At 38.8% G+C, this 67,404-nt stretch overlaps 9 protein-coding genes and 1 long non-coding RNA gene across 22 annotated transcripts; 8 read left to right on the top strand and 2 right to left on the bottom strand.

Annotated features, from left to right (window-relative positions):
- Positions 1 to 2,405: 2,405 nt before the first annotated feature.
- LOC124293339 lies at positions 2,406 to 3,992 on the top strand. The gene is made up of 6 exons (XM_046733864.1): positions 2,406 to 2,504; positions 2,616 to 2,782; positions 2,850 to 3,036; positions 3,211 to 3,390; positions 3,498 to 3,670; positions 3,753 to 3,992. The coding sequence occupies exons 1-6, from the start codon at positions 2,443 to 2,445 to the stop codon at positions 3,986 to 3,988; spliced, it is 1,005 nt and encodes a 334-aa protein (XP_046589820.1). The 5' UTR covers positions 2,406 to 2,442; the 3' UTR covers positions 3,989 to 3,992.
- A 362-nt stretch (positions 3,993 to 4,354) lies between these two features.
- Positions 4,355 to 12,230, top strand: LOC107227258 (ADP-ribosylation factor-like protein 3). 3 transcript variants are annotated; one of them, XM_046735660.1, is made up of 6 exons: positions 4,355 to 4,669; positions 8,013 to 8,317; positions 10,581 to 10,724; positions 10,904 to 11,035; positions 11,233 to 11,469; positions 11,572 to 12,230. In XM_046735660.1, exons 2-6 carry the CDS (start codon positions 8,315 to 8,317, stop codon positions 11,611 to 11,613), a joined length of 558 nt encoding a protein of 185 aa, XP_046591616.1. In that variant the 5' UTR covers positions 4,355 to 4,669; positions 8,013 to 8,314; the 3' UTR covers positions 11,614 to 12,230. The 3 variants fall into 3 exon arrangements, with proteins under 3 accessions (XP_046591616.1, XP_015523844.2, XP_046591617.1); XM_015668358.2 differs by having other exon boundaries at positions 10,596 to 10,724; XM_046735661.1 differs by having other exon boundaries at positions 8,062 to 8,317.
- LOC107227257 (RCC1 domain-containing protein 1) lies at positions 4,746 to 8,660 on the bottom strand. Of its 4 annotated transcripts, XM_046735657.1 has the most exons (8): positions 8,346 to 8,660; positions 7,474 to 7,548; positions 6,740 to 6,994; positions 6,355 to 6,548; positions 5,881 to 6,010; positions 5,655 to 5,781; positions 5,230 to 5,404; positions 4,747 to 5,113 (listed from the first exon to the last, which is right to left on the bottom strand). In XM_046735657.1, the coding sequence occupies exons 3-8, from the start codon at positions 6,988 to 6,990 to the stop codon at positions 4,944 to 4,946; spliced, it is 1,047 nt and encodes a 348-aa protein (XP_046591613.1). In that variant the 5' UTR covers positions 6,991 to 6,994; positions 7,474 to 7,548; positions 8,346 to 8,660; the 3' UTR covers positions 4,747 to 4,943. The 4 variants fall into 4 exon arrangements, with proteins under 4 accessions (XP_046591614.1, XP_046591615.1, XP_046591613.1 ...); XM_046735658.1 differs by lacking the exon at positions 7,474 to 7,548 and having other exon boundaries at positions 4,746 to 5,113; positions 8,505 to 8,654; XM_046735659.1 differs by lacking the exon at positions 8,346 to 8,660 and having other exon boundaries at positions 4,746 to 5,113; positions 7,474 to 7,526.
- A 610-nt stretch (positions 12,231 to 12,840) lies between the features above and the next one.
- LOC107227253 lies at positions 12,841 to 30,804 on the bottom strand. 5 transcript variants are annotated; one of them, XM_046735652.1, is made up of 8 exons: positions 30,631 to 30,804; positions 30,464 to 30,560; positions 15,949 to 16,143; positions 14,629 to 15,047; positions 14,003 to 14,314; positions 13,729 to 13,930; positions 13,394 to 13,606; positions 12,841 to 13,299 (listed from the first exon to the last, which is right to left on the bottom strand). In XM_046735652.1, exons 1-8 carry the CDS (start codon positions 30,645 to 30,647, stop codon positions 13,219 to 13,221), a joined length of 1,536 nt encoding a protein of 511 aa, XP_046591608.1. In that variant the 5' UTR covers positions 30,648 to 30,804; the 3' UTR covers positions 12,841 to 13,218. The 5 variants fall into 5 exon arrangements, with proteins under 5 accessions (XP_046591608.1, XP_046591609.1, XP_015523834.2 ...); XM_046735653.1 differs by lacking the exons at positions 30,464 to 30,560; positions 30,631 to 30,804 and adding an exon at positions 21,247 to 21,373; XM_015668348.2 differs by lacking the exons at positions 30,464 to 30,560; positions 30,631 to 30,804 and adding an exon at positions 21,027 to 21,223.
- On the top strand, positions 23,944 to 27,004 carry LOC124293690. Its single transcript, XR_006903566.1, has 3 exons — positions 23,944 to 24,365; positions 24,476 to 24,530; positions 25,757 to 27,004. It is a non-coding gene; the product is annotated as an uncharacterized LOC124293690 (long non-coding RNA).
- Positions 30,805 to 31,358: 554 nt separating the features above from the next.
- LOC107227242 (odorant receptor 13a-like) lies at positions 31,359 to 35,197 on the top strand. Its single transcript, XM_015668335.2, has 6 exons — positions 31,359 to 31,427; positions 32,336 to 32,941; positions 33,067 to 33,140; positions 33,209 to 33,393; positions 33,452 to 34,178; positions 34,539 to 35,197. The coding sequence occupies exons 4-6, from the start codon at positions 33,253 to 33,255 to the stop codon at positions 34,901 to 34,903; spliced, it is 1,233 nt and encodes a 410-aa protein (XP_015523821.2). The 5' UTR covers positions 31,359 to 31,427; positions 32,336 to 32,941; positions 33,067 to 33,140; positions 33,209 to 33,252; the 3' UTR covers positions 34,904 to 35,197.
- A 3,117-nt stretch (positions 35,198 to 38,314) lies between these two features.
- Positions 38,315 to 41,577, top strand: LOC107227246 (luciferin sulfotransferase). Its single transcript, XM_015668338.2, has 5 exons — positions 38,315 to 38,786; positions 39,011 to 39,107; positions 39,177 to 39,478; positions 40,448 to 40,542; positions 40,781 to 41,577. The coding sequence occupies exons 1-5, from the start codon at positions 38,591 to 38,593 to the stop codon at positions 41,072 to 41,074; spliced, it is 984 nt and encodes a 327-aa protein (XP_015523824.1). The 5' UTR covers positions 38,315 to 38,590; the 3' UTR covers positions 41,075 to 41,577.
- Positions 41,578 to 43,522: 1,945 nt separating this feature from the next.
- Positions 43,523 to 46,385, top strand: LOC107227256 (luciferin sulfotransferase). Its single transcript, XM_015668356.2, has 6 exons — positions 43,523 to 43,863; positions 44,001 to 44,208; positions 44,678 to 44,774; positions 44,942 to 45,243; positions 45,467 to 45,561; positions 45,630 to 46,385. Exons 2-6 carry the CDS (start codon positions 44,013 to 44,015, stop codon positions 45,921 to 45,923), a joined length of 984 nt encoding a protein of 327 aa, XP_015523842.1. The 5' UTR covers positions 43,523 to 43,863; positions 44,001 to 44,012; the 3' UTR covers positions 45,924 to 46,385.
- Positions 46,386 to 46,515: 130 nt separating this feature from the next.
- LOC107227259 (lysosomal acid glucosylceramidase) lies at positions 46,516 to 51,885 on the top strand. The gene is made up of 8 exons (XM_015668359.2): positions 46,516 to 47,428; positions 47,768 to 47,847; positions 47,941 to 48,259; positions 48,513 to 48,775; positions 48,975 to 49,406; positions 50,111 to 50,187; positions 50,384 to 50,670; positions 50,764 to 51,885. The coding sequence occupies exons 2-8, from the start codon at positions 47,787 to 47,789 to the stop codon at positions 50,861 to 50,863; spliced, it is 1,539 nt and encodes a 512-aa protein (XP_015523845.1). The 5' UTR covers positions 46,516 to 47,428; positions 47,768 to 47,786; the 3' UTR covers positions 50,864 to 51,885.
- Positions 51,886 to 54,136: 2,251 nt separating this feature from the next.
- On the top strand, positions 54,137 to 59,639 carry LOC107227247 (lysosomal acid glucosylceramidase-like). 4 transcript variants are annotated; one of them, XM_015668339.2, is made up of 8 exons: positions 54,137 to 54,232; positions 56,526 to 56,605; positions 56,709 to 57,027; positions 57,274 to 57,533; positions 57,634 to 58,065; positions 58,173 to 58,249; positions 58,444 to 58,724; positions 59,208 to 59,639. In XM_015668339.2, exons 2-8 carry the CDS (start codon positions 56,563 to 56,565, stop codon positions 59,305 to 59,307), a joined length of 1,512 nt encoding a protein of 503 aa, XP_015523825.2. In that variant the 5' UTR covers positions 54,137 to 54,232; positions 56,526 to 56,562; the 3' UTR covers positions 59,308 to 59,639. The 4 variants fall into 4 exon arrangements, with proteins under 4 accessions (XP_015523825.2, XP_046591612.1, XP_046591610.1 ...); XM_046735656.1 differs by lacking the exon at positions 54,137 to 54,232 and adding an exon at positions 54,783 to 54,852; XM_046735654.1 differs by lacking the exon at positions 54,137 to 54,232 and adding an exon at positions 54,985 to 55,268.
- Positions 59,640 to 67,404: the final 7,765 nt, after the last annotated feature.

Below are 67,404 nucleotides of genomic sequence, written 5' to 3' on the forward strand. Positions count from 1 at the left end.
AATGAATAGAATAGAATAAAACAATTTATATCTTGTATTTAAACGAACAAAATTTTATCTTGTACTATTTTCAAGTCTGAATAAACGGTGTGAAAATTATATGTATATATGATATATACATGTAAACATTATATCTATATGTATGTATACACGTTAGGGTGGTTCTTGTTTAAAGTGTTTTCGAAATTCCGTGGGGATATGGCGGAGATAGTTTGCAAAAACATTAAAAGAAAAAAAAAAATTTACGAGCAATCAGGAGGTTGTAGGTCAATTCAAGGTACTTAACTGCTTTTTAAGGCAGTGAATTTTTGTAATTTTATTTGAACGGGAACTCGGGCTCGACTGAATTATCATTTTTTTCCCCACCTTAACAATGCGTCGAAAAATCTGAAATTTGGTATGAGAATTCCCAATGATCACAAGTATTAGAAAAAGAGAAAAAAAAATGGGCAATTTCCAGCGATAAAAGTATCGAAATCGCAGAACGACAAAGTTGTGTTTCAAAATCGAGAATCATAATATCACCAGGGAAATTCTTCATCGAACTCACGGTTTTATTTTTTTTTAAATATTGGCCTTAATCGCATAACAATGGTACGATATTGTAATGTCCATATTTCTATAAATCCTTTAGCACGGTATTTGCGCGTAGTTTTTTTTTTTTTTTCAATTGTTTTGCAAACTTTTTCCGCCTTGTCCGCACGAAATTTCGAAAACACTCTAAATAAGGACCGCCCTGATATACATATTTGATGATACGAATAATGTGAATTTTTGGTTTCGGTGTCAGAAACGCCCCCTCCCCCCCCACCTCCCGCGACCACGGAGACTCTGTCTGTTTCATGTTTCTCAATATATTTGTATAACTGGTCGATTTAACAAGAGAGAGAAAAAAAACCAAATGAAAGAACAAAAAAAAATAAATAAGTAAATGAAAATCACGGAAAATAAGATGCAATTAAAATAAGGGAAAAAAAATACCACATTACAGTCTAACGTGTGCGCTATAATTATCTATACATATACATTATATAACTGTAAGATCGATGACTAATATTATTATAATAAAATTACTATAAATATATATATACATATGTGTGTGTGTGTGTAATATATACACAAAAAATAAGATGAAAAATAAACACGCATTACTTTATATAATATACATATGTATATCTATATATTGTACGTCGATGATGAATATATATATACATATTGTGTACACACAATAGGATTGGTGAGAATATACGGTTTTTCGCTTTGGAGTGTTATTTTCTGAAAATATTGAACTAAATGTGCAAAACGAAGAAGAAAAAAAGAAACGGAAAAAAAAAAAATGATATGAAAAAAATCTAAAAAAATATCAATAAAACCGATGAATAAAAAAAATTGAAATATTCAACCATGTATGTATATTTATTCTATTTGCCAATTGCCTGTTGCAAGGATTTATAATAATTATAAATTTGTAGTGTATTAATTTTGCGGAAGAAGAAATTTTGATGCCTGAAAAAAGAAGTGGAATTTTTGTTTTCCTTGCAAGCATATATATATGTATATGCATTTACAATGTACAGTGAAGTGCGTATGAAAATTTTGGCCATCTCGATTTCTTTTGTCTCTTTTTTCTCATCACTATTTTTATTCAAGTTAAATTTAGCTACACGAGGCGTTCAACAGGAAGAGAATTTGGCCCGCAACAAGTGCATCCTTAAGTGGCTCAAACTCCATGATCACGGTGTCGGTTTTAATTAATTTATGGAGTGCTGTAATTTCACGGGTTAAATATAATAAGACACTAATGAGCTGAATTCAACGTGAAAATTGCTGCGATTCATATCCCGTAAAAAAAAAAAGCCAGTAAATAATTCAGGGAACAATTCGAATTATCCGAAAATTGATTATTGAATCAGAATCGAGTTGTCGTTTATTTTTCGTTAATTATTTTGTTTTACTTTTGCCGTGTGAAGAATGCTGCTAATCGATCACGCATAAAGTGTAATATATAAACATAGTATAATCATGACTGTATCGCGGGCTCAAAGGCTCATTTTCAACCGAATTAGTTTAGCCTTCCCTCAAGCTACAATTTCAATCTAATCCCGCAACCCAGTCATGGCCAAAGCTAAAAATACCGGTTTGGAACGGAGAACAGAGGCTACGAACAGAATTTCGACATCTGATGAAAATCCTAAGGCTGTAAGACCTTTTAACCTTGAACAGTTACGGTCGATCTCTCATTACAGTTAATCATTCATTTTTCCAAAAATCGTCAAGCTACATAGTCTGATTTTTATATTATTCTGAAGCACTTTTGCAACTCATTGTCAGATACTAGCCGAAAGTTACGAGGGAAATGTCGACCCTTCCTCACAGCCCGTACCATTGATGAGAACTCCTGTACTCGAGGTCATTCGAACTCTACCTGAATGCTTCAACAGCATGATTAACGAATCGATTGAGTTCGAGATTGATCGTGAACTGAATGCTCGGGATTTAATCGGGTAAGTATAATTATTTACTCAAATTTGCAGTCCGAACTGAAAACAAGAATAAAAAGTAGCTTAGATTACTTTTTTGTACAACGTGGAAGTGACGTTCGTATTTCCAATTAGAACCCTCGGAAGAAAGCTCGGAATCTATGACTATCAGACTAACATGGCGACCTTTTGGCTCCTCGACGCAATTGCTCTCGAAGTAGTTCGGTGGAGCTCAGAACTCAATTCCTCAGAACTGGGTATATTAGTCAGCTGGATTGCGGGGGAGGCAAAACTCATTCAAGGTGGCTGAAGACAGCATTCGGAAAAATTCAGGGAAATTAAAATCCTGACTATTCATCGAATTTATAGACAAGCAGCTCAGTCGGACGGAATTCTTCCAGGAAATGGCTGGGTTATTTGCACTAGCATCAGACCAGATAATCGAAGGTCACTCAATGATTTACTGGGAAGAACTAACCGCCGTGGAATCGTCAAGACGAAGTGAACAGGAATCAATGAACAATGAACCGAGTTCTGTATTTCAAACGTCAAACAGGTAACCTGCATATTTGTCAGTAAAATTTAAGACAAGTGATTTGTTCGAAACCAATCAGTTCAATCTTCATTTAAAATCCCTTAGACTTTATTTTCGCTGACTGGTTTTCATTTACTGGGATGTGAAGTAACAATGCCAAGTGTTTTCATCGTATTTTATCATGAAATGTTGCAGTTCTGTTGTCCTGAACAATTCAGCAAACCACAAAAACGGGGAAATAGCAATGGTGCAGGCATCAGCCGATGGTGACATTTCGAGGGGTCGAAGAAGCCTGAATTCAAGCCAAACAGCTCGTTTGACGGTTGAAGGCTCGTTGAAAGTTCACGAAGCAATAATAGAGTCAACTTACGCAATGTTAGATCCAAAATATATATACCTCAGCTCGTAATGACCTGCAACTAAATTGTTGATCCAAAGGTTGTACCCACAGTCAAGACGTCAATGGTAATCATGAATTGCAGGTATGCCAATGCGTTTCACTACGCTACGGTGAGTGCAGCTTTTGCGAAGCCAGTGGAACTCCACACATACAAATTCCCATACACTCTACGTTTTCCGAGGCCATTGGAGCCACCGATTCCACCTCCAGTAATTAAGGAAACATCGAAGAAAAACAAGTCCGGGAAAAGTAAAGGTACGATACACGAGCTTGATCATCGGTGATAAAAAAATTGGAATCCTTTCTCGTAAATGAAGATATATTTTTCGTTTTTCAGAGAAAAAGAAACGCAGGTCTGAAACACCCGACGATATTCCACCGCCCCCAGCCCCATCAATGACAGACGAGGAAATAATCGCTGAGAAGAGAAAGTTCATCCTGCCACTCAAGGACTCCATCGAGGCGCCTCGCCTTCTTGAACGGTATGCAGAACGGCCGCCAAGCGATAATGGAAACACCAATATTGGCTCTGGTAAAAAGGGGGTTAAGGGTACAAAGGGAAAGCGTAAATGAAACTACGCGAATGTGAGAATAATGTTTGTCGTACTCGTTGCAGAGTAAATTATAAAAATAAAATATTTAACATCCACGGGGCTGATGGTAAATTTAATTGTTATCATGGTATTCATCAGTGATAAAGACCGAAAACTTCCAAAAACGTGATTCAAATGCGTTCGTTATCGCAGCCAATCGATTTCAACATCATTTTACGAATTTTAATTCTACGCCTGACGCAGCGAGCGCCTGCAACCCGCAATAACCGGTCCCGCAGCACGCTGAATTTCGCGCATGCGTCGTTACGCGTCGTTTTACACCGTGTCGGCTTGAGCGCAGCGCCTCGCGCGTCAGTTCACGGATGGCGATCGTGCGTGTCGGTGCGCGGTCGAGCGCTGTGCAATTTTAATCTTGCTTGAGCTGCACGTGTCAGTGAATTTCTGTGTACATTTCTACCGAAGTTAGATTCGTAGTTTTTCATACGAGGCCAAGATGTTGAATGCAGAAAAGTGCGTCGAACACTGTGTTTCGTTTATTTTTGCCAGTGAAATGACAAAGTTTTATTTAGCTCAGTGGAAAACTCGTGTGCAATCTTTTGAAGTGAATGTCGGAAGAACATTCAATAGAATGCAATAAGTGAAATGGTGAATTGAAACTGTGTTGAATGCAGTATAATGATGCAACGAAGCTTACGAGAAGGTAAGAAAATATCTTATTGTCAAATTTTTATTCAATAATCACGATGCAATATGACTGGATTGCACATTTCAAGCGGTATATTTGACTCTGCACATTTTTCATTCTCGTGAAGCTTGCAATGATAAAGTAGTCTAATGAATTGGTTAAAGCATATTATGGTGGGTTATGCTTACAGTAATTGAATCGTGGATTTTTTTTACAAACTTTTTTCATTTTGTAACCGATAAATGTAAGCTACATTTACAAACATGTTTTAAACTGAATCCTCGGTCTATTAATCTGTGATGATGATGGCACCCCACTCCCGACATTTGAAATTCTTGATCTCCTTCTCATCAATTGCAGTATTTAGTTTCAAAAATGTCCTCGAATTCGTCAACGCGTCTCTGGACATACCCAGCTGCCCATATTTATTCGATCCACATCCCCACATCGAGTTGTCATCTAAATAATTCATTATTTTTATACACGGAAGCGTTAAAGTTCTCATCTCTTTTAATTTCTGCAAATGGTATTAGGTATAGTAACGTCAATTTTTGCTGATAAAATGATTTTCTCACCCATCATGCAAATGGTGAACGCATTGCCGCATTGTGCCTTTTTTACCGACGCGTCAAAAGCGCGGCCATCGGTATCCATAAAATCAACCGGTTTTGGGGTTGCATAAACCTTCGTGCCTTCATCTGGAATTCCCATTTGACCCTCTGTGTTCCAACCCCACGTGTATAAATCACCCTGTGTAAAATAATCGTAGTAAATAAAAAAAGTACTGAATTTTGACGAAAAATCATTAAAAAAAAAAAAACGCTGTTCCGTCCAAAAATATTCTTCCAAACAATCATATGACGCAATCATTACATTCGTGTGGCTCATTTCACCAAATTTATTCGTGTCGAAAACATTTTTCTCATCTTTCAAATTTCACACCGCAATTGTTGTTTTATGAAATTTCGTTCGGCTTGTAAAATGACTTTTGAATAAATACCTGATCTGTGACCACTGCGCTATGCCAACCCGCAGCGGAGATCTGAACCACCTTCAGACCAGCCAGTGCCTCTATTATCGTTGGATTATCACAGTCTTCAAGGTCACCGTGCCCCAATTGACCACGGCTAAAATATAGAAATTCAACGTTTGGTCGGATAAATTTAATTTTTTCAGAAGTATAATTTTACACGATAAATGGTTTAATAGTCATTTCATGTACTAACCTTCCCATTCCCATTGAATAAACCTCTCCGTTCTCAGCCAATATAATCGTGTGATCGAAGCCGCAAGCAACGTCTGTGAATTTCACCCGCTTTGGCATGTCTACCAATATTGGAATATTGTATACTCTACCTGAAAAATGTATACAATTATCGAATGGGAGATCATTTATAGAAGTTTTTGGGAATTTTGTGTTTCCGAGGGGGATGATTGTTATATTAGGAAAAGGTTTTCAATACATTTTGAATTCTCCTATTAGGTTTGAAAAAACAACATAAACACAACAAAAAAATGTTAATACCGATTTTGAATGATAATGACAGTATTAATAACAATAGTGACAACAAGTATACAGTCATTGGCGTATTTCTAAGCATAAATGAAAAATGAGAAGTATTTGTCTAGAACGGTGAATGTAGTCCTCATAATATGCAAACATAAAAAATTAGTAAGTAAATATTTCTCATTTGAATTACCGAAATTTGTCAAGGCTACGGTGCAGCCGCCTTGAAAGATTTTCACCGTATATTCTTGATCCGAATTATCGTCAGCCGCTTGAATGAAATTTGAAACCTGTTTCCACATTTTGTCGAATACTTTGTACTGCCAAATTTCGTGCTTCACGGATAAAATTGTAATCGTTTCCTTGCCAGGAATTGCTTGTACGCATCTGCAATATGAAACTTTTCTCAGTTGAATTGCCAGAAATGAACAAATTCGGTAAAGCAGCTGAATTTTTCGCTTCGCTTTACGTTTGAAAAATTTATAATCTGCAATATTTTTCTTTCCAAACTCGTGCGAGTCGTTATTCTCATTGATCAATAAGTTTTTTTTTTATGCCTTTTATTCTACATTACTGACCCTTCCATTTCTTCCGGTAGTTTGAGTAAGACCGGAATCTTGTCAGTGACTTCAGTCGACTCATTGAGATTTATTTTACCAGAAATGAAAAGTTCCTTATCCCGCCATAAAAGAATGTAATTCCATCCTATTTCCAAATCGTCGATTCCCGTAAAGGGTACGATTGTAAATTTATCAATAACTTGTTTCACGCTCCCCTCTTCGTCGCAAAATAATTCGCTGTTGTTTAAACCAGTGTAATATATCTTCATTGTGCTGAAAAAACAAGAATTAGGCGTATAATGTTTATTATCTTGCTATTCAATTCTCAGATTCCACGGAAAAGGTTAATTAAATTAAACTCTGCATGAACCAAATTTTTATTAACATATAAATTTATGAAAGATTTAGTGGGTTTTAAATATTTAAACCCTAAAAATTCCTCATGGTAACATAATTTTGACTGTCAAAATTTAATATTCCCAATACGGCGGAAAAACAAAAGCAACAAGGTGAGAAATTTTATTTTGGCACGAGTTAAATTTGAATCTAAATTGGCATTCGAATTTTCATGATAGATTAGCAAAAAATGCTATTTTTTTTTTCACGTAAGAATACAAATTTCGACTGTTTACATGTGCTGTATATCTGAAGAATTTATCAATTATTTTAAAATTTCAAGGGTATATTTATACATATTTTAAGAATACACAGTAAGATTTTTGAAGAAAAAAATTAAATATTTTTCGAGTTACACGCGATCTCCGACGGCGCTGAAAAAAAAGGTCCTCCACTGCTGCAGTGATTCCGGCCTTCTCCGTGGATGAAACCTAAAAAAAAAAAAAAAATTCTTGTTAAACTAGAAGATATTGTCCGTACAATGACCTACCAGTTTTTTGATCTGATCAAAAATCGAATCTTGGCAGGCCAAAAACGACCAAAATTTTGGGTAAAATTCAACATTTTTTTCAAAAACGCCGCCATCTTGTCAATTTATGATTTTTTTTTTCGACCGTAGGTCATTGTACGGACAATATCTTCTGGTTCAACAAGAGTATTTTTTTTTTTAGGTTTCATCCACGGAGCAGGCCGGAATCACTGCAGCAGTGGAGGACCTTTTTTTTTTAGCGCCGTCGGAGATGGCGTGTAACTCGAAAAATATTTAATTTTTTTCTTAAAAAATTTTACTGCGTATTCTTAATATATGTATAAACATGCCCTTAAAATTTTTAAATAATTGATACAGTAGTTTTCTGTTTTTTTCTTAATTCCCAAAAATCGCCTTCTTTTTTAGGCTGTCACACTAGTCGTGTCCCTTATATGTTCGATTGGATTAAGTCTAGACGGAATTCGTGTAATCGATGGGAACGCGTGGCCTCAGAAATGAGGGTCAGCTAGTTCGTGCCAATACCGACAGATGGCGCGGCGTGTCCTGGTTACCAATGATACGGGTCAAAAACAACAGAAGGTTCACTCGGCGTCTACGCAGCGCGTGTAAGAAGCACACGAGCGTAAAAAGTAGCCACGTTCGGAGCACATATCGCAGATTTTTTTTATTACGAGTATTGACTTAACTGAGAGCGAAACTGCGGAGAAATGGTAACGTCGAATCTGAAGCCGTACTCACCACGCACACGTATTTAGTAGAGAGAATAAAACACGCAACGACTCTCAGCTTTTTGTGGTTATGATTTTTAATTTTTTTATTTATTTCTTGTTTTTTTTTCTTGTATCACTCCGTGACTATTCTATCGTTTGACATAACCTGTCGTCTTCCTTCACCCACCTCTCCGATCTCTTCTCTCACGTTATTTTAATATCTCACTTCACCGCGATAGGCGCATTTTATGCTTGTGTTTACAAATGGCGGCTTGATGCACAGTTACTCAAGTTTCAACTGCTAACCGACAGCTGCTAATCGTATATACCCTGTGTCAAAAAACACTTCTACTCTTATCGATTCCTGCACACGTGTTCTAAATACTTTGTACTTATATATGTCCATAAGTGGTTCTCATGTTATGTTTAATAAATGCAATTCTATATAATTTTTTTTTTTTTATCATCTCTTATTTATTCCTTTTTACCTTTCCCTCCGCATATATTTGAACGTTATATTTTAGACGCGATTTTAAAAATATATACTATATACATTTTTACAATTTATTATTAATTTGTACTCTGCACAAGAAACAACGAAATATTTTATTCGTAGTTAAATTTAAAAAAAAATTTTTTGACATATTTCATTGAATTTATAACATACATAATGAATTTTTTATTCGTACGTTTCGTTTGATATTGGAAAAAAAACAGAAAAAAATTTTTAAAATTGCAAGAAATAGTTTTCGACACTTGTTGATTAGAGCGAAGAAACTTTTTTTCCTAAAAAATTATCAAACCTTTTTTTATCGCTGCGATTATCATTGTTGTTATATAATTATATAATCTGCGTCGTAGAACATGAAAAAAAAAATGTTCCCCCTTACTTTCGTTAATTATTCATTATTTTTTTCGTCCAACCTTTCGATACAGCGTATTTTCCTAATCAAACAAATTATCTCCTTCGGTAAATTTTTGGCATGTTTTTATACCTCACCGACTGTCTTCTGTAACGATTTACCGAGACCTCTGTTATGACTTTATTAGAAATTTTTTTCTTGGGAAAATAGTAATTCAATATTTAGAAAATATGTTTAAAAATGAGAGATCTACAGTATAGTGATTAATAATAAAATGTGACGAATTATTTTTAGTTCAACCTTAAAATTGTGTCGAAAATTTAAAGGATTATTCGAAATTTGTATAATGTCATTAAATCCGTATCTCAGTTGAATCAGAATAATTCAAACCTCGCTATTTTCAAACTTGACGAAGATGAGGAATAACGATGTCAAGTAACTGTCGTAAAATTGGGTGCAAAAAATACAGCACTTGATTTTCTTCTTACAAATCTTTTCAATAATAGTGATACTTGAGAGAAAGGCAGGACACGCGTATTCAATTAAGCTAATACCTTAGTTCTGTTTTAAGCTAATCAAATCGACGTTAACTTACCGAGATAGCTCGGAAATAAATCTCAAACTCCAAATCAAACAGTTCCATTTGTTTGATTACGTAGAACACTTTTGCCAATTACCTGGTACATATTTTAAAATCAGCCAAGTCTTGTGATTCTGATAAAAGATGAAGAAAATTATACGTATTTGTACGATAAGTAAAAACGGTCCCGATTGTGGAAACGGGGTAGAAAGTAACGTTTGTAAAATGTTTTACAACATCTCGAAAATTGATTTCTTTCACTGCGTCGGATATTTTCTTGATGAGGTGTATATTTTTAAAAATAAAACTATATGAGAAGTGATGATGTTAGAGCGCACAATAAATGCGTGCACACGACTCGGTTGGAATTAATCACGAAAGAATTAATGAGATTTTATTGATCTTTTGTCAGCAACGTCTTATTCACAATTCAACTACGACCGGGGATTCAATTAATTCTCTTCACTGCATATTTCATGATTTGGGTTCGCTCGTTTCGATTCTCCTCTTTCTTATCGGCCCTTATCAATCATACATATTATGCATGAAAATTATAAAGTAAAATCGGTCGTAATTCGTCTCTACATTTTTTTTTTTTTCCCCAACTTTGACCAAGCCATGATAAATCGTCAATAATCGGTGTTAAACCGTCAGTCCGTCATCCGAGCGATAAGTGAGGCTGTTGATTTTTCTTGAAAAAAAAAAATAAAAACAAAAAAAGAAATGAATAAAAAATACGAAGCAGAAATTCGCGATTTCCTTTCAAATCTTATACACTCACCGTAATTTTCTCTCAAAGTTAACTCTATTCTTTGCTTAGTTGACCACATTTCAGGGGCTGCTGTCCATCCTGCGTAAGCTGCGATCGAATCCGGACAGAGAGTTGAGGCTACTTTTACTGGGTCTTGACAACGCGGGGAAAACAACGCTCCTGAAATCGTTGGCCAGTGAAGATATCACGCAGGTAAACGTCACTTTGATCCCCAAAGCCATCCGAATCCACAGCGAGACGAAAATGTCTCAGTCGGTTGCTGTGCTTCGATTTTTAAACGTTCCCATCCGCCGCACAAGCTTGAACAAAAAGTTCGGAAAGCTTATCCGTCTCGGAAATTTTAGTCCGTCACTGCTTTTACTGATCCTAAGGTAACGCCAACCCAAGGCTTCAACATAAAAAGCGTACAGAGCGAAGGGTTCAAGCTAAACGTCTGGGACATCGGCGGTGCAAAGAAGATAAGGCCGTACTGGAGAAACTACTTCGAGAACACGGACGTGCTGGTCAGTGTTTTTTCAACTGATGGAAGTCGCGTTTTTTGATAGACTATAGATTTATTTCTTCGATCATATCGTGGGTCCGGGTCGTTCTTACGATAACCAAAACCGTAACTAGTGGATCCAACTTGTTAGTTGACCCCTAAGGATGACTATCTCAGTTGTATTGTCCAACTCGTTGAACCAACTTCTTGACACCGCAGATTTACGTCGTGGACAGCGCAGATATTAAGCGACTGGACGAGACGGGGAGGGAATTGGCCGAGCTTCTGATGGAGGACAAGCTTCGCAACGTTCCTCTTCTCGTCTATGCCAACAAACAAGACCTTGCCCAGGCCGTAACTGCAGCTGAGATCGCCGAAGGACTTGGACTCCACAACATCAAGGATCGTGACTGGCAGATACAATCTTGCATCGCGACGGAAGGAAAGGGGGTCAAGGTGAGCCACAACTCCAATATTGGCCCGAAATTTGTTAGGATGCTTCGTTTGAAATTTTTCCAATCGCAACAAACGGATGGGACGACGGTTTTCTTATTGCAGGATGGTTTGGAATGGGCCTGTAAAAGCATCAAGAAAAAATAGTTACCGTTGGGTTAGAAGCTTGGAAGACACCGTTGAAGTATGCGATGCGAATTAGGACCAGGAAAAAAGGAAGCATAGAAAATCAAAAAGGAAACTTACATATCGAGAGCAACTTTTTGTTTTTCTTATTGAACAAGATTTATGGTTTTTTTTTTTTTTTTTTTTTTGCGTTACATTTATGTCGGGACTTTGTTTAATATATTTACACGTACGTGGTTACACTTAAATCCGAAAGATCGAGATTGAAAAAGAGACAAAGTCAAAAGTGAATTAGAGTAAGGGTTATCTAAACACTGAATCCAACCATCAACTTACCAAAGAAAAAAAAACGATTCTAGTCATTTGATTTACTTACAATATTTTTAAAAAAATGCAACCGGTTTCGCTGTAATTTGTATTTTGAAAAATCGTCCATTCAATATATTAGACTGATATGTGAACAATATTAAAAATATGTTTTGCTGAGACTGGTTCACGGATTTTCTATCGATATATATTGAAAATTATTTGTAACATCGTGCCTCGTGAAATGTGCCTTTTTGAACGAAGCCGTTTCTTTTCTTTTTTTTTTAATAAGGCGAATAGTGAAGTATGCATGTAGAATGATCTACATAAAATTTTGAAAAAATGGAAAGGTGAAAAGTTTTTATACGTGAAAAAAGCAACAATAACTATGAATTATCTATCTATACATTTATATATATATATATATATATATTACTAGGGTGTTTCAAAATAAAAAAAATTTCGATTTTCCAACAGGCCACACCTGAAATAGTTAAATTAAAATATTAAATATCAACTAAAGAGTTGCAGAAGCATCTTACTTAAGACACAAACTGATCCGCTGACAGCTGTAAACACGAAAAAAATGTTTACCAACAATTAACCATCATAAATTCGATAAAAAGGAAAAAAAGATTAAAAATCAAATGTGCCCGATCTTCCACTCAACCGACTATGCTCACCTTTCGTCAGAATTTTTGTTTCTACCTAAACTAACTATTTCAGGTGTGGCCCGTTGGAAAAACGAAATTTTTTTTTATTTTGAACCACCCTAATATATTATATATAATAACGATTTTTAACGACAAAAATGATTGGCGAAATCGCGCCGATCCGATAAAGAAAATGCTATATAGAGCACCTATTGATCATTATATTGCACAACTTAAATAGTTAAATATACAATACAAGATGGTAGAGATTGATATAAACTATATCAAATTAGTGATAATAATACGCTATATGTAGAGAAAACATACGTACATATATAATAATAATGATAACGATAGAATTAAAAATTCTTAAAAGTATACATAAAAACAAAAGAAACAGAAAAAAATGCCTCTGATCGTTAATTTATCAACATAATACTACAACATTGTATACGCGACATTTTTCATATCGCGGATTTCATTCATGCTGTTCAATCCGCAGCTTAAGTACGGCCGAGCATTAAAATTCCCGATACGAAGATGATAAGTTAATAGGCGAACGAACAAACGGATGTACGTCTTATATGAATCATCGATAATGACACTGTCAAAGTCTTTTATCACCAGAAAACTCGTGATTCGTAAAAACATACAAGCTCGTGCTTAATTAAAGTTCACTGTGTATCGCCTCGGTTGTCACCCTGACTTCTTCTTCGTGAAAATCGCTGCAGTCGACCGGGTGCTTGGCCTGAAAATGAACAAAGAATCCCGGAATCAACTCACACCGTCAATTCGAAATTAATGTGGATAACCATTGGAACCAATCAGTTTCCCCAACTTACAAAGCAACGTTCGCTTTCGCTGACCGCCGCGTAAAGAGTCCAGAAATTTTGGCCTATTCTGTTGCTGAGGAACCAAGCGGCCGGGTAACTCGCGAACCTTGTTAGTCCTTGACGAAGCGTCGGTGACGGTTCCTTGTCCTTTTCGTTGATGACGCAGAGAATGTGGGCTGCACACTCTGGCCTTTTCGTGCCCCACTTGTAGGCTCGGTATACCTGAGGAAGTAAAATTTTGCTAACTAGTATCTCGACCAAGTGGCGGGTATGTGGAGGCAGTGATTACAGTAGCAAGAAAATCGAGCTTGTCGTTCTTAATGAGAGATCGTAAACAAGCTCACCTTTAGCAAGGGCTCGATGAAATCGTTGTTCATGGTGTTACTGAGCTTGTTGCTGAGCTCGTTGGCGTTTATGTGAGAGACGATGAATCCCTTCTGCGAAGCCAGACTGGTCAGTTCCTGAAAGTAGGCCAAAGCCGGCCTGACGTACTTTTGACTGTCTATCTTCATGTTGAGGAACCGTTTGGCCGTTGCGTCGGTAAGCCTGAAAGGAAGCATCGAATTTTAGAGAACGTAATAAGCTTGTGCCAAGTCAAATTCTGTTTGCAATACCAACCTGGACAGACTCTCCGCTGGCTTGGCAGGATCGAACATAGCGGACTTTGGGTATCCTTGGGACTTTAGGAACCCGTTTCCAACGTACTGAACGGTCGTGAGATACCGCTGTCGCGTGGCGGGGTCTGAAACGTGGGAAATCCAATCAGCAACGTAGTTCGTCAAGCTCCTGACCCACCGACGTCGAAAACTTGGATTCTCGAAGCTCTGGAATATCTTCTCGTACTGCAGACTACCGTCCTGGTTGGTCATTGTACCAACGATATTAGCCAGCCCGCTGTTTTTCCACAGAGTTTGTCCAAGCTCAGAGTTACTGAAAGAGGTAGGTTATCAGATTTTTGAAATTAAGAAAATTTCACCATTAACACTGAACGGAGACAGTCAAGCGAACGGATGACCACCACTCCTCAAGATCAGTGTACATCTGCCTTGACGATTTCGATGCTTTAACATCCACCATGACTTCAGGTGACTTCACGTAACTTCACGAGACTCTGAGCGATTTCAACTGACTTGAAGCGACTTCATGATTTGACGGAAGTGACTCTGGATGACTTTACACGACTTTTTCTCAAGGGGTGTACACCTGACTTCAGGAGTGGTTATCCCCTCGGAGTCGAGCCGCACCTAAAGTGTTCCCACATGATGTGAGCGTTCTCTAAGATCGGAGGCAGGAACCAGGAGTGTCCGGAATGGTCGTGCTTCTTGACACCGCTGCTGCCTCCGGCGGAACCATCGCCTCCAAAGTTCTGGAGCAGCATGGGTAGGAATCCCATGATACCCTCGGCGTTGGCGCCGGGATTGTCTCCCATGAACATGCTGGCCATGTTGATCATGGTCTCAAAGTCAAAGCCCCCGTTTCCCTCGCTTTCGGATTCTCGTCTGCTCCTCGATGCTCCTTTACCACTTTGCATGAAACTCTCGAGTACGCTGTTGACCAATGGATTACCTCCACCCTGGCCACCGGCACCGGCTAGAAGACTTCCGATACCGGACAAAATTTGACCGGCTCCGTTTCCGTTTCCACCTGCCAGCATCTCGTTCACCTTAAAATTTACAAGATTTGTGGTAAACAATCAACTGTCTTGTATACACATACATGTGAAGTTTCATCAAGTTTAACGAATGAAAAATAGGCTATAGACGAGTAAGCGCGCCGAAAGTGCCCCAACTCGAAATGGTTTCTGCAGGTGACCTATTGCGTTCGGTTTGTAAATGACTGACTCGTAACAAATTTAAGTCTTGTAACTCCATTTTACTCTTAGTTATCGCAAAAAAAAAAACGAGATGTTCAGTTTTTATGATATATTCGCTGTTCTTACTTGAAAAATTGTTAGAAAAATTGCAGATCCAATAGACATCTGAGCACATGTTGAGGATTTTTTTTACATTTTTCGGTAGTAAGCTCTACCTTCTAAACATTCAAGTTGCTGATTTCCGGTGGACTTAGAGAGATGCTGTGCAATTTTTTTTTTTTTAATTTTCTCCAAAGGTGCGTCATTGTTTGAAAAAATAGAAATCCAATATTTTTTTACTATCTTATGAGCATGACTTCAAGATAATTTTTTTCCACATACAGGAGTAGCACAGATCACCAAAGTGTGTAATCAGTTTGAGAGAAATTTTCTCATTGAACGTTACATTCCCAAGTTTTTGAACATTAAACTCTGCAATACAATGCTTATTTTACGAGTTTAACTTGTGTTATTGTTTGCCGCCATTAGCATTTTATCAAGTCCCGTGAGATTTTACAGATTCAACTAAACCTCGAATGACGCGAATATAAGTTCATGGATATCAAACGTGTTTACAGAATTCATTGGAATCTGAACAGTGTTGTAAACGGCATAAATAACACAGCCGTAACTTTAGCGGCGAAAATTCCCGTTACCGAGATCGTGACTAAAAAGCGTCTAATTTGGCGACGATTTCGGTGTGAATCCTCACCTGCTTTCCGGCACCGGATTGCATGAAAGCACTTGCCATGCCTTGAAGTCCTCCGACAGTTTCCTTGTCGTTAAAAAGAGCCCGAGCAGCTTCGACCAATGCGGCCGCAGCATCGCCTTCGGAATCTTCTTCGCAGGATACGAGTCCTGCGCAGAGGAAGAATATCGCTATCCTGATGATCCGCATGGTGTAAAACTGAAACAAAAACTGAGGTCACAGACTCGTCTGGGTCGAAAGGCTCGGCGGAATCTCGAGTCGAGTTCGATACGCGAATTCCGATACCTAATTTGAAGTCAAAAAGAGCGGTTTGTGGTTTTTTAGAGGCCCGAAATCGACGTCTCGGAACCGCTCGCTGCTGGCGCTTCTCGTGTCTCAGGAAGTCGTTGAGCGATTCGAATTTTTACCGTTGTTATACGCGATAGCGGGACTCGAAGTGACGACAGAGCCGCTTACGAACCACGACTAACGACCTGCTAGGTTTGTTCTGACGGACGGCTAATTAATGCAGTATAATTTCGATGGAACTGCGCTGACGAAGTCAGGTTAGGCTTAGGTCAGGAATTAGCGCCGGCTCAAGATCGGCGCGTTATTGTGCGGCGGTTAAGCGGATATCAAATTCCCGGACCTGAAAGTCGAGTTAAAGGAAAAGGAGAGAAGAGAGAGAGAGAAAGAGAAAGATAGATGACGTTTTTTTCCCCCGAGAATATACGTTTCATGCGTCAATATGAAGCAACGGTATCTTCTTAGTCATATCCGAATTTTTTAGTCATTATAAAGTTCAGCTCGGGTGGGGTATAAAAATACGAATGACCAAAAAAATCGACGGGATGAAATACCGAAAGTCAAACTAGCGACGGTTAAAGACTCAGAAACACCATAGATACGAAAACTTGTCGAAAAGTAAAAATTGAGAACGCAAAAGTGTATAAATAAATTCATTTATTAATACCGAATTATTATTTATTTATTTTTTTTTTTTTTCGTTTTGGCAAAAAGGCAAAATGTCGATTTGCGAAAATACCGAACAGTCGAAAAGCGGACTTTTCTAATCTCAGACTCGTGCCTTTGTCGAAAATCTACGAATCCAAGTTTATAAATAACGACGCGAAAGGTCAAAATCCCGGAACCTCCCAAGTACAGAATGGCCAAAATTGGACTTTGACCTTAACCCGTTCGTTCAGCGCTATCGTGTTTAATATCCACCGACGTGTTTGTTTTCCTTTTTCTGACCTTTTGGTTTATAGAAATTTTATCCTACCATCATTATTTTATTACAATATCACCGTTAGCCCACAACGACTGATTTGGTATAAAGCGTATCGTGCATGCCTATTTTCTACTCCCAACATCACAGTGCTTACATTGTCTTCTCTCTGGCACTTCGCGGGCCTGAAACGTTCGGTCGAAGATTGCTGGTCATTCAAATCGAGACTGTACACTGACCCGCGCAACTCGACCCCGCGGGACTTGTCCGCACTCAAGGAAAAAACAAAACAAAACAAAAAAAAAAAAGGCGGAATGACTGATAAATGAATTTTTATGACGATTGTTAAAAAACCAACGGATCGAAGTCAGCATTATTTTTGTTTCTTTAGTGAATATACGAAACAGGTTACGAATTTTATGAATTTTACCATACAAACTGACATTTTTGTCAGTTTCAAAATTGTCGATTAATTCAAGAAATTTTCCAAACGAATATCGAATCGCATTGCGAAGAAGAAGAGTTGGAAATTTTTTACATTCTTGGATGATTCTCCGAAAGAAAAACTTTTGTTTACTTGAAAACGATTTCTTTAAAATTTTGTTTCGTACGAAATGGAGCAAAAGTCAATTAATAAAAAATTCTAAAATCCAGCAAACTGTCCAGAATCATAATAAAAGTTGACATCAGAATCGAGGCTTGAATCCTGAAAGAAATAATTCCGCTACGCGCCCGTCACTTTCATCTTAAACATAAATAATTGGCAAAAATTTTTTGGTAAAAATTAACGAACTTTTTTTTTACTCTGAGGGGATCCGCGAAAAAAAAGTAGTAGTAAAAAGAAATTAAGATGAATGTGCATCGACGCGACAGGCAATCTGTTACACGATGCTTGGACAGGTGAGATGAGTCGTATTCACATGATTCTAAACGACATCCATACCCTGGGGATTTATTAAAAAAAATAATTGAATCGGCGCTGTAATCGAGATAAAAAACGTTGTTTTCACATAATTTTATGTCTTGTGTGGCTTGGAGTGTGATTGGCACGGATCAATTTGTTTTGCGATATTGTTGCAGTTGGAAAAAAAGTTAATGGGAAGTGATCGTGTGGGCCTTGGAGACGTGCATGCATTGTTAGACGCCAATGTAACGGTTCTCTACCAATGGCGAATTTAATGCGCACCAAATTCATCGGGTACGTGTCGATATGCGTGCTGACGATTATGTCGGTGTATAATAAATTCAGATAAAGTTTCGAAGGACGACCTTTTAAAATTTATCCGACTATCTGTAGGTGCCTATTCAACTCGAAATTGTACATAATCGAACAACTCCGCGGTACTTATTAAGCCTGCATACGCTAATCTTGATTGCCCTGTCGAACGCGTAATTTTCGAAACAAGTTCTCGATGCACGTTGTGTAATTCATACCTACGAAGTTCTAATCATCTTCTGAAATAACAGTGTTGAAATAAATGAGGCCACGTGTGAGATGGAGAGAGAGAGAGAGAGAGAGAAAGAGAGAAACGGACGGGAGAATAATTGTACTGAAAGATCCATGGCGGGCAAAATAGTTTCTTTAGAAAATTATTGCCAAAAGCAAACTTTGCTAATGTTCATAGATACGAGCCGTGAGAAAAGTGTGCGAAATATCTTTCTTGCGTATTTGCCAATCGAATATATATGACGCACGAACGTATTTTCGATACATCTAACGGTTGTTCCTCGTCCACTTCGAGTCTTGAAAAATAACGCTAATTGATTCGATGGTTGAACGTTCGCCAATTGTTCAGTTTTTCTTTTAGTTAGATAATAATTCGTAATCCTAGGATAATTTTTGATAAAACAAAAACGAGACAAATTATTGACGAGAATGATATTTTATTTATTTGTGTTCTATAGATTTATCTACCAAGTGGATTCTAACAAACTTCCATGACGTGAATAGTTGTCGGTGTGCCAAGTCAAAATGAAAACTTTAGGAACTGGAAAATGTGAAAATTGTATTTCTCTCATTTGTAAATTCGAGTATAACGAGGACGATTGGCTTACGTTTGCGTAGAGGTTATCGCAAATGCATTATGGGTAAGTGCACCCTTGTGTTAGCAGATAGCAAATACTAGTATTTCTGAAAAGTAACGTCGTTCAATAACCGGTTTCCTGTATGTATGAGTTCGTTAAAAATATAGTGCACAAAGAAAATTTCCTTATCGTTTGTCGGAATTTCTTTACCACGGCTCCAGGAGTAGGTTATGCGATATTCGAACAATTGTGTGTCATAAAAAAATACACCTTGCGGGCAAAAAAATAATTAATAACTTGCATTCAAGTTGAAATCGTTCCATAGACAGTTTTTATTGTAACGGTAAAACAAAATTTTATCGTATCACATAACTTGTGTTTGGTTATGCTAAATGAATTATTCAACAAGCCGTGTTCAAATAAAATTTATTTGCTCGAAACAAACTTGTACAAACATTTGTCCGAGTGCGGTTATTGAAACCGTTGCTTTGTCTTTTGCGAAACATATTTATATTATTTCTTTCACCGCTTCAGTTTATTTAATTTATCATTCACGTTTTTACTTTGAATATTGCTGAACAAAGTTCGTAAATATTATTCGAAAGACTTTTTGGTAACGTTACAGCGATTCGAGATATCAAGTTTTTTTCCTCCTTCAATAATTTACAAATCAGGTTATACTAATTTTTTAACTACCCAATACAACGGTCATTTGTACACAGTGCAAAATTTTAGCTGCGTGAGCATCAATGAATTTTTATCGATGATTAGAAGACTATCATTCATGCCCCTGTTCTGAATTGACTTCGATAAACGACGTAAATTAATAGCTTTCGCGGATTGCTATATCTGCAGTTGAAACTCGATGTAATTTTTACGGTGACTAGAAGTAACGTTATCTTTTCAAGTGTTACACTAATTTATTAACCACATTTTCAATTCGATTTTGAAAAATAAAGAGGAAAAATATATTGAAAGAGTCCGGTATTTTCACGTCCTTGTATAATATCTTAAGCTTGAGTTCGCGGTTGATGAAGAAAGATTTACAAATTATTCCTGCTAAAATTTATCAATTCTGTCCACAAGACCAGAGAACTTGAAAAATCTTTCATATCTGCAGTTCAAATAATGAGCCGATGAATTCTCGAAGAGCTATGCAGTTTAGGTGCACCAACGAATTGATTTTATTGTTAATTCTACTTCACAATCTCTATTAACAAACTGTTAACAACAAGAAGACTAAAAGCACAGTGAAGACTTCCGAGAGTTTTACTGATTCTTTTTCGATTCCGTCTATCCAACGATCACTGTGATATCCTATGTTGCAACTTGATATTTCACACCGCAAACTTAGATCGTCGACCGACGATTCGTAGACCAGACCTGGTATACCTTATGAAAGTCAATTCTAACCCCTTGATGAATAGCCTGGGCAAGAATGCAGTTTGGTATTCACAGTGCCGTAATAGTAGTCCAACGGTTTAGGACAAACACATAGATAATCGTATATTTTAACGAGGAATCCAAGCCTCCAGATCGTGGACATACAAACGATCCGCGAGACAAAGAGAAAGATAAAACAAACCGTGTCACCACACTCGCAAAGAGCGAAAGACACTTTTGCATCGTTAGCAGAAATGTCACATTCCAGGTGCACGCGGGGACTTTGGACCGGACCCAGGCAAAGCGTCTCGCTGTGATTGCTGGCCATCCGGTACACATGAGCCACGAACAATATTCACGCACCAAATGTCAGTGCATCCAGATTATCGCGAGACTTGAGATCCAGTCTGGCCTCTGATCGACATGTGGCGCGACTTGCTCGGTGATAACCCAACGATCAACTTACCATGAAATTTCAGGTGTTTCCTGGCACAATTTCCAAAAACGAATGATCGAACGAGCAGCAATTAATCACCCTTAATAACCGATGATCAGGACACTGTGTTACCTCCTCTATTGGGTATTTCTCATCTGTTTCGCACTGTGATTGTCGATGCACTCGAGGCAGACGAGACTAGCGCCGTGGCGATACTGACATTGAACGTGGCTCGAGCAACGGTACTTACCAGCCTACCTGGGCCCCGTAGGTATGTACCTGATGCCCAGGTTCCAGCTCTCCGAGACTCTGACGGTCGGTTCTCTCACGGCGTGAGTTTCGGACTCGCTTCTTAGGCGAGTCACTGACCCGATGAAAATTAGGGAACGGTCACTCTACTCTGCGCCGCCTCTACCTGCCTTCGATGACCATCGCGGCCAGCTACGCAAGGCACGCGCTTATTTAGTAAGAATGTGTAAATTTGTACCCGCAGTGACCGGCGCGAAATTAGCCAGAGAGAAAAAAGAGAGAGAAAGAGAAAGAGAGAGAGAGAGAGAGAGAGAGAGAGTATTTATTTGATCGCGGGGTAATACCCCCTAGCAACCATAGGCATAATATACATTATATATAATATACATAATATGGCGGTTGGTGAACAGTACCGAAATAATATAATATAAAATAATACAAAAATAAAATAAAATAAAATAAAAAAGAAAAAAAAAAAAAAAAAAAAAATAAATAAATAAAAATAGAAATAGAAATAGACACAAGCCGAATGAAAAAGCGTACATACAGAGAGGGCAGCCACATTCTGCGCGCATAACACATCGTACAGCATTCATCATACATCATACAGCATACATCATACAATACATCTGTCGATTTCAATAATTTCACACGCGTCACCCTCGCTGCACACGCTCAGCCTCTTCCGCTCGCAGATATTCTAGCAGGCCAATACGAAACACCGGCAAAGTGGACGCTGATGTGATTGACGGAGGCAAAGAGTTCCAAAGGTTAACGCCAACATACGCAAAAGACTTTTGATACGTCACCGTACGAGCCGATGGTAGGACAAGAGTGTCAGTTCGCGACGGGTCACGACGACGTGATGCATACTGACTTGGCTGAAAACAGCCATATCAAGCTGGAACCGCCACATTCGAAAATCGAAAAATTTCCTATGGAATAATTAAGGGCTAATTAGATGCTAATTAAATGCTCTATTTTCGAATTAAATGCTCCGCGTTTTTTAAAAGAAACCTGTGGCGGTGCCAGCTTGACATAAACCTGGAACCGCCACACCGAAAAAAAACGGAAAACAGCTGAAATTTCGGAAAAGCGTTAGGGTCATAATTAAAGGCTAATTAAAGGCTCTTGGAATTGCTCATCTTTAAATTAATTGCTCGGTGTTTTTTAAAAAAAACCTGTGGCGGTGCCAGCTCGATATAAACCAGACTTGAAAAAAAACGGGAACGAGGTCAAATTTCAAAAAAGTGTAAGGGTCATAATTAAAGGCTAATTAGAGGCTCCCGGAAAAACACCCGCTCGAATTAAGTGCTCCACCCCCGAGGGGTGGAAACCACCCAAAAACTAGAAAAATCCGTGTAACTCTTGGACGGAACAACTTACAGAGTTCGTTCGAGTGTTAAAATTACTCCAGAATTAGAGGCTCCCGGAAAACCACCCGCTCGAATTAAGTGCTCCACCCCCGAGGGGTGGAAACCACCCAAAAACTAGAAAAATCCGTGTAACTCTTGGACGGAACAACTTACAGAGTTCGTTCGAGTGTTAAAATTACTCCAGAATTAGAGGCTCCCGGAAAACCACCCGCTCGAATTAAGTGCTCCACCCCCGAGGGGTGGAAACCACCCAAAAACTAGAAAAATCCGTGTAACTCTTGGACGGAACAAGTTACAGAGTTCGTTCGAGTGTTAAAATTACTCCAGAATTAGAGGCTCCCGGAAAACCACCCGCTCGAATTAAGTGCTCCACCCCCGAGGGGTGGAAACCACCCAAAAACTAGAAAAATCCGTGTAACTCTTGAGCGGAACAACTTACAGAGTTCGTTCGAGTGTTAAAATTACTCCAGAATTAGAGGCTCCCGGAAAACCACCCGCTCGAATTAAGTGCTCCACCCCCGAGGGGTGGAAACCACCCAAAAACTAGAAAAATCCGTGTAACTCTTGGACGGAACAACTTACAGAGTTCGTTCGAGTGTTAAAATTACTCCAGAATTAGAGGCTCCCGGAAAACCACCCGCTCGAATTAAGTGCTCCACCCCCGAGGGGTGGAAACCACCCAAAAACTAGAAAAATCCGTGTAACTCTTGGACGGAACAACTTACAGAGTTCGTTCGAGTGTTAAAATTACTCCAGAATTAGAGGCTCCCGGAAAACCACCCGCTCGAATTAAGTGCTCCACCCCCGAGGGGTGGAAACCACCCAAAAACTAGAAAAATCCGTGTAACTCTTGGACGGAACAAGTTACAGAGTTCGTTCGAGTGTTAAAATTACTCCAGAATTAGAGGCTCCCGGAAAACCACCCGCTCGAATTAAGTGCTCCACCCCCGAGGGGTGGAAACCACCCAAAAACTAGAAAAATCCGTGTAACTCTTGAGCGGAACAACTTACAGAGTTCGTTCGAGTGTTAAAATTACTCCAGAATTAGAGGCTCCCGGAAAACCACCCGCTCGAATTAAGTGCTCCACCCCCGAGGGGTGGAAACCACCCAAAAACTAGAAAAATCCGTGTAACTCTTGAGCAGAACAACTTACAGAGTTCGTTCGAGTGTTAAAATTACTCCAGAATTAGAGGCTCCCGGAAAACCACCCGCTCGAATTAAGTGCTCCACCCCCGAGGGGTGGAAACCACCCAAAAACTAGAAAAATCCGTGTAACTCTTGAGCGGAACAACTTACAGAGTTCGTTCGAGTGTTAAAATTACTCCAGAATTAGAGGCTCCCGGAAAACCACCCGCTCGAATTAAGTGCTCCACCCCCGAGGGGTGGAAACCACCAAAAAACTAGAAAAATCCGTGTCACGCTTGGACGGAACAAGTTACAGGGTTTCTAGAGGCGTCAAAATCACTCTTCAGTCAACGACTCTCGATACACTGCCCCTACAAATCAAATGCTTCACAGTCCACCCACACGAGTGTGATTGAGACACGAACTTTACGAATCAACGTAGCAGGTGGATGAAACAGGAACCAGGATTTTCAATGCGAAAAAATGCTCGTGTCGCGTGAATTCGTTACAATTTTTGTGTCTTGTACTTTGATTTCAGCATCGTCACCAACGAACGTCATCCCAGCGCAAATGAAGCGTTGTTTTTGCAGTTATTGATTTCACTTGTGTGGATTGCAGGTGAGTGATGGAGATTATTTTCTATGTACCTTTCTTCACACTATAAACATTACTCGTCACCACCACCGACGTCACCATCACAGGAACTTAGCCCTTTCTTCTCTTTTCAGACGCTATCTAGAAAGATAGACACAATGGTCTAAATTGTGCTACAGGCTTGAGAAAGTGAGTGCGTTATATAAAGAAAACTCCTACTCCAAATTTCAAATCTTCAGAAGCTGCCAATTTTTTTTATGGCCTGGGAGTCAACGATAGCCGGGTCATTTTGGCAACATCAATTCATTTAATGAATCATCCGTGTAACGTATAATAGTAATATGAACATTCTCCAACGCACCACCGTGACGAGGGCTTACGGGAGAGCTTTATTGACGATTAAAAATCAACAAAAAAAATTCATAGACGCATAAGCGAAAGTGTTCTTACACATTGATTGGAACATAAGAATTTCACAAAATATCGTTTTCCGCCTGAATTTCACGACTGAACTCGTCTTTCACCCGTATAAGCAGGCGTAAAAAAATCTAAAAAAATTTGTATTATCAAGGATGAAATTAATTGCGATGCTTTTTTTTATAATAACAAACGCGAAAAGAATAGTGTTTCACCTATAAGATACAACGACGGTCGTCCAGGACTGTGAAACTGCGTTGGGCATGCGGCACATGAGCGACGAGGTTAGAACGCTGCATCTCTACCTGCCTTAAAGACGATCGTTGGTGTTCTGAATGATTGGAAGACCATCGTGAAGCTGTTTTTTCCATGTTATACGTTTACTCAGTGAATAAATTCAAACTCTGGCGGATAGTTGTAATAGATCTTTTACCGTAAGAATCGAGACTCAAATATACTGGTAAAATTCGCAAAATTCCACCACTTATGCGGGTGGACGACAAGCGTGTCGTGGAATCCAGGCGGAAGATGATATTTTTCTAAGTTTCTTATGTTCCATTCTCTACAAAAATATGTCTATGAATTTTCTGTACGGCGCATCGTTAGCTAGTGATGAAAATCAGAATGAGCCACAAACAATTTTCTCCCATGTAATCCTTATGAAAAATGGAAAAGTGCAATGCGCAACCTCTTAATGTTAAGATTGAGAGCTAAAATTTTGAAAGACGTATTTTCATGCTGAAATGGAAGTTCTCAACTTGTTTGGAAGTAAAAAAAATTACTTTTTTCATACTATCTAGCTGTACATTCAAAATAGTTGTAAAATTGATTATTCGATATTATTATGAATGTGACTTATAGTTAAGACCTCAAGAAACAAGAAGATATTTTTTTAGTATTTTGGGTATTATAAAGTTTTAAGTGGTTTAATGTGCCGCGAATGCAAACGGCTCATGTTTACCTTTGGTGAGGTACGAAAAAACGGAGTATGGTTTCAGGATGAGGGCTTACATAGCTTTACAGCACATGATGTGAATGCAAATATGTCGATATATTGTCGATTGATGTTCCCAACACAGAAGAAAAGTTAAAAATGGCAGTTTTGATTATTTCAAAAACTCTTGCAATTGAAATATTTCCCGAGATGTGCGATGCCATGATGGCTAACATCACGGTCGCCTACACACAATCCACATTCTACTGAAATCATACATGCTGTGAGTACCAATAGCTATTTTGTTGAGTAAAAATGATTTTTGCCTACCGATGAGATTTAATATTAACAATGTGTACTTATAACCAATTACCGGCGAATAAAATTGATGAGTTTTTGATACATAATGGAATTTAACACAGGTCAATTAAATGAATTTACTCGAAGCGCTTGCGCATTGACAAGCTTTTTTTGCTAATTGTCGAAATACCCTCTATTCGCCTGCATTTTTGTGATTATGATAAAGTCATATTTTATTATTATTATTTTTATTATTAATTATCACTGATTTACGATTCTGATTAATGGGTGGATTCAATTCAATGGATCAGGGGCGATATCGTCAGAAATGAACCGAGTCAACGTAGGGTGAAATATGGTTTGGATGACTGTGACTGGCTTATACGGGCAGAATACATTATCGCAACAAATTTGTGAGCGATGAAAAATTTTCAGCAATGTTGACACCTTATCCAATAGCACTGCATTTTTATGCACCAGCACGAAGTTACGGACAAAACCAGAAATTACTCTATTTAAAATAGTCTCGGGAATCATGGATTGAAAAGGGGTATCGTGATTCCTGATAGCGACGAAGTAGTGAACTATACTGGGAAACAGTCCCGTGAAACTTGAATTATTTTGTACTACTGAGAGAGCAGAATAATCGGTTTGATCGTTGACAAAACATGAAATCAACTGAACACTTGAAAATTTTGCGTACCCTGAAATTCACTCAAATTTCTCTGCTGATTTTTACAGGGCTTGTGTTGTTGGAAATTATTCTGTTATCAGAGACAATTCAATAATTCACTGTTTTGAAGTGACCGAAATCTGGTAATTGGAATGGATTACTTCGACTTGAATGGATTTTCTGTGACACAGGCTTTTGAACTGTCCAGCGGAGAGCCTATGAATAGGAAATCAATGTAACGCCTCTAAGAACCCTCTAACTTGTTCCGTCTGAGTGTTACACCGATTTTTTGAGTTTTTTGGTGGTTTCCACCCCTCGGGGGTGGAGCACTTAATTCGAGCGGGTGGTTTTCCGGGAGCCTCTAATTCTGGAGTAATTTTAACACTCGAACGAACTCTGTAAGTTGTTCCGTCCAAGAGTTACACGGATTTTTCTAGTTTTTGGGTGGTTTCCACCCCTCGGGGGTGGAGCACTTAATTCGAGCGGGTGGTTTTCCGGGAGCCTCTAATTCTGGAGTAATTTTAACACTCGAACGAACTCTGTAAGTTGTTCCGCTCAAGAGTTACACGGATTTTTCTAGTTTTTGGGTGGTTTCCACCCCTCGGGGGTGGAGCACTTAATTCGAGCGGGTGGTTTTCCGGGAGCCTCTAATTCTGGAGTAATTTTAACACTCGAACGAACTCTGTAAGTTGTTCCGTCCAAGAGTTACACGGATTTTTCTAGTTTTTGGGTGGTTTCCACCCCTCGGGGGTGGAGCACTTAATTCGAGCGGGTGGTTTTCCGGGAGCCTCTAATTCTGGAGTAATTTTAACACTCGAACGAACTCTGTAACTTGTTCCGTCCAAGAGTTACACGGATTTTTCTAGTTTTTGGGTGGTTTCCACCCCTCGGGGGTGGAGCACTTAATTCGAGCGGGTGGTTTTCCGGGAGCCTCTAATTCTGGAGTAATTTTAACACTCGAACGAACTCTGTAAGTTGTTCCGTCCAAGAGTTACACGGATTTTTCTAGTTTTTGGGTGGTTTCCACCCCTCGGGGGTGGAGCACTTAATTCGAGCGGGTGGTTTTCCGGGAGCCTCTAATTCTGGAGTAATTTTAACACTCGAACGAACTCTGTAAGTTGTTCCGTCCAAGAGTTACACGGATTTTTCTAGTTTTTGGGTGGTTTCCACCCCTCGGGGGTGGAGCACTTAATTCGAGCGGGTGTTTTTCCGGGAGCCTCTAATTAGCCTTTAATTATGACCCTTACACTTTTTTGAAATTTGACCTCGTTCCCGTTTTTTTTCAAGTCTGGTTTATATCGAGCTGGCACCGCCACAGGTTTTTTTTAAAAAACACCGAGCAATTAATTTAAAGATGAGCAATTCCAAGAGCCTTTAATTAGCCTTTAATTATGACCCTAACGCTTTTCCGAAATTTCAGCTGTTTTCCGTTTTTTTTCGGTGTGGCGGTTCCAGGTTTATGTCAAGCTGGCACCGCCACAGGTTTCTTTTAAAAAACGCGGAGCATTTAATTCGAAAATAGAGCATTTAATTAGCATCTAATTAGCCCTTAATTATTCCATAGGAAATTTTTCGATTTTCGAATGTGGCGGTTCCAGCTTGATATGGCGGCTGAAAACAGTCGAATAGGCCAGGAAGCCCTTCATGTATGGCCTTATAGAAAATGCAACCAATGATGTACAATCGGCGATCGCGCATGGTGAGCCAGCCGAGCCTTCGTCGAAAGTCAGATATGTGCACAAACCGCGTTTGACGAAAAACATAGCGCACACAATTGTTGAGCGCAACAGAAATTTTTCTATCTAAGCCTTCGGAAAGGTTAGAGAGAGAGAGAGAGAGAGAGAAAGGCGTTTATTTAAGAATGTCCTGGAGTGGTGAGCCCCCTAGGGACAACTCCGGTGTACAATGAATGGTACTTACTCTCGATGATATGTATGAAAAGAAAATACATAAGAGATATAAACGTTTAAAAAAAATGTATAATAACTTTGAACTAAATATATAACTCATACTACTCTACCACAATACAAAATAGAGAACATAAGTAGAAAATAAAGGATATCAAAATATAAAGCATCAGTGCTTCTGATTTAGTTGTAAGAATTTCTCAGACTGTTTAAATAATTTCGCAGTTTCGACTTCAGAGAGAGAGAGAGAGAGAGAGGGAAGGAAATCCATTGAAAGATCGCCGGAATTTCTTATACATAGTACCGTAGTATCGCATTCTTTGTCTCTTCGCTTACCGTTTCTTTATTCCGAATCAAGATCCATTTATACACCGATTACGCGTAACGTCTAGCGTAATTTGTGCAAGTTTAAAAAATATTCCGTTGAAATTAACACGTACCGACGTAAAGTTGATCTTTCAATTTCCTTACATTCACTGGTAGCGTGAATGACGTATTTGAGCAAATGTGTCGAACGGTGAATTTTCAACGATGTTAAAAACTTTAAAGCACTTTAAAACTGTTTATCAATTTTTATAGTTTGATAAATGCTAAGCGTCTGTTATTTACTTGGTTAAGGGATTAACGGTACAATGACTGCTCATCAGACGTCGCATGAGGCTAAATCTTCTCGCGACAAAGGGACTGGAACTGTGGTTAGGTCAGAATTTTCGACCGATCTGGAGCACGTCACGAACTTCTGAAGAGATATGATCAAGAGTTTCAAAAGGTACCTTACAATTAGAAGACACTTGTAGATAGGATCTGCGTATCTATTACCGTTTAAAAAACCGACCAATGAGACTAGACTAGGTAAAATTCATAACCAAACATCCATTCGTCGGATTCGCCTTGACCTCGATGGTATTGTAGCTATGAAATGCAAATGAGGAGTAATTTCATGGTCAGGTCTACTCATTACCCGGTCCTCTTTCTAGCAATAATCGTATCCTACACGAGAATTCGCGTTTGCGTAAATGAAGAGGGCGGATCATCAATGAATAAAAATGTGTCACTAGTCAGGTTAAAGTATGCATATCGGTGTCTATACATTGACGCTACTGGAATTCACTGGTCAGTTTTCAGTGGAAACTAATTGGACCGAATTCGAGTCGCGTACAAAATGACTTCATCATCGTACCCAGACAGTAGCAGCGTCATTTATTACTCGTCAGTTCCGTCATGATTCGTATAATAGGTGAGGAGACCATCGGGACTTGAGTCTCAGATGAGCATTGGGCAGTCGTCAATTTGAAAAGAACATAACTTGACAAACGTCATTCCGTTGGGAACAGTCACTGAACTATTTTCTTCATGACTGTCTTCGGTATCCACTATAATATTTTAAATCAAAGATATTCATTTTGAAAAAAATTGAGCGGATAAGAATAACTGCCAGAATACTGTGATATTTGATGATAATATATCTTCTTCTTGAGTCTTTGCAGCTACTTTTGCCAAAAAGATAGTTTTTGACATGATCAAATTTCCACAGATTAATGTATCGGCAAGCTACATACGTCGCTTTCGTTGCAAAAACATGACGAAACTGCAGATCTTTATAGCGAGTCACATCGATATACTTCCTTTTTTTTGACAATTTTGTGGGATTCATATGCGCTGCCTTTGTAACGCAGTTTGCAAAAAGACGGTTTTTGTCTTCTGTCATACGACGAGAATTTTCAGAATAACGGGTATCCCGAAATACAGATCGTGTCCGGATGAAATTTCATTCTAAACCTGTAACCCTAATAAGAATGGATCAAAGCCATTAATTATAACGTGCGACTCGATAATTCAACAATAGTATTACTCACATGCGGTAAACAATCGTATTAATCATCCTACTCACACTCAGGATCATTGAACTCTGCAGGATCATTATCATGCATTGGTCATGAAACGTACCGATTAATCTCTTCCCGAGAATCGTTCTGCCGACATAAACACTGAAATGAAAAAAAAAGTAAAGATATTCGAGCAGACTTCTGTTCGGTTGGAAACCTAATAAATGATTACGTGACGGTTGAGTGCATTTCACTCGTGTCTGAAGAGGTTAGCCACGGTAATTTTAATCGTAGTTTCAATCAGCAATTATATTACTTTTACTAGCAGCCAGGAACGAATTATTCATAACCGAAACTGGGTTAGGATTCGTATGAGGACTCCTGGCACAAAAACGCGATAAAACAATCGCGATATTGGAAAAACCGGTTCGACTGACGTGCATTGAATTATGAACTCGTAATAATCGATCGGCTTCTGTAGAATTGCGATAATTAACTAAGGCATCCGGTTTTTGCTCAGCCTTATCACCCGAAGCGTATATTTACAAGGTTGCAATCGTTGTTTTGTAATCACGTATGCGTAACGAGAGCCCGTCAATCGTTGCGATCCATTCCAACTCCAATCGCGCATACGGCATTGCAGATGTAATCTGTCGACACTTTCGCTGACTCGGCAGTGATGGAACAGTATTCGTATAAATAAAAATCAGCTGCCTCGGGAGAAAAAAAAAAAAAAAAAAAAAAAACAGAATTAAAAAGTAGAAACCATAACGTAATCAAGACTCATCAATTTCTTTCGACCATTATCGTGCGACGAGTTGTTGACTGTTGGAACGGATATTGTGAAAATTGATTTCCAATCGTTACTCAATACGCGCAAATGGAATGTTTTTTAATGCTGGGTAGAATCATGAATATAAGGGACATGTCACTGGATGTATGGAGGGTTCGTTGCGCGGCGTAGGATTGATGGGAAGTCTATATGAACAGCGTTCGAGCCATCGATCCTTTGAAATCTGATTGAATAATGTACGTATGATCGACTATCCTCTGTGGGGCTTTGATCAATGACTGACACAGACACGCTTTAACCGTAACATCCTTATCTCTCAGCCTCTGTGTCTCGGTAAAGGCATTGCAAAGCGTGAAGCACCATCCGTTTAGCATCTGCCAGTCGTCTTGAAGCAGGACATTATACCTCGTAACTTCAGTCGACTGTGAAACAATAATAATCTTTGCGAGTAATCGTGAGAGAGAACCGTTACACTTTGCACGTTATTTGAGATGGGAAAAAAATTAAAAATGTATCGGCGCGATATTTAAAACACGGAAAAGTATTTTATTACTACTATACTTATAATTTACATCCCTCAAAAAGCACCATACACGGTAAAAAAGTCTTGCGGCATGTACGTTAGAGTGGAAACTACCAACACAAAATTTACTTTGCAACTTGGAAACTACCAAAATTGGAATAACATTCAAACAAGTACCAGCAATAATGCTAACTAAAGCCGAGCAAAAAAAATTTTCGACATAAAAAGTTTGTTTTTCCAAGAACTATTCAATACAATGATACTCTGCCTTCCAACTTGATATTTAACACCTCCAAGTTGGATCGTTGACCAAGAATTCGTAGAGCAGGCCTCGCATACTTTATTAAGGTCATTTCTAATTCCCTCCAAGTATTTGCCCCTTGATGAATGGACTGGGTAAGAATACTAATCCAGTTTGGTATGCACAGTGCCGTAATAGTAGTCCAACGGTTTAGGACAAACACATAGATAATCGTATATTTTAACGAGGAATTCAAGCCTCCAGATCGTGGGCTTACAAACGATCCACGAGACAAAGAGAAAGATAAAACAAACCGTGTCACCACACTCGCAAAGAGCGAAAGACACTTTTGCATCGTTAGCAGAAATGACACATTCGAGGTGCACGCGGGGACTTTGGACTGGACCCAGGCAAAGCGTCTCGCTGTGATTACTGGCCATCCGGTATACATGAGCCACGAACAATTTTCACACACCAAATGTCAGTGCATCCAGATTATCGCGAGACTTGAGATCCAGTCTGGCCTCTGATCCACATGTGGCGCGACTTGCTCGGTGATAACCCAACGATCAACTTACCATGAAATTTCAGGTATTTTCTGGCACAATTTCCAAAAACGAATGATTGAACGAGCAGCAATTAATCACCCTAATAACCGATGATCAGGACACTGTGTTACCTCCTCTATTGGGTATATCTCATCTGTTGCACTCTATGAATATGGATGCACTCGAGACAAACGAGTATCGTGGTGATACTAACATTAAATGTGGCTCGAGCAACGGTATTTACCAGCCTACCTGTGGATTCCGTAGGTACAATGTACCCGATGCCCAAGTTCCATGTCCCCGAAACTCTGAAAGCATGATCAAGAGTTTCACAATGCGTCTGACAATCAGATGGCACTTGCAGATAGCACCCGAGCGACTGTTACCTTGTAAAAAACCGATCAGCAAGTCTAAACGCGACGTGTGAACCACCCGATGGTAAGATCTACACCCAAACATCCAGTCGACGGATTTGCTTTGACCTCGACCGTATTGTACCTATAAAATGCAAATGAAGAGTAATTTCATGGTTGAGTCTATTCATTACCCGATCCTCTTTCTAGCGATAATCGCATCCTATACGAGAATTCGCGATTGGGTAAACGAAGAGGGCGGATCGGCAGTGAATAAAGAATGTGTCGGTAGTCAGGTTGAAATATGCATATCAGTGACTATAAATTGACGATATCTGAATTAACTGGTCAGTTTTCAGAGAAAATTAATTGGAGAAAATTGAATTTTCATACAAAATGACTTTATCGTTGAACGCTGACAGTAGCAACGGCACCATAACGATGTACAAATATAATTTGTCATTTCTTGGCGTTTGGCCCTTTCAAAAAAAGGGAATACGTTACACGATCCACTTGGGACTCATCCTTCTTACTCAGGTAATATTTTATCATCTCCATTACCACCGAGATGTAAACGAGAGCCCAATGTTCCCAGGTGACGTTGGCCATACCAGAGTACATCGATTTGGCACTGAACATTGGAGACGTGGACAAAACGATCGAGAATCTCACCTGCCTCGTCACGGTGAACATGGTGATCGTCAAGCTGATCATTATGCATATTCACAGGGACAGTATGGTTTCGTGCGTGAATTTGGTGGTGGCTGATTGGGACAGGATTCAAAGCGCCGAGGCTCGCAGGACGATGAAGAGACACCGATCTTGGAGCAAGACTGTCTTTCTCGCCGCGATGTCCTTGCTGTACGTCAGTTATGCCATGTACATTGTCCTGGCGGTCACCGTGACGGCTACATCCAACTGCAGTGGAAGTAACGCGAATGGATCGTGCAAAATGCTTCCGATGCGAGCTAATTACCTGGTCAACACCGATTTATCACCGCTATACGAAATCGTTGTAGTCCTGCAGAGTGTCCAGGGAATGATCACATGCACTGCGAACTACGGAGTTGATACCTTTATGTTTTTCCTTACGATGCACGTTTGTGGACAGTTGGAAATTCTTCAGATTAATTTGCGCCGCTTCGTGTCAGCAGATGCTCCTCGGCCTAACATTTTAGATGCAAGAATTTTTCGAAAGAAGATACGCAGCTTAAGCGAACGTCACTGCGAACTAGTTGATTTTTCCTTACATATCGAGGAAACTTTAAACGTCATCATACTTGGACTATTACTCTTCAGTTCCGTCCTGATCTGTCTAATAGGTGAGGAGGACATGGGAACTTGAGCCTTGGATGAACAGTTGTCAATTTGATGAGAACGTAACTTGACAAACGTTATTCCATTGGAAACAGCCACTAAACTTGTTTTCTTCATATCTGTCTTCGGTATCCACCATAATATTTTAATTCAAAGATAGTCATTTTGAGAAAAGTTGAGCGGATAAGAATAACTGTTAGAATGCTGTGCTGTTTGATGATAACAGATTTTCTTCTCGAGTCCTTGCAGCTACTTTTGCCAAAAACATAGTTTTTCCTGATCGGTAACTAGCTGGAAAGCGATAAGATGGTGACTATGTTTCGAGTGAAGTAAAAAGTTCGATTTAACGAAGTTCTCGTTTTCAGGGTTCCGGTTCATTTTGAGCGTTGAAAACGGAGATCTGTTTGGTGCAGGAAAGTACATGTCGTACCTGACTGCGATACTGGGGCAGTTGTTCCTCTACTGCTTCGCCGGTGACTACCTTCAGAGTCAGAGTCTCGGCCTGGCTTCCGCAGCCTACGAAACTCACTGGTACAACTTGCCCCCAGATATTGCCCGCGACCTTCTCTTCGCGATGATTCGCGCCAAGAACCCGTTACGTATATCGGCGGGAAAATTCTTCTTCATGACACTCGAGAGTTTCAAGGTCATCTTGAAAACTTCAGCGTCTTACTTGTCCCTCCTCCGCGTTATCGTCGAACGATCTGCTTACAAGCCGAAATACTTCTGACGCCGGTATTGCACTTGCAAGATTGTACTGGGCGATTGTTTCTTATCCTCGTAGTCCCGTGAATTACAGTAATCTGAACACAGTGTATTGCAAGTGATTGTAATTGATTAGTGTAGAAGATAAAACACAAGTACATTACGTCAGGTTGATATTATTTAATAAACATTTCAAAATCGAGTCGTAGTTATAGCACCCAAGTGTTTCTCGTCTTATAAGTTTTGGAAAACTTGTTTCTTCTTGTTTGATAATTGTCAAATATTTTGTGCAACACTTAAACTGTGGGAAACGTGCCTTTTTTTTTATCGAGAAAATTACCCTCGGATACTACACAAAGAACATTGATTTTCAGTTCTGTAGATATGAAGTTCTGCTAATCGTTTCTATGGTTATAGATCTAAAGTTTTTATTCAACTTTCCGGAACTAAAAACTATCGAACTTCTTCAAAATTGTCCACCAACTGGTATTCATAGGCTTTTGAGACTTTCATAAAGAATTTGATTTTCATGGTAACGGTTAGAAATTTTTTTAATCGTGTTCTAGTTAGCAATCGATAACCCTAAAAAATCTCTCGAGTCACATTCTCGGCTTCGATCTCATAACAGTAATTTAAAATTCATAATCGCTAATCCTGTGATCGTTCTAAAAACCGCTGCATTAGACCTGGGTTAGAATAAAATTTTTAATATACTCACAGGTAGGGGTTAAATTGAAGATATCGAAATATATTTTAAGAAGACGATAACCAACAATATCACCTTTAACTCAAAGTCAACAACAACGCGCCGCATAATGAAATTACATGCAATCAAATGGTGAACTTTGAATCTTGTGATTCCATTCGTCAATTCTAGAGTTTTAAGCTGACAATGAACCGTATTGCAAGTAATATCTACCATGAATCTGAATAACCCGTGGCCATACTCTAAGTAAATGCCTTACGAGTTAAGTGTAATATTACAACGGGTGCATAGAAAAACAAACATCGAGTGTACACGATTCGTAAATTCTTTTTTCACAGTCTGAAACAGGATTGTTTTAACAACAATGTTCGTTGACGCAGCAACTTTATTCATTTTCTGACATATGAAAGCTATTATACGTATTTTATATACGATGACTTCTAGATCAGAAAACTGGGGCAAAACGGGTGATTTCACTCTCAGTAGCAATACATATATTTATATCTTCCAGGGTGAAAGTGCCGCCTGATGACACCGTTTTCATGTAGGAGCGATTAGGCAATTTCATTGTGATAGAATTGCACAATTTTTAGTATAACGAAAAAAAAAATACTCCGAGGCTAAAATATCTTCATCTCCTAACATCTGTGTCCCGGTTAAGGCATTGCAAAGCGTGAAGCACCATCCGTTTAGCATCTGCCAGTCGTCTCGAAGCAGGACATTATACTTCGTAACGTCAGTCGACTGTGAAACAACAATCTTTGCGACTAATCTTGCGAGAGAACCGTTACACCACACGTTATTTGATATGCGACAGAAATAAAAAATGTATCGAAAGCCTCTTGAAAATCCACATTAGGTCAACCCACGTACGAATCCGTTACAAAAATCCTAACAGAAAGTGCCGGCAGCCATTAGTTCGATGGAAATTGAATCAAATTTCTACAAACGTCGATCGTGAATTTGAATCGGTTTAGGCTTATAGAAGTATACTGATGGTTCCGTCTAATCTCAGTATTCTCCGCTTGAATTAAGTAGGGAAGTGAGCATTTGAATCGTTGCACCTTAATAATCAAATCTAATAACTTGATTCCAGAGGTAAGACTGAATGCCATTGGTCTTAATCCACATCAGTGTAAACGAAGATATTACGGACGTTGCGAATGATGAAGATAAGCTCTTTAGGAACTCCGTACTAACATGGCTAACATTTGATCACATAACGGTAACGGATCACGAAATTGATTCAGCGCATATTTTATCCTCAAACTCTAATGATATTTGAAGTGAGAAAAATGTAATTTTCAAAAGAAACGATGTGTTTGGCTTGGGTGTCATTTATTCACAGTAGGATGGAATTCAGATTTAAGTTATGCTTGAAAACAAAGATTTTCTACGTTAATTTTTTGAATTGGCATAAAGTCTTTGCTATTTTTGATTACTGTTCACCGTATTGTATTTTCTATTTCAAATGCAATGAAAATACATTGATAAATCATTATTTTGACTCGACATTTGAAACCAATGATCTGGAAAAAGTGAGTTTACCAATTTGCGAAACGATTTTTTTGCATGTCTACCGGTTTGGAAAAAGGAAATTCATTGATTACTTACATTCGATATTATGAATTTTACTAATTACTAACAATGTTAAATAAAAATCCAGTGATATATTTGTTTTGGCAACTTTTTCACAGATTTATTTCACCCCGTGACGCCGATAGAAGGCCGAGAGTTTTTGCTACTTGTGCATGATACTAGAACGTAGTTTCACTCCAATTATCGTTTTTCTCCGTTCTTATTATTGTTCCTGGAATCTACGCCTCGCGAACAACGTAGTCCAGTCTTGTTATTAAAGTAACGATTTTTCCAGATGGATGGGTGCACTGTTACTCTCCCGATCTTTGTACCATCACACTTCTCGGTGCAGTGTATTCTAGGGAATCGCAAGAAGTTTCTAGCCCTGAAGTGAAAAGAAGCCATCCTTCGAAATCGGCCAAGAAGTCTCAGCATGGGTTGAAAATTCATTAACAATGCAAGTCTTTTCTTTCAGAGTTATTATCAGTGCAACACATTGAGAAATAATGTTTTGGAAACCAATGAATCTGCTATTCAAGTGCAACATGATGGAAAAACACTTCAGACCGGAACGGAATACCGGAACAGTGGAACTGCCGAGTCATTCCATGGCCACCAAATATGCGGACCTGAAAAATTGGGTGTTTTATTGACGTTACAAGGTCACGGCAAGGGGGACGCATTCGTAAAGTTCTCCTCAAATTCACCGTGTCCATGTCTCGTTCAGGCTGTAAAAAGTACCAATATGAGGTAAGAGTGATCAGCCTTGTGCCACTCGGAGTTTACTGACAAAAACTCCCTGAGTACTTTTTTACTAACAGGAAATTGGTTCAGGACCGGATTGTTGAGGAAATCACCACGCTGATCGGAAGATTTGTTTCAATTTACTCGATTGACTTTTTATATGTAAGTAAATATCGAATCATCAGAATTATTGTGTCATTAGATAAGTGAGATTTTGAGATGTGGCCATGATTGATACTGTGTACCAATGTGGTGTATCAATTGGTGACTGTGAATTTAATAAACTTGTCCTGCAGTGAATAAAGGCGTACCCCACCATCCGGTCTGACTGTTAGTTAACTTTCTAGTACTAAAGTCCCACTCCAGCCTTAGTCCGTCCTTATAAATATGAAGTTTACTACATCACAATATTCAGTATTGATAATCTAACCAATCAGTAATTGAGTGATTAGTTAATTGGATGAAGTTGAAGTGTATAACGCGAATGAATTCGTTATCCCTTACCGTCAAATCGGTTTTAGCGTTCCTTATCAACGACCATTACAAATAGCTGAAACCATCGAAGCATTGATCCTCCGAAATCTCACTGAAAAAAATACTTGAAAAGTAGTCGCCAAGGTCCAACTTTCGTTCAAGGCCACCCTCGTCATCTTGGGGATATTAATTCTATCAAAAACCTTTCTAATGGCCCCTCAAATCCAACCCGTCGATGGAGAACTGGGAGAGATCTTGAAGAATACCTTTACCAACGACTTCCGTTTTGGATACGTCACTGTCGATGGCGTCTGCTTGCCGAAATATTACGAGAAATTTGCCGAGGCCATTGAGAACTTCGAAGTACGCGATGACGATATTTGGGTCTGCAGCTTCCCAAAGACCGGTGAGGACACAAATTCATCCTATGAACATTATTTCCAATTGCAAGGATCGAAAGCTTTCCAGTAACTCTAGGATCCCAACAGTAAACGTTCGAAACGTGGTCAGTCAAGGTCTGTTTAGCGCGAAAAATTCATCACCATTGCTTCACATCCACAAAGACGTTTGACCCGACCTAGAAATGAACTTTTCTTCTTATTATAATAATTTGGTTACAAATTTGTCCAGGTACAACATGGACGCAGGAAATGGTCTGGTGCATAGCGAACGACTTGGACTTCGAAGGTGGCAAGGTGGTTCTCTCGGAGAGATTTCCGTTCCTGGAGTAAGTGGAACACTTCTTAAGGGGTCAGGATGGCGCGGTTTTCACTCACATCACTTTGCTTTCCAACAGTTTCACTCCTCTCTTCGACTACAGGGAGATCGCGAAACGTGTCCCGGGTCACGATCTGCCTGAGCTGGTCGTGGACAGTGTGAATTTCATCAGGAAATTGCCCAGCCCTCGTTACATCAAGACCCACCTTCCTTTCCAAATACTTCCCCGGCAGATAAGAAACGGGGAAAAGAAGCCAAAGATCATTTACGTTGCTCGCAACCCTAAGGACACATGCGTATCGTACTGTCATCACTGCAAACTGCTCGAAGGATATCGCGGCAGCTTCGACGACTTTTGCAAGCTCTTCCTCGCTGACAAAGGTATGTATGAAAGGGTGGAGGTAAGAAATGAGAAAAACCGAAAATCAGAATGGCCAGAATTCCGAATTTAATAAACTCGAATAACAAATATGAGAGAACAGATACTATCAGAAATTTTAAGTCCCTAATGGTGCCCAATAAAAAGCTGCAGTTTACCTAAAATGTACTGAGTAGAGTTTTTATTATTATCCGAACTCACTTACTTCAGAAAGCGTTCAGAAATCCAAGAATTCAGAGGTGCAGAATTTCATAATGTATAGAGTCAATGTTCCAGAAAACGAATTTGTAGAAAGTTTCGTATTCTGAAACGTCCAAATATTATAAAAATAAAAGTTAGATTTTGATCATCTAGAAACGGCGGAAAACAGATATCCGGAATGTAGAAGGGTCATTATTCAGAAGCGTACAATTCGGAAAGATCGGTATTCCGAAAGTAACCGTATAGACGTCTTACCACCAGAATTTCACATTCCGAGTCTATCCAACTAATCTGTTTTGACTTGTAAATTGTTTTATATACAGAATCAAACAAATTTTCACTCAATACTTAATAAAGAAGTGAAAGGCCTTAATTAAGGGGGAAAATAAGTTTAGGACTACGTTTTTTCGAGTGATTTCTATGAATTTTTTTCGCAAGAAAAAAATGTATATTATGTATTGAAATTTCGAGAACATCTTATACATATATTCAAGTAAATATCGTAATTTTTTTTTAAGTATTTGGTCCGAAAATGTGGAGGATATTAGCTGCCACCCATCGGTGGTCATCATCAGACGTAACTTGTTTGTGTACATTCTGGAGGTCACAGTTTTCGTCTGAAATCAATAGGGTTTAAAATTTAGTTTAAGGACATGTCTTTATTATACACGAAATAAAGTTCCCCCAAAAAAGTTGAAAATTACATTCTTTAGAGGTGTTTAAACACAAGAGCATAATTATTGTGAGCTTGTTTTGTTTCTCGTTTTTAGTCAATTATGCACCGTTTTGGAAGCACGTGCTCGGATTTTGGGAGAAAAGGAATGACGAGAATATGCTGTTCCTAAAGTATCAGGATATGAAGGCGGTGAGTAATTCATATACACCCGGTATTGATAAAATGTTTTGTACAAAAATTGAGTGAAATTCATGCAGTGTCTTTTCCAAGCGCTGAAAGCGAAAATTTTGAGTTCCTGACATACCTCCGCTTATCTGATTAACTGCTTCCTGCTTCTGATTACAAGACTGACGGATGCGTGTAATTAAAAAAAAAATGAATAAATAAATAAATCGATTAATTAACCGCTTCTTTTTTGGGACGATAGGATTTGCCATCTGTGATAAGAAAAACTGCCGAATTTCTCGGGAAGGTCTTGACCAATGAACAACTCACGCTTCTCACCAATCACTTGAGCTTCGCCAGCATGAAAGCGAATCCTGCGGTGAACTACGAAGACGTTATTGAATTCAACAAGGAGCTGAAGCTCATCGATTATGACGGAAAGTTCATGCGGAGTGGTACAGTCGATCAGTGGAAGGGACAGATGAGTTCCGAAGTTATAAAGCAGTTCGATGATTGGATTAACGAGAATTTGAAAGATACTGGCCTTTCGCTGTGAACCCGGAACTCCGATTCCGTGGCAAAATTTTGTAATTATTTGTACGATTCGTGATAGTGTAGAAATATGAAAAATTTTGTAGTTTCATCGAGGTATGAAGCACAAAAAAAAAACGGATTTTGTCAATAGTTTGGGATTATCAAATCCGGTCAACGTTAAGTCGTTCAATCAAGTGACAAGCTAAAGTCTGGAGAATAAACGTGAGATGTCGAATTTACCAAGGTGACTTTATTAACAAAAAAAATTTCGAGAATAAGGAATGTGACGAATAATAACTCAAAATGGCGTTGAGAAGGAATTCAAATTTACAAAAGTTTATTCTGCTCTTTAACTATAATAGCAATAGTCGAACAAAGCAGCTATTCACACTAAGAAGTCGATGCATTGACGTCCGCATGGTTTTGGACTCTCGGCAAAAGTTGTGAACGGTTGTCTATTATCTGGCACTCCATCCGAATGAGTAATTAGTTGCATATTAATGGAATAAAAATCTATTTGAGAAATAAATGTTACTCTTTCGTTTACAACAAACGGTACGAAATGTAAATTTAAACCACAGCGTGCATTGTTGGACGAACTATCAATGAATTAACTGTGAATTACAAACTAGAGGTTTCATTGGCAATTAGAAAGAAAATCTTTCACAAAAATGTTTTTAAAACAATTCTAATTAGAGTTGACGTTCGTAATTCGAATAAATTGTATGCTGAATACCATTGTGTTTTTTAATTGAAGAACGTGTATTTTAAAATTATTATTGTGCATAATTAGTAGTTTGAAAATGTTTATTTTGAAATTTTGTATTTGAACACAACTTGATTACATTTGACGACAGTCAAATTTTATGAAAAATGGTAAGACGTCGATGCTTAATTAATACTAAATTACGTTTCACATTGTATGAAAGTGTGGAATTGACAGAAGTGTTTGGACAAATTTTAAATTTACAACAAATTGTATACAAACAGTTGCAATACGCCGTAATATGCCAAAATGGACGCGACAAAGTTTTACTCAAACATTATTCGTACCAGTGACGTACGGCGTGATACGATTACGTTTAAAATCATCACTGACCTCAATAGTTTGTCTTTGTATAAAATGGGATTCAATGAGCTGCAGTTCAAGGATCATTGATAGATAAATAAATGGATGCGTTTATTGGATACAGAAATAGATACAGAATAATGAATGAGATAGAGAAATAATGAATTGAAAAAATAAACAAATCATAAGTAAATAAATAAGTACAGAGGTTAAAACATGAGCAAAGATATAAGAGAATAGATAAAAGTAACGTAACATTAATGAGAACAGAAGAATTTATTAATCGATTTGTCAGGTGTAAGAATAAATATATAAAACCGACATTCGCGAACGACAGAAAAGAGTAAATAATATAAAATAAAGACATACCGCAAATATTTGAGCATTACACTCAGAAGACGTTTAGAAAAATAAATTAAACCACGTAGATGAGTAACTAAATACACGAGTGACAGAAATGTAATAAAATAAACAAATAAGTTAATAAATAAAACAAATTAAGTGAATAAATAAATAAACTGGCTAGGGCGAATATTTTGTCTCGTGCAATAGTAAAAAGAAGACTAGTTTACAGTAGAGGTACATTACGAAGAAGGAAATAAAATAGTATAGAATAAAATGAAATAAAATAACTATGAAATAAAGAGAAGAGACACACTACTGGATAGAATTGAACCGTAGCTGTTCGATTTTTGGGTAATGAAGATAAAGCTTGGCTAGAACGAATTGAGAGATAGTATAAACTACCGATCAAGCGATTACGGTGAAAATTACGCGTGGCGTGATGCGATTACGTTCAAAATCATCACTGACCTCAATAATTCGTTTCCGAACGAAATGGGATTCAATGTAAAACGTTTGATAAAACGATTACGGTGAACCCCAGTAAAACAACCATTAAAAGAAGATTAAACATGAGACAATCTGTTATAATCCGCAATCTAGTGACCTTGATGTGTGTACCAAAAATCGTCGTCGGCATTTCATTGATGAATGACAATTTTTATCGTTCATGACTGATGATGCAATCAAGAGTCAGTGGCGTCGTGCATGTGATACGAGACACAGACGGTAAATGAAGACCGGGATAATTCTGCAATCGTGTTTAAATTTTATGTGACGTCACATTTCGAAGAAAAAAGGTTTGCCGTTGCAGTAAAGTAGATTGATAATAATTATCGCACATCACATTGTTTACTTCATTTTTAATCGTATCGAAAGCTGAAAAGCACGCGTTATCTCATTACTCACATTAGTTTTGCAACATGCCGCTTTTATCTTTATAACGATTAAACGATTGCAAGCAATACGTATAATTACCGCCAGCAACAAACTCTATTTATAACATGTAATTGAGAACCTCTTTGGGGATAAAACCACTAATGGTGCTACCAATCTTTCATTTATTGCAAGTCGCGGCTTGATCTGCGTGGAAGCTGATTACTCTCCCGATAAATAAACGGTTGAAAAAGCTCCCGGGATTTGCGGTCAATAACTACAAACTAATTAATTGGAGCATGAATTGACGATTAGTCTCGTCACTTCGCTTTATCATCGACAGTTACTCGATATAAATTGTTTTTCTCGTCTTCATACGAATCTCGAGTCTCGCCGAGTGCGCATTTTCTTCGTCGATCGCCATTATTTGGCCGCTTTTTCAGCGGTGAAAACGGACGTCCGTACGTCCGTATTGTTCCTGAGAATAAGTTGTTCAAGGTGTTTTGTGAAGGTGTTGAGTAGTGGTAAGTCGGTTGGGATTTTTTTAAACACTACTAAATTCAGATTTGATAGGATTTGTAACCCGTTATTAACTCGACTGTGAATCGACTCGTGAATCGCAAGTTGGTTTTTTGATCCGATAAACGTTTCCCGCTTCAAGAGAGAAGCCAATATGGCACACCAATTTACTCCTGTCGGTGGCGAGCTTGGAGAACTTTTGCAAAAAACCTTCACCAACTACTTTCGAACTGCATACATAAAAGTCGATGGATGCATTTTACCAGAGAATTATAAACAGTTTGCCGATGCGATTGAAAACTTCGAGGTTCGTGATGACGACATTTGGGTTTGCAGTTACCCAAAAACCGGTAAGTCTTTACGCGCTTTAGTGTAATTAAGAAGGAAGACATTAACGTCCGGAAGACGTTAGTAACACGCCTTTTTTCGATCAGTGTCAAACACGATGTTGAACATTTTATCATCTGAACGGTAACCGTTCAGTGAAACTTTAAAATCAGTCTAAATGTTGTTTCTTTCTTTCTTCGTTACTACCTTATTTATCCACGACTAAAGGTTCCATCACGAGGGTTCCGGAAATAAGAAATTCCATGAACTTATTAGAACTTACTTATTTGTTCGGAATTTATATTTTCCCTCTTACCGTTTTTAAGTGATTATGACTACAGAATAGCTAAAAGTATCTGGGTTTTTTAGTGTCAGAAAAATAAGCTTCATCGTCAAAATTACCAGAATGGTTTTTATTTATGACTAAACAAAACTTGTCGCATTACGTGCAGCACGACGCGTGAACTGGTATGATTCTGATTTATTATTCAGGTACGACGTGGACACAGGAAATGGTCTGGAGCATCGCTAATGATTTGAACTTTGAGCGTGCGAAAATACCCCTTCCTGAGAGATTTCCGTACCTCGAGTAAGTTGCTGTTAATCCATATTAAACGCCAGAAGGAACGAGTTGATATCTTTTCTCGTCCCCTTTGGTGGTTCCTGAATTTGGAAAGTGAACCATTCGAGTACAAGGGCTTATAAAAGTGCTAAGATTTCCAATGATGCAATTCACGTGTGCAATTTTTCCAACAGATTCTCACCGATGTTCGAAAAGACTGAAATCATACGACGCAATCCAGGCATCGTAATTCCGGAATACGCTATGGACAGTCCGGGGTACGCTTCCAAGATGCCTAGTCCTCGATTCATCAAGACACACCTACCCTTCCATCTTTTACCACGCCAGCTGAGAACCGGGGAAAAGAAACCTAAGATCTTGTACGTCGTCCGAAATCCGAAAGACACCTGCATATCATTCTATCATCACTGCAAACTCGTCGAGGGATACAACGGGACCTTTGAAGAGTTTTACACTCTTTTCCTAGGAGAGTCTGGTAAGTCTGATAAGTCTGGTAAGGGGCTGTCCGTACACTACGTTTCCAGTTTTGATCTTATTTTGATCTCCTTTCATAAACTGGTAACGTGGTTCATGGACAACCCCTAACTTGCGGACTCATGGTTGTTACGACTTTACCGCCAAATGTCTTCACGCTGTTTGAACGTGTGACTTGGACAGCCGAGCCAAGCATCAATCTTTTCAGTTCAATACACTTTCAGATCATTACGGACCATTCTGGATGAACGTATTGGGCTACTGGAAGAACAGAAAAGAGCACAATATTCTGTGGCTGACTTATGAAGATATGAAACAGGTAAGCCATTCTCATCTCGACGTGAGTACCTTGCCGAATAACCAATTACACACTTTTCGACTGTCCAGGATTTATGTGCGGAGATTTGGCGAACGGCCATATATCTGGGCAATACTTTGAACAAGGTTCAATTGTCATTGTTGACCGAACACTTGAGCTTCGCGAGCATGAAGGCGAACCCCGCTGTGAACTATGAGGAGCTTATAGCTAAACTTCACGAAATGTCACAAGTCAAAAGGGAAGGTGTTTTCATGAGAAGCGGGACGACGGAACAGTGGAAGTCTTTCATGGCTCCAGAGCTCGTCGAACGGTTCGACGAATGGACGGAGAAGCATTTGAAGGGTACCGGACTCGCGCTGTGAAGAGACTCTGAAAATCTTAGACTTACTGATTATACGAGCTTGCAATGTTTTTCGTAACCGCATCCGGAAATCGACTGTTTTCGTTTAGGAAGAAGGGATCTGTTCAGTTATTCTTGCGCTTTTAGAGAAATAATAGATTTAATTTAGCTCCAGAATTTTCATGGTATCAGATATACTACTCAATGTAATTACTTTCCTGTCACATTAAGATTCTTATAAACGAATCAAAGCAATCTTGATTTGTTTAACTAATTTTCATTTCTTATAAAAATCAGACGAAAGTAAATGAGTTTCATTTTAATATGTTTCAAGTTTATTTCTAAATGATGAAATTTTGAAATCTGCTCGATGCCAGTCCGACCTTTTATAAATTGAGATACCCGATTGCCTCGTGTTTTGTCGCGGATCGATTTATTTCGAGTAAAATTGTAAATAATGATGAAATAATATTAGAAAATTGGATATAATTAGTTATAATTTAGAAATTCCGTTCATTATCCTTTTCTTACACATATAAATTTAACACAGTTACTTTAAATTAAATTAGATTAAATTAAATTAAATTTAATCAAATCAGATCAAATCGAAATGAATTGATCAACGAAATTATTTCCATTCGGCTCTGAATGTTTTCAGGGTATCGAGAAGAGGAAAACTTACGTACAAATGTTGAAGAAAATGAAGAATTTTTTGGTAAAAGGTACCAAACATGTTATCACGTGACGTGACCATATTAGTTGTGCAATTTTGTGAATTTTGTGAATTTTGTGGAAATGAGGCACTTTACACGCGCTCCACAGGCTTCGAAAATTGAAACCTTCCAAGCGTATGTTAGAAAAATACAATTTTCTCCAAACGGTGGAATAAAAATATGTAACGATCGGTAAAAACGAACCAATAATCTTAATTTTTCGTCTGATTTTCATTTCTAATTCTTCGCGTGTACGTACGAATAATCTGGAAACTTGTTATTTTTCATTCTTGGATTAATTCGCAGACATTTATACACGAGGTGCGTCCGGATTATTATACAAACAGATATTTCAAAACCGTTGATACCGTGCAAAAATATGTTTTCCGGGTGTGAAATTAAACAGTCGACTGAATGTACCTAACAGACAAATCGTGCTTGTTCAGCCGATAACTGTCGGTTTTCTGAATGTTTGAGGCACACCGATACTCGAAGGCAAAGCGGGATGTTAAGAGTGTAAAAAGTATTATCTCATTGTCAACCACGATGTTCGATACATTTTTTATTTTGTTTAAACTTTGTAATTACCTGAGCAAAGAGAATTCGCGCCACATTTGTTCGCTATCATTGGATACTAGGCATTCGGAAGGCAATAAATAGCGTTCGTTTTCTATACGTGTTGAAATCGCTATGGATTCAGTTCAGTAGCGACGTAGGTCCGTAACCGTACATGAAGCAGCGTTGACGTAAGAAGCTCGCGAGTTATATCGAGAATTCTACTCTGAAATCTAGTCAACTAACGATTATCCGAAAGGTACGTATAATAAAATAAAAAAATGTAAAATGTTTGAGTCACGTGTGAAATGGGGAAATAAAAATAATTTCCAGCGTACGAATAACGAATGTTGGAAATATTGTTCGTTTGTAAATAATTGCAAACGTAACATGAACACGTAAGATGATTCATATTTAAAACACAATTGAACGAAATGTTACTGCCGGAATAAATAGGTGACAGTAGAAACTTGAATTTAATTCATTAAGAGGTGAACTTAGAAAGATCAATTATTTCCCAGCCGGATGAGAGTTGATAAAATTTTTTTCTCACGGGTAAAACTGTGGCACTCGACTATGTACAACAGCCCTGTTTCAGGTTTCAAATTGGAAAGCGAATGTCACAGCGGATCATAATGCTACAATACGCACTTGTGTTGATCTGGTGCATTTATGCAGGTAAACATGTATATTCTGGAATGTAAGAAACATCGTTCGGTCTTATTTACATCGTTTCTTGGGCCAACTTTACACTTGGCTGGATGTTTGCAGTAAACGCTGACCCCTGCATACCTCGAGAGTTCGAAAATGGAACGGTGTGCGTATGCAACGCTACTTACTGCGACAGCACCCCGGCTTACGATCTCCCAGAGATCGGTTTCTACATCCGATACACGTCGAATGAAGATGGCTTGAGACTCGACAAGACTCAAGGGGCTTTCGGCAACGTATCAACATCCGAAGAGGAACTCCTTGTACTTCTACGAAACATCACCTATCAAAGGATTCACGGCTTTGGTGGTTGTTTTACGGATTCGGCGTGCATCAGCATAAAATCACTCAGCGAAGATGCCCAGAAAAATTTAATGAGGTATTTCTGCTGATGACTAACATTCGATAGTTGATTTTTCGAAAACATGTCGTAGTGTTCGAAATTCCACAGTCGCGACTTACGAATCCACGTTCACTTTATGTTTTCCAGGTCTTCGTTACTCCGCGGTACCGTGTCAAATTCCCCTTCCTGATTTACAGTTCTTGAATGATTGTCATTGAAATGAATAGCTTCTGAACCTGCATTTTCTATCAATTATGATATTGTATAAAGAAATTGTCCGACTTCACAGCTCTTACTTTAGCAGCGAAGGTAATGCGTATAATCTTGGACGTGTACCGATTGCTGGCACTGATTTCTCCACAAGGTTGTACACCTACGATGATTACTCAGGTGACTTACTGCTGAAGAATTTCAGTTTAGCAGACGAGGACCTGTATTACAAAATTCCACTGATGCAACAAGCTCTTGAAATGAGTCCGGAGTTGAAATTCATCGCTGCATCCTGGAGTGCTCCACCATGGATGAAGACAAATAACGATTACATCGGTCTTGGTACGTAAATAGCATTACCAGCCTAAGATAACCCAACCAAAGAGAACTGATCCGTTAGTTGCCGTCGAAAATGATCCATATTCTTTTAGATCTTATGTATCACGGTACACCATTTTGTTTAAGTTAGTCCTACTTCGCTCACGAGGTTTTAACCGCATGAAAACCTGTAACCAATTCTCAAAGAACCCTTTGCTTTCAGGATTTCTACTCAAAGAATACTACCAGCTGTATGCCGAATATCTTATCAAATTCTTGGATGAGTACGAAAATCACGGTTTGGAAATGTGGGCAATCTCGACTGGTAATGAACCAAACGACGCGTTCATCGACGGTTATGAAATAAACTCCCTGACGTGGCTTTCATCCACCATCGCTGAATGGGTTGCCGAAAATTTAGGTCCAACGATAAGCGAATCGAAGCACAATAAAACTTTGATCCTCGCTCTCGACGACCAAACATTTTACTTGCCTAACTTCGTTGAGGAAATGTTTGTCAACGAAACGGCCAAGAATTACACAGCTGGAATCGCCGTTCATTGGTATTACGATACGGATACTCCCTCAAGTGTGCTTCAGGAAACCCACGATCTTTTCCCTGATAAATTTCTCCTCATGACTGAGGCAGCGGTAGGTAAGTTCATGGTTACACGTGACTCGCAGTTCAGGAAATATACTGCATTATGTATCTGCCATCAGCTGTGACACCCTTTTTTGACGCCCTCGTATGTATAAAACGTCAATTTCAAATGAAAGACGGGAATTTCTCTAATGCCTCTTTGTGAATGGATCTTACTTAATTCCCTAATATCGGTTGCATTAATTTCATTCGAATTGCCAAGTGTTTGCTCAATCTTTGATACACAAACGCTCACCATTGGATCAATCCCTTTACTTGAATAAAACAGAGAACTGATAAATATCTTTACGGAATCGAGCGTGAAGACCAAGCACATCCACTTACAGTTTCGGCTTTTAAAAAGATCAGAGCGTTCGCAATGATATTCAGTAAATAAGAATCATGTGATTCCTAACTCCCAGTATATGCTACTTGACTTTGTACCATTTATTTCAAATACTTATTCCGCAATACTCATTACTTGAAATAGAGACTACTTTCCATTTTAAATTAATATACGAAAGTATTTTCATGCAGCCCTGAATATTCTCAGAGTATCGAGAAAAGGAGAACATGTGAACAAATGTTGAAGAAAATCACAAATTTTGTGATAGAAGGTGCCAAGCATGTTTTAACTTGACGTGATTCTAGATTAGTTATCATGCACCTCACGATTCCTGACTGATGATCTTACGGTGAAATGTTTTTTGTGGACACAGCTGCCAATCTGTCCGACGGCAAACTTCTTTTGGGATCTTGGGATTCAGGGGAAAAGTACATAATGGATATAATCGACGTACGTTTATCCTTGATTTTACTTCATCAGTTAAATAGTTGACTCAGAGAGCCATTGGAATCACTGCACATATTTTCCTTAAAACAATATAATTATCATTTCTATTCTTCACGGCTTCTCGGATACCCAAAGTTCAAATAAGTACCCACACAATGACGAAGTGTTCTCATTATTTGAATCGCTGAAAATTTTGTAGAATCTACGAAACTGGGTGACTGGTTGGATCGACTGGAATCTAGCTTTAAACGAAGAGGGTGGTCCCCATTGGCACTATACCTACGATCAGTCTTCCATTGTTGTAAATGCCGAAGCCGACGAATTCTACAAGCAGCCATTGTTCTACGCCATATCTCACTTCAGCAAATTCATACCGCGGGGTTCCGTAAGAGTGGAACTCACTCACAATCAGGTTACAAACGCCACAGTAGATTTTGTAGCCTTCGTGACGCCGGAGGATGAGACCGTTCTCGTGATCTTCAACAAGTACTTTCCAAGTTGACATACACACTTGACACAAATACACATAATCGTGGCGTTATTTGAAAATGAGTCAAAATAAAATGGTTTCTTTTTCAGGTGGTCCGAAGAAAGACAAGTGATCATTTCTGACCCAGAGCGAGGAAACATCGACTTGCAGTTATCTCCCAATTCGGTTCAAACCATCATCTACAAGTAGCGTATTGCGATGTAATCAAAGGAGTGCGGCGTGTGTGAACGCGGACGTCTGTTGAGGAAAAATTTTAAATTTGGTATCAAATTCGATACTTACAAATACATACCGCAACTATATCAGTGTGAAATTTTGAGAAGATACATCAATCGATGATACGGAATGATTGTGTTTTTTGAAAAATGGTAGAATGCAAATTTTGAATTGCCAGTCAATTATCTTTTACATCATACAACAAGATCCGAGTTTACAAATTCCAATCAGTCATAAACTGGTTTGATATCATTCTGGACTATTGTCGACCAACTCCAAAAACGTATCTGATCCTATATTCGCGAAAGTATTTTTCGTTTCTCCAATGACTTGTGGTCAATTGTTCACGTTTTTCCACTGTGTTTATCATGACGAGTATCACATGTTCCCCACCTTCTCCGACCATTCGTTACTCATTGCTTCTATTTGCTGACTCTCCGACATTCCTTATAGTAACCTTATAGCCTCACTCCATATAACGACACTCCAGTCCATTATTTGAACGACTTACTTGCAATCCATCTTCTATCAAGTACATCGTACTTTTCGAACGGTCAACCGACGAACATCCTTTCTGTTCTTCAAATAATAAACATCTATCCATTTCCAACATTCCAACAATCCGCTTCGTCTAACTACACATTCCCACTCCACGCTATCCTGATAAATCATTTATAACACGTTCAATCATGAACCCTTTCCATCTCATTTACTGCTCCTTCTTCCATTTCCCGAGTCAAGAATACCGACGAAAACGGACCTATAAATACCCAAAACAACATCTTGGGTGAATACAGAGGCGTTAGTCAATAAAATCCCTCAATCCCGGATCATGTAAATTTATAATTGTAAGGTACAAATATTGAAAGCATTCCGTTGTCCGAGAGACAGTTTTGGTAACGTTGGTGTATTTCTCTTAACGGTTGATGAAAGTGCTCCTGAATCGAAATTTTTCGGAATCCAATAAAGCTCTGAATAATCTTCAGAAGATAAAATTTGCTTTTTTTAATACCACGTCGTGTACGATTATATCATTATTGACCATACGTTACAGTGTATGTAATACATAACTCGTAAAATAGTTGCTGAAAATATTAAATTGTTAGTTTTGTGTTTCGGCAAAGCATCGAACTTGAAAGTTCAAGTCAAATTGTTGTATCGCACTCTTTACCTTATCATTTCACTCGCTATTTAGAATCGTCTTCACATGTTCACTTACACTTACTTCCAATGTTTACCTTTCGGTCTGTGCCTCAAATCTTTCCGCTTGGCCGTGTCACGCTTTGAAACAGACCAGCTGTATATTTCACGCATTGTCTACACTCTCAAAATCATGTCTGTGTATCGTCTGTGTATTCTCTCGATTTTGTAAAACCTCAGCTGTCGTTCAAGTGATAAGTATAAATGAATGAACAGAAAATTTCCAAGACGATACTTAACTTTTTTTTTATCTGTCACGTAGTGTAATGTAGCAATACATCTCGCAGAATATTTTATGAATCTATTAGATCGGTGAATCTTCATTCGTCGCTTTGAAATACTGAAAAACTATGAATCAAAGTCTAGTTTCTGGATAAGAAAATCTGCTCTCCTGCCAGCCAACATGATTTTCGGACATATAGTTCAACGAATGTAAAAAAAGATAATGTCTGTATGGAAATTTGAATATATTTTTATGGCTTTGTGAATGTGAAGCTGTTTTATATTGTTTTGTATTGCCGTCGTGACGGGCTTGTATTTTCATATAAAATGAGTTGATGATGTCACCTTGGCGACCTTTTCGATACAGTTGTTCGTTGAAAACTACTGCATTTTATTGTATCGCAGGCTTGCGATTGGTGGAAAGTGGTCAACCCCTCCATGTCGGCGGTGACTAAGAATTATTTTCTCATGACCAACTCTCAAAGGACCTCAAGAATCGATCTGGCTAAAGTTTAGAGTGGCAATTGTCAAACCCAAGAAGCCGACCGTAGCGTAGAACGCCCAAGTTTGCCGATAACTTAGCCCAGATTCGTATAATCTCAGAAATAGCTTATGGTTAATATCATGCTAGAAGAGCACAATTAGTCACATGAGAACCAAACATCGAGTTAAAATGTAAAGAACCGTGGCTTGATACAGAATTGGGATTGGTGGAATAGGTTTTAAGGAATGTATTATAACAGGTCATAAAATAAAATAAACTATTATCCGATGAATTTCTGTAAGGACTGACAACAAAGAAGGAAAGATGGGGTTTTGATTGGGCTACCGAAGGACTCCGAAATATAAAAAACCCTGAGTCCCCGATGCCCGGTTATCTCGTATTTTACCTGTGCCAAATTATTCTATTTATTCACAATTATTTTCCCGAACAGACTGCCGTCTTGGGAGTTTTTTTCCGGGTCATCGAGAAGCACGTGTAACGCTGTGTATAAACGTGGCTGACAAATTTGTACCTTGGGATTAGAGACAATCTGTGTAAATAACTGAGGTGTGCTTTTACTATCTTGTAATGTCGACTAGAACTTAATTGTCGAAATTACCTGATTCACAGTTGAACACCCAAGATACATTGGGTGTAGAAAAAAAAAATTTACCGCCCAAATATCTTGAGGTGGAAAGCGGTTTAGAGTTGCTTGGAAAAAATGCTTAGGATTTTTTCGGATCAGTTGGAAGGATTTGATATTGGATGTAACTCATTCGCCGGTCTGACAAGGCCCAACTTGATTTAAAATAGAATTGTGAACTCTTTATTTTTAAGTCAGAATTGTATTAGGAATAACTTTTCTTTCGGTGTTACATGTATACATCAAAGCTGAAAACTGTCCTTAAATAAATGAAAGAATCAACTGGTTTTATCCTACTCAGCTCATTTTTGGCCTAATCAGGTCTAATTAGGCTCCATCTCAAAACGGAAGTCATTAATAACAGAACAAAAAATTATTTTAAAATCGAATCAGTTACGCAGAAGCGGATTTCCATCTGATCGTCGTCAAATTCAGGCTTCATTGGGATAGCAATGGGCCTACACCCGATATCTAATTCTTTCATTTGATTCGTGTTAGAAAATCACATCAAACCTTTTGTTCCCAGTGATTTTTCGCGTAAGGTTTCCCAGTCACGATTTTCACGCGTCCAATTCTTTCCGATACACAGTATATATTTGAAGGCACGTGTCGTGTACGTTTAAATAGCAGACGGGTCCGCGTTCTAAAGTTATTGATGCGTGAAATAATTTGCTATAAAAATGGAATACAAAGTACTCAACCTGAAGAATTTATCCAACTGCCAGTTGCCCAACACCTAATTTGAACTGGTGTATAAACGACCCAAGGCATCAAATTTGGTTGAAAATCTAAGGTGACTTTATCTCTAATTTAAATTTATACTTTGTTTCGTTTAATTTATATTAACATATTTCTTGTATACAATTGTGTCCTATTTCAACTGTCGTGTGTGTTCTGTTACTTTTCTTTTTTTATATATACTATTACAAAGATTGAAATCACCTTTTATGCTCCCCTGTCTGATCTAGTAGTCTTTGTAAAAGACACAGAAAAGTCATCAAATGTTTGTAAAAAAAAAAAAAAAAGAGCAAGGTTACTGCGCCAACCCAAACTATTGTAAAACCATCTTGTTTCTGGCTCCCAACTGGAAAGACGTGTTGCGAACAAAAGCATTCTTCTTTCCCTTTAATTTTCGCCTGTTTGGTCACTTATTTTCGCTAGCAAAATTTATGTTCTTTGCGCTGCAACGCGGTTTTGCTCCAATATATTACTATTATTGTCTTCCCTTTTGTTATAATATATTCTCCTACCGATGTGGCTAATTCTCTCCACACAAGCACTTACATGCCCATCCGTTTTTCTTCGTCGCCTCTGATTATTCGTGGTTTTTCTGTGATAGTTTCTTCCTTGCTGAATTATCGATCTCTTAAACGGTTTTTTTTCTTTTTTCTTTTTAATCTACCAATTTGTCAGGTAAGCCTTCCGGTATTTTATTATACATTCTTCTTGCTACTGTGACGATATTCTAAATTCGAAATGCCCGCGAAGTGTTGCTGGACACAGCCATCCCGATCCAGGCGTCAGGCGGGAGAATCGGTTGAACGTTTCGAAGACTCTGCGGAAAGACACCAACCCGTACGGCCCGACAATTATAATACTCCGCAGAAGTCGAAAACCAAGTCGATTTTAAGATTTCCTAAAGATCCAAATACACAGTACCAGTTCACTGAATTTTCGACGTCATTACGATCCCTGCTGTTCTCATCTCCCATCTCAACGTGAATAAACGACGCAACCTGAAGGTGGACACAAGATTTCTAAGCATCCATCAAACGAGAGTGGAGAAGCGCATAATACCCGGATTGGCAAGTGATTCATCTGGTGCAACGGTATTCGACGACATAGACAAGGGACAAGTTAATTTTGGTGTTTTGTGTATTGAAAGCGTCTTTTTAAATTATGTGAATGTTTGGATGTGTGAATGAATAACTTTTGATCTTTTTTTTTTTTTTTTTTATGTGTAGACTTTTGTTTTTACCATTTATCAATCTGTTTATCCGAACTCTTTTATCTATTACAATTTTACCTTTACCATTTTGTCGACCATTTTACGTATATTCCATTTATATTCCATTTACATGTTATTTATATTTAATTTATTCAACAGAGAGTCAAACTCGTATCTATTATCGTTCTTTTAATCTTGTCTTGTAAGCCTGTCCATCGAATTCACGTCTTTTTTTTTTCTTTTATTTTCACAAAAAAAACGAGTAATTACACTACGTTTCTTTCCTCTCTGTGTCCTCTGGTTGTCCTTGGATCTCTGATCCCAGGTAACATTCTATACGGCCATTTCACATGCCATGTGGCATTAGCATGGCGTTCATGTCGGCAGGCCACTTTGGAACTCAATGTCCAAGAAATTTTTACACAATCTTTTATAAAATATTTTCATACACCATACTGTGCACTTCGTAATATTACTACTAGATGGGCATTGTTTTTACAAACAGATTTACACAGTAAATGAAATAATAAAAGTATATAATTATTGCATGTTAATTCGGAAATCTGCTACGAATCCTTCGAATTTTCCCACTGTAGGGTTTTTGACATTTCGTGGTAAAATTTTTATAACATTGTAAATGCTTAGGCGAAGGTACTATGCAAAATTGGTGACGTCATCGGTCACGGAAAATTATGGTAAATCGATCGGGTACAAATCATAAGTTTCAAGTCAACAGAGATGACTCATGCGATTTGTATTCAAGATGGCGGTGATGACGAATGCAATTTATAAGATACCAATGATTAACCGTATGATTAGTATATATGTCCACGACATTGTAGATTATGCAAATCATGTGAATTTTTTTTTCTACAAATGTCTGAAATTTTCATATGGTAATTACGATTGTATATTGATGCTATTAAAACACGAAAATTCGAATGCTCCGAGACGGAACTCAGAATTGAAATAAGAGTCTCGAATGAATTCGTCTAAACTCCTTTTAACTGTATTTCAAGATATTTCCGAGCGCGGGAGCAAACAAATTCGATAGTGATCATTTTCAGGACGACCATGAGTTTGAATAACTAATTTTTGTTCCAACCAGTCATAAAAATATTCATACGTTTTGTTTCAGATTTTCCACTGGATAGCAAAACGAAGAGCTTAAAGCCATGCTACAATACACCCTTGTGCTAATCTCCTGTATATATGCAGGTGAATATACAGCATATTTGAAATATTAGAAAAATCGTGATTTGACCGAATGAATAATTCATCGATTCTTCCGTCACGTCACAAAAAATTTTTGTGCTTTCAGCTGAGGCTAGCTCCTGTATATTTCGCGAGTTCGAAAACGGTACCGTGTGTGTTTGCAATGCTACCTACTGCGACACCATTCCAGTTTACGAAACGCCTAGCAACGGTTCGTACCTACGGTATACGTCGAGTGGAGATGATGTGAGACTCAGCAGAACACTGGGTGATTTTACAAATGAAACAACATCCGACGGGGCCGTGATTCTGCTCCAACGAAACGTAACCTATCAAAGTATTCAGGGCTTTGGAGGTGCCTTCACTGATGCCGCGACTATAAACATAAAATCGCTGAGCAAAGCTGCACAGGCAAACTTGCTAACGTAATTTTCTTGGATCCCATAAGAAACCACTTTCATTCTCAGAAATATCTCGACATTCCCCAATCCATTGTCAGTTTTACCGATAAGGTTCTGCCGGTGATCAATGTACTCACCGTCGTTGATTCATTCTTTACTTACTCTTCGTCACTGTCTACGGAACAGCCGCAAAAAACTGTCGAAAATAATCCAATGGTTTTAGGACATGTCCAGTATAATCTTGACTGATAGGCTTGACTGTATTTACAGATCTTATTTCGCCAAGGAAGGTATCAGGTATAATATTGGCCGTGTACCCATTGCCGGTACTGACTTTTCCACAAGGAATTACACCTACGATGACAACGATGGCGACGTGTCACTCGAAAACTTTAGTCTCGCGGACGAGGACTTTGATTACAAAATTCCTCTGATGCTCGAAGCACTTGAAATCAATGAGGAACTCAGGTTTTTGGCTTCATCGTGGACTGCTCCACCTTGGATGAAGACAAATGCCGATTACGTCAATGGTAAACTTTATCGTCAACCATCAGACCAGTCAACGTCGCTAGAATTAATGGATACTTTCGATAGTGTTAAGTCCGAATTGTAGAGGGTAAAACTTTTCAGGATATTTGAAGGAAGAATACTACCAAGTGTACGCTGACTATCTCATCAAATTCTTGGACGCGTACTACGACCAAGGATTAGAGATGTGGGCGATCACGACTGGCAATGAGCCCAACAATGGAATCACTTCAAACTGTACTATCACCTCCATGTCAATGACAATGAACGAAACAGCCACTTGGCTTGCGTCGAATTTCGGTCCCGCACTGGCTAAATCAAAGCACAACAAAACGCTAATTCTTTCTCTCGATGATCAGAGAAGTTTTTTAATGACATACCTGAAAGATATGTTTGAAAATGAATTGGCGAAGAACTATACAGATGGTGTCGCCATTCATTGGTATGACGACAAAACGACTAACGCAAGTGTGCTTACGGAATTTCACGATTCCTATCCTGAACCATTTCTTCTCATGGATGAGGCTTCAGTCCGTAAGTTAATAGCCACATTACATTAGCGAATAAGAATCTCCAATGGTTTTCCATTTTATATCATGGTGGTTTTTTTTTTTTTTTTTTTTTTTTTTTTTTTGATACAGTAATTTGGGCAGCGGTGGGCGAACTTTCCTTGGGATCCTGGAGTACGGGAGAAAAGTACATAAACGATATATTCGAGGTACGTATATCACAAAGTCATTTCAATCATTACGGAAATCTTATGTCACATAGTAATGACCAAATCATTGTCATCTCCTGTCAACATAGTCTGTAGTATATTTTACTATGGAATTGCATTGCGTGAGATGTCTAGAAGCCAATACCATCAATAACAAACTATTTTTCCTAATTTGCTTGTTCTTCGGCTTGAAGAACCTGGAAAACTGGGTGACTGGTTGGATGGACTGGAATATTGCATTGAACAAAGACTCTGAACCGAATTGGACATCGGGTTTCAGGGCACAATCTCCCATTATCGTGAATCCTGACGACGACGAATTTTACAAACAGCCATTGTTCTACGCCATAGCCCACTTCAGCAGATTCATCCCCCGGAATTCTGTGAGACTAGAACTCACTCAAACCAGTAGTTCATTGAGATCTTTGGCTTTCGAGACTCCGGAGAATGAGACGGTCATCGTAGTTTACAACAAGTTAGTAGTCAATCACAAATAGAAACTTATCAAGAGTATCAGTGAAATGAGTCACTGCTACATAAAACCACGTGAGAAAAAACGTATATTTCTTTGAGCCACTTGAAGAGAGGTGACAAAATCAGTACGACAAACAGCAAATATTGCGACAGAAATTGATCTGCTTGATCATGAATATGGCAGGAAACTGTAGCGAAAATCGGAATACTGTCTGACGCCTTTTTAAATAAGTTTTTTCAACAAAGTGCCCAAACGATGTCAGTTTCATTTGTGCGCGTGATAAAGTAAGTTTGGTGATACAGTTTCAGGGGATTTCTCGACCCCGCACAGGTTGAAATGAAAGTCTGAAAAATATTGAGAAGAAACAACCTTATACGAATTTAATGTCAGTCTTAGGCCAAATAGTCTGGAAGAAATATGATATTCTGATTTCCTATCATCAACGACCATGTCCTGTAAAGTATATAAGTATTATTGTTTCAGTCAAACCCTGGATCAGCGGGTGATTATTCGTGATACAGAAAAAGGAGACATCGAGGTGGAGTTAACAGGTGGTTCCATTCACACGATCCTCTACAAATAGCGGGATAGTATTGATAAGTAACCTTACTTTACTTGGTAATCTTACCTTACCTTGAAGCGTATCAAAACATACTCTGACAAAATGAGGCATTACAATAAATGCGAGGGTTGATGGGATACTTATGAGGTGATAAAAGATTACAATTTAAAAAGGTTTCTGATAGTATAGTATCACACCTGGACAATATCTTGAACCTTGAAAATCAACAGCACATGCGCGAGTTTTATCGGCTGTTCTTGCAGGCTGGCCATCCCGAGTTTTCAGCTGTCAAACTGTTTCTGCCGACGATGTGGTTGATACGAATTTTCGAGGTTAGAATCTCAAATAATCGAGGCAGTGACTCGGAAAGGTTTGGGAAGCATTTGTTATTGGCCCGGAAAGCTGATCTTCAAAGAACGGTCAGAATTTAACGCTTGTGCTTTTTGAAAATTCAAACGTAGACATTTTGCGTAGGTTGGCCGGCCTGCATCGCAGACAAAAATATCGCTGCGGGAAGATTTCGTCGCCCAATGAGATTGAATTATTTGGCGCATGCGCGGTTGATTTTCAAGTTTCAAGAGATTGTCCTGGTATAAGTATTATAAGAGTATTGTACGTATTTCCGAGCTGTTTAGGGCCTTCCTATCTGTCTCCTTCGAGTCTACTTTTTAAATCACGTGTATGTGTAGCGATATTTACAGAATAGATTAGATTTACAGATTGATGGAGAATTATTGGACCCAAAATAAAAAGGATTTAGATTTAGAGAATCGCAGGCAGATAAATAACAAATAAGAAATCAGTTTCATTAGAAAATGAAATCGAAAATTTAATTGTATAATCTTTTAATTTATAAGAGCTTTGAATTCTGTAATAAAAAAATATTCCATGATTCTATAATTATACCTGTGAGACTTTGATTTTATGAATAAATATTATACAGAAACTTCAAAGTTGATATCTCTAACCCAGTTGTATCACTGAGAGTGTATCTTGCATTCCATGTTGATGAATAATGAAATCTGAATTAGGCCCGAGAAATAATTCCAAACCCCCTGAGATTCCTGTCTACTCTCCTTTTGAAATATCTATTGCTTTCTGGAACTGGCGCCCAACCATAAGGGGAAAACAGAGACTAGCCGGAGTGTCTCAATCTGAACTAACTGAAAAGTGTCCGAGGATTGATGTCTCGAACAGACCCTTTGGGCTCGCTAATATGTACTTTACGTAATGAATGTAACATTATTGGAATGAATAGTTGATGTTATACGTATAATCCCTGATCCCTAATCGTATGATTAATGATAGTAAATAGTATAATATGTATTGTACAATCTAACTGTGTTACATATCATGCTTACAAATGGACCGTCACATTTTCAACTATTTAACATAATCTCATTTGCTTGCGAGCAGTGTTAGTCAGACTGTACTTGTCATAATGTTGCTGTGTATTTTCAAATACTACAAACAATGAGTTAAGTTCAGAAATAATGTCTGTATTCCAGGAGAGAGAATAATGTACAATTCAGAAATAAATGAGTACGCTTATGACTTTCAGCAGTTTAAATAATTTTCTTTTATTATATTAATGACTTACAAATAAAATATTTGCATATTTCTTAATCAGCCGCTGAGAATGCGCGACAAGGTGTGGTTAGACCTTGCTCTTCCTTGTCATCCAATGTACTTTCTGATTATTTGTAACTTTGATTTGAATTTCTGGTTGTGTGGTTGTATTTATTTATTTTGATATGTTTTGATTTGATTGGTTCAGATTTTATTTTATGGTTAGGTCTATTTATATCTGCTATTTTTCGATGTAACCTGACCTACATCTCTATACTCTGACCATGCTTTGCTCGCCTTCAGAGTTCTGTATTTTTATTTTGATCACAGCAGTGGTGTATATTGTTTCTCGGTACCTCGTGTTATGGATACTGTGGATGTGTTTTGGTTAATTTACGGGTGCTCGAGTGTATTTTAATTTCTGAAGCAGTATTATTGGCTTTCTCCTGATTAACTTATTTTGTTTTCAAATTTGCTAAACTTCTTGGAGACAAATGATTCGAAGCTGTCCAATATTATCGTTGACATTATCATCGGACGTCGAAATAGTGCACCAGAGAATTTATCCCAGCACTTTACAAAATCGTGAAAATTTTCGCCGATAATGCAATGGGGTTAGCCTGACTTTTTCGTCATTTTTCGAGCAGAGATATTTCGGTCTCAGATTCGATTTAAATGACCCTTACCTGACTAATTGGACCCTCAGGAACTCAGAAATCGCAGCGAAAAGAGCGTAGGACCAACAGGAGAGAAATGGCGAGCGAAAAAGCACCTGCTGAAAAATATCGAAAATTCAGGTTCTGGTTTTTTGGCTGTAACTTTTGATGCGTTGATCGCAGCGTATTGGGACTGCGCCCAATCGATTTCTCTCGCAAAATTACGTCCGATCAGTGCTACAATTAATTGGTTCCAGCACTTTTCAAAATCGCGAAAATTTTCGCCAAAAATGGAAAGGGGTTAGCCTTACTTTTTTTTTCGGCAAAAAACTTTTGGTTTCAGATTCGATTTAAACGATCCTTATCCGACCAATTGGACCCTCAGGAACTCAGAAATCGCAGCGAAAAGAGCGTAGGACCAACAGGAGAGAAATGGCGAGCGAAAAAGCACCTGCTGAAAAATGTCGAAAATTCAGGTTCTGGTTTTTTGGCTGTAACTTTTGATGCATTGATCGCAGCGTATTAGGACTGCGCCCAATCGATTTCTCTCGCGAAATTACCTCCGACCAGTGCTACAATTAATTGATTCCAGCACTTTTCAAAATCGCGAAAATTTTCGCCAAAAATGGAAAGGGGTTAGCCTTACTTTTTTTTTTGGCAAAAAACTTTTGGTCTCAGATTCGATTTGAACGATCCTTATCCGACCAATTGGACCCTCAGGAACTCAGAAATCGCAGCGAAAAGAGCGTAGGACCAACAGGAGAGAAATGGCGAGCGAAAAAGCACCTGCTGAAAAATGTCGAAAATTCAGGTTCTGGTTTTTTGGCTGTAACTTTTGATGCGTTGATCGCAGCGTATTGGGACTGCGCCCAATCGATTTCTGTCACAAAATTACGTCCGATCAGTGCTACAATTAATTGATTCCAGCACTTTTCAAAATCGCGAAAATTTTCGCCAAAAATGGAAATGGGTTAGCCTTACTTTTTTTTTTGGCAAAAAACTTTTGGTCTCAGATTCAGTTTAAACGATCCTTATCCGACCAATTGGACCCTCAGGAACTCAGAAATCGCAGCGAAAAGAGCGTAGGACTAACAGGAGAGAAATGGCGAGCGAAAAAGCACCTGCTGAAAAATGTCGAAAATTCAGGTTCTGGTTTTTTGGCTGTAACTTTTGATGCGTTGATCGCAGCGTATTGGGACTGCGCCCAATCGATTTCTCTCGTAAAGTTACGTCCGATCAGCGCTACAATTAATTGATTCCAGCACTTTTCAAAATCGCGAATATTTTCGCGAAAAATGGAAAGGGGTTAGCCTTACTTTTTTTTTGGCAAAAAACTTTTGGTTTCAGATTCGATTTAAACGATCCTTATCCGACCAATTGGACCCTCAGGAACTCAGAAATCGCAGCGAAAAGAGCGTAGGACCAACAGGAGAGAAATGGCGAGCGAAAAAGCACCTGCTGAAAAATGTCGAAAACTCAGGTTCTGGTTTTTTGGCTGTAACTTTTGATGCGTTGATCGCAGCGTATTGGGACTGCGCCCAATCGATTTCTCTCGCGAAATTACCTCCGATCAGTGCTACAATTAATTGATTCCAGCACTTTTCAAAATCGCGAAAATTTTCGCCAAAAATGGAAAGGGGTTAGCCTTACTTTTTTTTTTGGCAAAAAACTTTTGTTCTCAGATTCGATTTGAACGATCCTTATCCGACCAATTGGACCCTCAGGAACTCAGAAATCGCAGCGAAAAGAGCGTAGGACCAACAGGAGAGAAATGGCGAGCGAAAAAGCACCTGCTGAAAAATGTCGAAAATTCAGGTTCTGGTTTTTTGGCTGTAACTTTTGATGCATTGATCGCAGCGTATTAGGACTGCGCCCAATCGATTTCTCTCGCGAAATTACCTCCGACCAGTGCTACAATTAATTGATTCCAGCACTTTTCAAAATCGCGAAAATTTTCGCCAAAAATGGAAAGGGGTTAGCCTTACTTTTTTTTTTGGCAAAAAACTTTTGGTCTCAGATTCGATTTGAACGATCCTTATCCGACCAATTGGACCCTCAGGAACTCAGAAATCGCAGCGAAAAGAGCGTAGGACCAACAGGAGAGAAATGGCGAGCGAAAAAGCACCTGCTGAAAAATGTCGAAAATTCAGGTTCTGGTTTTTTGGCTGTAACTTTTGATGCGTTGATCGCAGCGTATTGGGACTGCGCCCAATCGATTTCTGTCACAAAATTACGTCCGATCAGTGCTACAATTAATTGATTCCAGCACTTTTCAAAATCGCGAAAATTTTCGCCAAAAATGGAAAGGGGTTAGCCTTACTTTTTTTTTTGGCAAAAAACTTTTGGTCTCAGATTCGATTTAAACGATCCTTATTCGACCAATTGGACCCTCAGGAACTCAGGAATCGCAGCGAAAAGAGCGTGGGACCAACAGGAGAGAAATGGCGAGCGAAAAAGCACGGGCTGAAAAATGTCGAAAACTCAGGTTCTGGTTTTTTGGCTGTAACTTTTGATGCGTTGATCGCAGCGTATTGGGACTGCGCCCAATCGATTTCTCTCGCAAAATCACGTCCGATGGGTGCTACAATTAATTGATTCCAGCACTTTTCAAAATCGCGAAAATTTTCGCCAAAAATGGAAAGGGGTTAGCCTTACTTTTTTTTTGGGCAAAAAACTTTTGGTCTCAGATTCGATTTGAACGATCCTTATCCGACCAATTGGACCCTCAGGAACTCAGGAATCGCAGCGAAAAGAGCGTGGGACCAACAGGAGAGAAATGGCGAGCGAAAAAGCACGGGCTGAAAAATGTCGAAAACTCAGGTTCTGGTTTTTTGGCTGTAACTTTTGATGCGTTGATCGCAGCGTATTGGGACTGCGCCCAATCGATTTCTCTCGCAAAATTACGTCCGATCAGTGCTACAATTAATTGATTCCAGCACTTTTCGAAATCGCGAAAATTTTCGCCAAAAATGGAAAGGGGTTAGCCTTACTTTTTTTGTTGGCAAAAAACTTTTGGTCTCAGATTCGATTTAAACGATCCTTATCCGACCGATTGGACCTTCAGGAACTCAGAAATCGCAGCGAAAAGAGCGTAGGACCAACAGGAGAGAAATGGCGAGCGAAAAAGCACCTGCTGAAAAATGTCGAAAATGCAGGTTCTGGTTTTTTGGCTGTAACTTTTGATGCGTTGATCGCAGCGTATTGGGACTGCGCCCAATCGATTTCTCTCGTAAAATTACGTCCGATCAGCGCTACAATTAATTGATTCCAGCACTTTTCAAAATCGCGAATATTTTTGCCAAAAATGGAAAGGGGTTAGCCTTACTTTTTTTTTTGGCAAGAAACTTTTGGTCTCAGATTCGATTTAAACGATCCTTATCCGACCAATTGGACCCTCAGGAACTCAGAAATCGCAGCGAAAAGAGCGTAGGACCAACAGGAGAGAAATGGCGAGCGAAAAAGCACCTGCTGAAAAATGTCGAAAATTCAGGTTCTGGTTTTTTGGCTGTAACTTTTGATGCGTTGATCGCAGCGTATTGGGACTGCGCCCAATCGATTTCTCTCGCAAAATTACGTCCGATCAGCGCTACAATTAATTGATTCCAGCACTTTTCAAAATCGCGAATATTTTCGCCAAAAATGGAAAGGGGTTAGCCTTACTTTTTTTTTTGGCAAAAAACTTTTGGTCTCAGATTCAGTTTAAACGATCCTTATCCGACCAATTGGACCCTCAGGAACTCAGAAATCGCAGCGAAAAGAGCGTAGGACCAACAGGAGAGAAATGGCGAGCGAAAAAGCACCTGCTGAAAAATGTCGAAAATGCAGGTTCTGGTTTTTTGGCTGTAACTTTTGATGCGTTGATCGCAGCGTATTGGGACTGCGCCCAATCGATTTCTCTCGCAAAATCACGTCCGATGGGTGCTACAATTAATTGATTCCAGCACTTTTCAAAATCGCGAAAATTTTCGCCAAAAATGGAAAGGGGTTAGCCTTACTTTTTTTTTGGGCAAAAAACTTTTGGTCTCAGATTCGATTTAAACGATCCTTATCCGACCAATTGGACCCTCAGGAACTCAGGAATCGCAGCAAAAAGAGCGTGGGACCAACAGGAGAGAAATGGCGAGCGAAAAAGCACGGGCTGAAAAATGTCGAAAACTCAGGTTCTGGTTTTTTGGCTGTAACTTTTGATGCGTTGATCGCAGCGTATTGGGACTGCGCCCAATCGATTTCTCTCGCAAAATTACGTCCGATCAGTGCTACAATTAATTGATTCCAGCACTTTTCGAAATCGCGAAAATTTTCGCCAAAAATGGAAAGGGGTTAGCCTTACTTTTTTTTTTGGCAAAAAACTTTTGGTCTCAGATTCGATTTAAACGATCCTTATCCGACCAATTGGACCCTCAGGAACTCAGAAATCGCAGCGAAAAGAGCGTAGGACCAACAGGAGAGAAATGGCGAGCGAAAAAGCACCTGCTGAAAAATGTCGAAAATTCAGGTTCTGGTTTTTTGGCTGTAACTTTTGATGCGTTGATCGCAGCGTATTGGGACTGCGCCCAATCGATTTCTCTCGCGAAATTACCTCCGATCAGTGCTACAATTAATTGATTCCAGCACTTTTCAAAATCGCGAAAATTTTCGCCAAAAATGGAAAGGGGTTAGCCTTACTTTTTTTTTTGGCAAAAAACTTTTGTTCTCAGATTCGATTTGAACGATCCTTATCCGACCAATTGGACCCTCAGGAACTCAGAAATCGCAGCGAAAAGAGCGTAGGACCAACAGGAGAGAAATGGCGAGCGAAAAAGCACCTGCTGAAAAATGTCGAAAATTCAGGTTCTGGTTTTTTGGCTGTAACTTTTGATGCATTGATCGCAGCGTATTAGGACTGCGCCCAATCGATTTCTCTCGCGAAATTACCTCCGACCAGTGCTACAATTAATTGATTCCAGCACTTTTCAAAATCGCGAAAATTTTCGCCAAAAATGGAAAGGGGTTAGCCTTACTTTTTTTTTTGGCAAAAAACTTTTGGTCTCAGATTCGATTTGAACGATCCTTATCCGACCAATTGGACCCTCAGGAACTCAGAAATCGCAGCGAAAAGAGCGTAGGACCAACAGGAGAGAAATGGCGAGCGAAAAAGCACCTGCTGAAAAATGTCGAAAATTCAGGTTCTGGTTTTTTGGCTGTAACTTTTGATGCGTTGATCGCAGCGTATTGGGACTGCGCCCAATCGATTTCTGTCACAAAATTACGTCCGATCAGTGCTACAATTAATTGATTCCAGCACTTTTCGAAATCGCGAAAATTTTCGCCAAAAATGGAAAGGGGTTAGCCTTACTTTTTTTTTTGGCAAAAAACTTTTGGTCTCAGATTCGATTTAAACGATCCTTATTCGACCAATTGGACCCTCAGGAACTCAGGAATCGCAGCGAAAAGAGCGTGGGACCAACAGGAGAGAAATGGCGAGCGAAAAAGCACGGGCTGAAAAATGTCGAAAACTCAGGTTCTGGTTTTTTGGCTGTAACTTTTGATGCGTTGATCGCAGCGTATTGGGACTGCGCCCAATCGATTTCTCTCGCAAAATCACGTCCGATGGGTGCTACAATTAATTGATTCCAGCACTTTTCAAAATCGCGAAAATTTTCGCCAAAAATGGAAAGGGGTTAGCCTTACTTTTTTTTTGGGCAAAAAACTTTTGGTCTCAGATTCGATTTGAACGATCCTTATCCGACCAATTGGACCCTCAGGAACTCAGGAATCGCAGCGAAAAGAGCGTGGGACCAACAGGAGAGAAATGGCGAGCGAAAAAGCACGGGCTGAAAAATGTCGAAAACTCAGGTTCTGGTTTTTTGGCTGTAACTTTTGATGCGTTGATCGCAGCGTATTGGGACTGCGC

The sequence above is a fragment of the Neodiprion lecontei genome, chromosome 3 (genome assembly GCF_021901455.1).
Source record: "Neodiprion lecontei isolate iyNeoLeco1 chromosome 3, iyNeoLeco1.1, whole genome shotgun sequence".
NCBI classification, from domain to species: domain Eukaryota; kingdom Metazoa; phylum Arthropoda; class Insecta; order Hymenoptera; family Diprionidae; genus Neodiprion; species Neodiprion lecontei.

What these genes read in the sequence shown, in the direction of transcription:
- LOC124293339 (XM_046733864.1), top strand. Translation starts at nt 2,443, where the DNA reads ATGATTAACGAATCGATTGAGTTCGAGATTGATCGTGAACTGAATGCT. An exon ending in GGAGGCAAAACTCATTCAAG is followed by an intron (nt 2,783 to 2,849) that starts GTGGCTGAAGAC and finishes TCGAATTTATAG; the next exon opens with ACAAGCAGCTCAGTCGGACG. An exon ending in GTATTTCAAACGTCAAACAG is followed by an intron (nt 3,037 to 3,210) that starts GTAACCTGCATA and finishes GAAATGTTGCAG; the next exon opens with TTCTGTTGTCCTGAACAATT.
- LOC107227257 (XM_046735658.1), bottom strand. Translation starts at nt 6,990, where the DNA reads ATGAAGATATATTACACTGGTTTAAACAACAGCGAATTATTTTGCGAC. An exon ending in CTACCGGAAGAAATGGAAGG is followed by an intron (nt 6,549 to 6,739) that starts GTCAGTAATGTA and finishes TTCATATTGCAG; the next exon opens with ATGCGTACAAGCAATTCCTG. An exon ending in TATTCAATGGGAATGGGAAG is followed by an intron (nt 5,782 to 5,880) that starts GTTAGTACATGA and finishes TCTATATTTTAG; the next exon opens with CCGTGGTCAATTGGGGCACG.
- LOC107227242 (XM_015668335.2), top strand. Translation starts at nt 33,253, where the DNA reads ATGACTTTATCGTTGAACGCTGACAGTAGCAACGGCACCATAACGATG. An exon ending in GACTCATCCTTCTTACTCAG is followed by an intron (nt 33,394 to 33,451) that starts GTAATATTTTAT and finishes CAATGTTCCCAG; the next exon opens with GTGACGTTGGCCATACCAGA. An exon ending in CGTCCTGATCTGTCTAATAG is followed by an intron (nt 34,179 to 34,538) that starts GTGAGGAGGACA and finishes TCTCGTTTTCAG; the next exon opens with GGTTCCGGTTCATTTTGAGC.
- LOC107227256 (XM_015668356.2), top strand. Translation starts at nt 44,013, where the DNA reads ATGGCACACCAATTTACTCCTGTCGGTGGCGAGCTTGGAGAACTTTTG. An exon ending in TTGCAGTTACCCAAAAACCG is followed by an intron (nt 44,209 to 44,677) that starts GTAAGTCTTTAC and finishes TTTATTATTCAG; the next exon opens with GTACGACGTGGACACAGGAA. An exon ending in GAGAGATTTCCGTACCTCGA is followed by an intron (nt 44,775 to 44,941) that starts GTAAGTTGCTGT and finishes TTTTTCCAACAG; the next exon opens with ATTCTCACCGATGTTCGAAA.
- LOC107227258 (XM_046735660.1), top strand. An exon ending in CCAGTGAAGATATCACGCAG is followed by an intron (nt 10,725 to 10,903) that starts GTAAACGTCACT and finishes ACTGATCCTAAG; the next exon opens with GTAACGCCAACCCAAGGCTT. An exon ending in CGGAAGGAAAGGGGGTCAAG is followed by an intron (nt 11,470 to 11,571) that starts GTGAGCCACAAC and finishes TTCTTATTGCAG; the next exon opens with GATGGTTTGGAATGGGCCTG.
- LOC107227253 (XM_046735651.1), bottom strand. Translation starts at nt 20,888, where the DNA reads ATGGCCAGCAATCACAGCGAGACGCTTTGCCTGGGTCCGGTCCAAAGT. An exon ending in ATCATGTGGGAACACTTTAG is followed by an intron (nt 14,315 to 14,628) that starts GTGCGGCTCGAC and finishes TACCTCTTTCAG; the next exon opens with TAACTCTGAGCTTGGACAAA. An exon ending in GCGAAAGCGAACGTTGCTTT is followed by an intron (nt 13,300 to 13,393) that starts GTAAGTTGGGGA and finishes GTTCATTTTCAG; the next exon opens with GCCAAGCACCCGGTCGACTG.
- LOC107227246 (XM_015668338.2), top strand. Translation starts at nt 38,591, where the DNA reads ATGGCCCCTCAAATCCAACCCGTCGATGGAGAACTGGGAGAGATCTTG. An exon ending in GCTCTTCCTCGCTGACAAAG is followed by an intron (nt 39,479 to 40,447) that starts GTATGTATGAAA and finishes TCTCGTTTTTAG; the next exon opens with TCAATTATGCACCGTTTTGG. An exon ending in AGTATCAGGATATGAAGGCG is followed by an intron (nt 40,543 to 40,780) that starts GTGAGTAATTCA and finishes TTGGGACGATAG; the next exon opens with GATTTGCCATCTGTGATAAG.
- LOC107227259 (XM_015668359.2), top strand. Translation starts at nt 47,787, where the DNA reads ATGTCACAGCGGATCATAATGCTACAATACGCACTTGTGTTGATCTGG. An exon ending in CATGACTGAGGCAGCGGTAG is followed by an intron (nt 49,407 to 50,110) that starts GTAAGTTCATGG and finishes TTGTGGACACAG; the next exon opens with CTGCCAATCTGTCCGACGGC. An exon ending in GTTCTCGTGATCTTCAACAA is followed by an intron (nt 50,671 to 50,763) that starts GTACTTTCCAAG and finishes TTTCTTTTTCAG; the next exon opens with GTGGTCCGAAGAAAGACAAG.
- LOC107227247 (XM_015668339.2), top strand. Translation starts at nt 56,563, where the DNA reads ATGCTACAATACACCCTTGTGCTAATCTCCTGTATATATGCAG. An exon ending in AATCTCCTGTATATATGCAG is followed by an intron (nt 56,606 to 56,708) that starts GTGAATATACAG and finishes TTGTGCTTTCAG; the next exon opens with CTGAGGCTAGCTCCTGTATA. An exon ending in GTCATCGTAGTTTACAACAA is followed by an intron (nt 58,725 to 59,207) that starts GTTAGTAGTCAA and finishes TTATTGTTTCAG; the next exon opens with TCAAACCCTGGATCAGCGGG.